The sequence below is a fragment of the Scaptodrosophila lebanonensis genome, unplaced genomic scaffold, assembly GCF_003285725.1.
Source record: "Scaptodrosophila lebanonensis strain 11010-0011.00,11010-0021.00 unplaced genomic scaffold, SlebRS2 tig00000113-arrow-arrow-pilon, whole genome shotgun sequence".
In the NCBI taxonomy this organism is placed as follows: Eukaryota; Metazoa; Arthropoda; class Insecta; order Diptera; family Drosophilidae; genus Scaptodrosophila; species Scaptodrosophila lebanonensis.
This window is the reverse complement of record NW_022060575.1, coordinates 2,409,489-2,461,619: the sequence shown is the minus strand read 5'-3', so window position 1 is coordinate 2,461,619 and position 52,131 is coordinate 2,409,489. Positions and strand designations below refer to the sequence as shown.

The window sequence follows — 52,131 nt, the reverse complement described above, 5'->3', positions numbered from 1 at the left end:
ATATATACTTTATGGGGTCGGAGATGTATAAAAACACGAATTGCGGTGGAGTGGGGGGGGGGGGGGGGGTGTATCAAAATAAAACAAGAGAGAACGCTACAGTCGAGCAAGCCCGACAGTGTAATACCCTGTACCCAAGTAAACTTCCGTCACTGAGTTATATGCGCCCAAAGCAGCAACAAAAAGAGGAAGAAGAAGAGCGAACTTGTTGCTGCAGTTTGGGGGGGTTGTACTGTAGAGAATATACTCGCTAATAACTTTTCTTAGAATTGACCGAATTGAATCAAATTTTATACAACAGTAGACAATTATATATAAATTATGCGTGCAAAGTTTGGTTTAGGTAGCATTTGAAATGTAGACGCTATTGACGAATTTCTGTAGCGGGGGGAGGCGGGGAAAATCCAAAAAAATAAAATAAACTCGTCCTTACTCGGACCTAGGAGAATCTGGATGCCAACTTTGGTTATTCTAGCTTTTATAGTTTCTGAGATCCTCGCGTTCATCCAGACGGACGGACAGACGGACGGACATGTCTAGATCGATTTCTCGTCATGCTGATCAAGAATATATATACTTTATGGGGTCGGAGATGCTTCCTTCTGTATGTTACATACTTTGCACTAACCTAATATACCCTTTTTACCCTACGGGTACAGGGTATAAAAACAAACTTGACCTGCCTAGGGCTTAAGGAAAACTAGCGATCCGGCTTGCGTAGCTGGGCCACTGAATTGTAGTGCTTTTTTAGCTTTGAGCAGAAATAAGCCAGAAAACTATGGTTGATCGTTTTGAACAATCGCCACGAAACACAGGTGCACCCATGGGACTATTTTAAATATTGCCACAAAATTTGGTCAAAAATTTGGAATATACTATAGATTACAATGCCAACAGGGCAACCTGAATTATATCTAAAGGTACGTTCAGACCTGCAAATATATTAAGGTTTTTAAATTTCTTTGCATTTTTCAAACGAAAAGCTTGTGTTGAAAATTTCGTTCGATCGATTGCAATTTTGGGGTACACCCTCATACGAGGGATAGAGCAAAGAAACCAATCGCCAACAGCCAAACCTATATCAACATAACGTATCTAGATACATACATATGTATGTTTGTGCAGCCTGATAAGACTTGACAGCTAGATTCCAGCTGACCAAACTCTTAAATACCCCTTCCTACAAAATATAAAAACAAAATTTTATAATATTATTAAAAATAAATTAAATAAAACATATTCCACACATTTCAAAAGCCAGATGGACATATCGATTCGTCATGTCCTATATATACATACATATGTACATATATGCTGCCCTTCTTTCTGTGTGCTAGGGGTAAAGCGTGAAGCGTACAGGGTACATGCATATGTATAGTATTTAATAAAAGACATTGAAATAACAGACAGTTTAATTATATCCATATGTTCATGTGCGTCAGCCGAACGTAAATATTTGCTTGCATGTACATACATATGTATATACATAAGTACTCAGTATACATACCTACATACCCACTGTATGTATGTTCGTGAGTTGAACTGTTATTTTATGTACAGTGCAAACATGTTCACAGACACGAATAGATGCGCATAGGCATTGATACACTCACATAGACGCAATTGCCTTGTATATGTCCAATTTACTCACGTAAAGGGTGAGTTCACCTTTTCTCTTTTAACGCGTGAAATACCTGTACCCAAAGGGTGAAAGCTATACTAGTTTTGTGCGCATGTATGTAACACACAGAAGGAGGCGTGGCAGAGCCCACAAAGTATATATAGTATTGATCAGGATGACAAGACCAGTCGATATAGCCATGTCCGTCTGTCTGTATGAGCGCAAGGATATCAGGAAGTACAAAAGCTAGAATAACCAAACGTGGTATCGAGGTTCCCCTAAGTTTATTTTTATACCCTGTACCCGTAGGGTAAAAAAGGGTATATTAGGTTTGTGCAAAGTATGTAACATACAGAAGGAAGCATCTCCGACCCCATAAAGTATATATATTCTTGATCAGCATGACGAGAAATCGATCTAGACATGTCCGTCCGTCTGTCCGTCCGTCTGGATGAACGCGAGGATCTCAGAAACTATAAAAGCTAGAATAACCAAAGTTGGCATCCAGATTCTCCTAGGTCCGAGTAAGGACGAGTTTATTTTATTTTTTTGGATTTTCCCCGCCTCCCCCCGCTACAGAATTTCGTCAATAGCGTCCACATTTCAAATGCTACCTAAACCAAACTTTGCACACATAATTTATATATAATTGTCTATTGTTGTTCAAAATTTTATTCAATTCGGTCAATTTTAAGAAAAGTTATTAGCAAAACAAATTCTCGCCAGTACAACCCCACCAAACTGCAGCAACAAGTTCGCTCTTCTTCTTCCTCTTTTTGCTGCTGCTATAGGCGCATATAACTCAGTGACGCAAGTTTACCTGGGTACAGGGTATTACACTGTCGGGCTTGCTCGACTGTAGCGTTCTCTCTTGTTTTATTCTGATACACCCCCACTCCCCCGCAATTCCTGTTTTTATAGCTTGTACCCAAAGGGTGAAAGGCTATATTAGTTTTGTGCGCATGTATGTAACACACAGAAGGAGGCGTGGCAGACCCCACAAAGTATATATATTCTTGATCAAGATGAGAAGACGAGTCGATATAGCCATGTCCGTCTGTCCGTCTGTCTGTATGAGCGCAAGGATCTCAGTAAGTACAAGAGCTAGGATAACCAAAATTGGTATCAAGGTTCCTATAAGCCCTAGGCAGATCGAGCTTGTTTATTTTTTCTGATACCCCCTCCACTCCCCTGCAATTTGTGTTTTTTCTTATAACTTCCGTAATTCTCGGAATTTTGAAATCAATTTTGGTAGGTACATCCGGTTAGTACTAATGTGTCCGTGTGCCAAATTTCATCATGATAGGTCAATTCTGAAGAAAGTTATAGCCATAAGTAAAATCGCTGCTCATGCGCTGCCTGCAGCTCTGTCGGCAGCGCTGCCCGCAGCTGTTGTTGTTGTTGCTGCTTTGGTTCAACTTTGTGCTGCATACATACACGCATATAAACACGCATAGGTACGTGATGTAAATGTATGCTGTTAAAACTGAACATAAACATGTATTCTAATTTAATTTAATTAATTAATTTCAATTAATTCATTCATTCATTTTTTAATAATTTAATTTTTTTTAATTTTATTTTAATTTTTCCTTTTTGTGGAGAGTACAGGCTATTTTACTGTCGGGCTTGCTCGACTGTAGCGTTCTATCTTGTTTTTTTAATAAATTCCGTAATTCTTGGAATTTTGAAATCAATTTTGGTACGTACATCCAGTTAGTACTAATGTGTCCGTATGATAGGTCTGATAGGTCAATTATGAAGAAAGTATAGTTATAGTATATAGTTATAGCATAAATAAAATCGCTGCTGTTGCTGCTTTGGTTCAACTTTGTGCTGCATACATACACGCATATAAACACGAATAGGCACGTGATGTAAATGTATGCTGTTAAAACTGAACATAAACATGTCTTCTAATTGAATTTAATTACTTAATTAATTAATTCACTTTTTTTATAGCCTGTACCCAAAGGGTGAAAGGCTATACTAGTTTTGTGCGCATGTATGTAACACACAGAAGGAGGCGTGGCAGACCCCACAAAGTATATATATTCTTGATCAAGATGAGAAGACGAGTCGATATAGCCATGTCCGTCTGTCCGTCTGTCTGTATGAGCGCAAGGATCTCAGTAAGTACAAGAGCTAGGATAACCAAAATTGGTATCAAGGTTCCTATAAGCCCTAGGCAGATCGAGCTTGTTTATTTTTTCTGATACCCCCCTCCACTCCCCTGCAATTTGTGTTTTTTCTTATAACTTCCGTAATTCTCGGAATTTTGAAATCAATTTTGGTAGGTACATCCGGTTAGTACTAATGTGTCCGTGTGCCAAATTTCATCATGATAGGTCAATTCTGAAGAAAGTTATAGCCATAAGTAAAATCGCTGCTCATGCGCTGCCTGCAGCTCTGTCGGCAGCGCTGCCCGCAGCTGTTGTTGTTGTTGCTGCTTTGGTTCAACTTTGTGCTGCATACATACACGCATATAAACACGCATAGGTACGTGATGTAAATGTATGCTGTTAAAACTGAACATAAACATGTATTCTAATTTAATTTAATTAATTAATTTCAATTAATTCATTCATTCATTTTTTTAATAATTTAATTTTTTTTAATTTTATTTTAATTTTTCCTTTTTGTGGAGAGTACAGGCTATTTTACTGTCGGGCTTGCTCGACTGTAGCGTTCTATCTTGTTTTTTTAATAAATTCCGTAATTCTTGGAATTTTGAAATCAATTTTGGTACGTACATCCAGTTAGTACTAATGTGTCCGTATGATAGGTCTGATAGGTCAATTATGAAGAAAGTATAGTTATAGTATATAGTTATAGCATAAATAAAATCGCTGCTGTTGCTGCTTTGGTTCAACTTTGTGCTGCATACATACACGCATATAAACACGAATAGGCACGTGATGTAAATGTATGCTGTTAAAACTGAACATAAACATGTCTTCTAATTGAATTTAATTACTTAATTAATTAATTCACTTTTTTTATAGCCTGTACCCAAAGGGTGAAAGGCTATACTAGTTTTGTGCGCATGTATGTAACACACAGAAGGAGGCGTGGCAGACCCCACAAAGTATATATATTCTTGATCAAGATGAGAAGACGAGTCGATATAGCCATGTCCGTCTGTCCGTCTGTCTGTATGAGCGCAAGGATCTCAGTAAGTACAAGAGCTAGGATAACCAAAATTGGTATCAAGGTTCCTATAAGCCCTAGGCAGATCGAGCTTGTTTATTTTTTCTGATACCCCCTCCACTCCCCTGCAATTTGTGTTTTTTCTTATAACTTCCGTAATTCTCGGAATTTTGAAATCAATTTTGGTAGGTACATCCGGTTAGTACTAATGTGTCCGTGTGCCAAATTTCATCATGATAGGTCAATTCTGAAGAAAGTTATAGCCATAAGTAAAATCGCTGCTCATGCGCTGCCTGCAGCTCTGTCGGCAGCGCTGCCCGCAGCTGTTGTTGTTGTTGCTGCTTTGGTTCAACTTTGTGCTGCATACATACACGCATATAAACACGCATAGGTACGTGATGTAAATGTATGCTGTTAAAACTGAACATAAACATGTATTCTAATTTAATTTAATTAATTAATTTCAATTAATTCATTCATTCATTTTTTTAATAATTTAATTTTTTTTAATTTTATTTTAATTTTTCCTTTTTGTGGAGAGTACAGGCTATTTTACTGTCGGGCTTGCTCGACTGTAGCGTTCTATCTTGTTTTTTTAATAAATTCCGTAATTCTTGGAATTTTGAAATCAATTTTGGTACGTACATCCAGTTAGTACTAATGTGTCCGTATGATAGGTCTGATAGGTCAATTATGAAGAAAGTATAGTTATAGTATATAGTTATAGCATAAATAAAATCGCTGCTGTTGCTGCTTTGGTTCAACTTTGTGCTGCATACATACACGCATATAAACACGAATAGGCACGTGATGTAAATGTATGCTGTTAAAACTGAACATAAACATGTCTTCTAATTGAATTTAATTACTTAATTAATTAATTCACTTTTTTTATAGCCTGTACCCAAAGGGTGAAAGGCTATACTAGTTTTGTGCGCATGTATGTAACACACAGAAGTAGGCGTGGCAGACCCCACAAAGTATATATATTCTTGATCAGGATGAGAAGACGAGTCGATATAGCCATGTCCGTCTGTCCGTCTGTCTGTATGAGCGCAAGGATCTCAGTAAGTACAAGAGCTAGGATAACCAAAATTGGTATCAAGGTTCCTATAAGCCCTAGGCAGAACGAGTTTGTTTATTTTTTCTGATACACCCCCCCACTCCCCCGCAATTCGTATTTTTTCTTATAACTTCCGTAATTCTCGGAATTTTGAAATCAATTTTGGTAGGTACATCCAGTTAGTACTAATGTGTCCGTGTGCCAAATTTCATCATGATAGGTCAATTCTGAAGAAAGTTATAGCCATAAGTAAAATCGCTGCTCATGCGCTGCCTCTGTCGGCAGCGCTGCCCGCAGCTGTTGTTGTTGTTGCTGCTTTGGTTTAACTTTGTGCTGCATACATACACGCATATAAACACGCATATAAACACGCATAGGTACGTGATGTAAATGTATGCTGTTTAAACTGAACATAAACATGTATTCTAATTTAATTTAATTAATTATTTTAATTAATTAATTCATTCATTTTTTTTAATAATTTAATTTTAAAAAAATTTTTTTTTTTTTTAATTTTTTCCTTTTTGTGGAGAGTACAGGCTATTTTACTGTCGGGCTTGCTCGACTGCAGCGTTCTATCTTGTTAATAATTAAATTTTTTTTTAATTTTGCTGTTTTGTGGAAAGTACAGGCTAGCGTTATCTCTTGTTTATTTTTGTCGATTATTGCATGAGTATCTTTGGGTATAGTATCACCACACATGACGTGTGTGTAGAAAAAGTGGATTCCCACTTTCTACACTATCAGAGTTAGAATGAGTTTTAAGAGCCACTAAACAGTCGAAAATACAAAATAAACAGTCGAAAATACAAAATAAACAGTCGAAAATACAAAATAAACAGTCGTTTAACGCGATTTCGCTTAACACGACGTTTTCAAGGAACGTAACCCCCGCGTTAAGCGAGGGCTACTCAGAATATTACAGGCTAGTAAACAGAATTTTATGTATATTTTATTTTATATTTCTTTTAAAGTCAAATCTTCACAGAAATGTCATGAATAAGTAATTCTTATAAATAATAATAAGGAGAGTGCCTAATTTACTTGGAGCAAGATTAGCTTCTCTCTTTGTTTTACATTTGTACCACTTTATTTTATTGCAGACGGCGGTGAAGATGTAGATGGGTTCGCGCGACATTAATATTGCACTCGGTCTCACTTTCCGTTTTATTTTTCGCTGCAGTTGCCTTGCCGACGACATGCGACCAGCGCGATCTGTACAGAACTGGTAATATTTTCGCTCCTCGGGTCTAACGTGACCTATTTGACGTGACATATTTGTTTGTATAAGCAAAGGGGGGGCCAAAAAATTAAAATTTTGATTAAATAATGCCCGATGCATTTAAAAAATAATTTATGCATATGATCGATGAAAAAACTTCAACAAATCCAACGCAGATCCATCTTAAGGCGAAATAGTGCGTCATAATAATGAACGTGTGGTCGTGTCTGTGTAAACATGTTAGCAGTCAATCGTATCAACAACAGCCGCGGGCAGCGCTGCAGCAGCAAATATATTTATGGCTATAACTTCTTGTTAAATCGGTCTATTATAGTGAAACTTGGCATACGGACACATAATAACAAATTGGGGGTTCGTCCGTATGGATCGCAGAGACTATAAGAGATAGAGACACTAGCGCAAGGATCTCTGAAGGTACAAGAGCTAGAATAACCAAACTCGGCCCTAGGCAGGTCAAGTTTATTTTTTTTTATTCTGAATTCGCGTGAATCTCATTACTCATCAGTGTTCTTATCACCAAGCACGTTCCATTACATATTTTTGGTTGATTTAGATTTCGAAGTCTGATGACTACCGAGTTTAAAAAATTCAATTGGATAGTTAGTGGGTTCATCTTCGTCTATCACACAATCAATAGATTTGAATATATGCAGAGTACCAATGATTTCATTCTGAATTATAATGTTGAAGTCTGTTGGAATACCCCTATTCCTTATACAACAAGTAAAAAAGCTAAAGTCGGGTGTCCCGACTTTGAAATACTCTGTACATATGTTTACAATAATTATAGAAAATAAAAAAAAATATATATAAAAAAAAAATTGGATCGATTTTACCTCTCTCGGTATTCGAACTCACGTAAAGGGTGTATAATTGCACATTTACATAGCAATTGCGTCTGTGTGAGTGTATGTATGCCTATGCGCATCAATTCGTGTCTGTGTAAGCATTTTCGCAGTCAACCAAACAGCAACATCGACAACAGCCGCGGGCAGCGCTTGAGCAGCGCTGCAGCAGCAAATACATTTATGGCTATAACTTCTTGGTAAATCGGTCTATCATAGTGAAACTTGGCATACGGACACATAATTACTAACTGGGGGTATTTGTAAAATTTTAGTTCGAAATTCCAAGAATTACGGGAGTTAGAGAAAATCGCATTTGCAGAGGAGAGGGGGGAGGGAGGGAAATTCCAAAATATACATTTTCTGCGTATTCACACAAGGCATCTTGGACTAAAATTTGGTGTGCCTAGGTCTTATAGTCTCCGAGATATAGGCGATTATACGAATGGAAAATCGGGAAAACCCCCATAGGGGGGAAGTGGGGGGGGAAATCAAAAAAATAAAACAAACTCGTATAGAATACACACATAACGCATCTTTGTGGAAAATTTGGTGTCTCTATCTCTTATAGTATTTGAGATCCAGGTGTTCATACGGACGGACAGACAGACAGGGCTAGATCGACTCGTCTTGTTACGCTGATCAATAATATATATACTTTGTGGGGTCTGCCACGCCTCCTTCTGCCTGTTACATTTTTCAGCTCCCGCAAACCTAATATACTCTTGTACATTTCATGTACAGAGTATAAAAATACCATTGTAGTATATATATCGGTTTGTTTGATTCCTTTAGTATTAATGAAAACATATTTTATGGCCACACTGCGGTTGGCATCTTCCCCTTCTCTTGTTCACTCTGTTCGAGTGAGGTTGTGTTGCTGGTGTTGCGGAATTAAATATAAAGTTGAATATAAAACATAAAACATATATCTTGTGTGTTATTATTTGGGTGTATAATTGAAGTATAAATTACAACAGGTTATGGGCCCAGTCCATGCCTAATAAACAATTGATTTGTGAAACAGTTTTTATTTTTCAATTTCTTATGAAAAAGTTTCATTTCAAATTCTTGTGAAATTGCATCGAGTTAGTTCCGCGTCATTTTTATTACTGTATATATAAAAGAATAAAATGGACAAGGCAAAACGAAATATCAAGCCGTTCGATGGTGAAAAGTACGCAATTTGGAAATTTAGAATTAGGGCTCTATTAACTGAACTGGATGTACTTAAGGTTATTGATGAAGATGTGCCTGAGAAAGTGAATGAACAATGGAATAAGGCAGAACGTTGTGCAAAAAGTACGCTAATAGAGTACCTTAGCGACTCGTTTCTGAACTTCGCTACAAGCGACATAACGGCGCGTCAAATTCTTAAGAATTTAGACGCAGTATATGAACGAAAAAGTCTGGCGTCGCAGTTGGCAGTTCGAAAACGGTTGCTTTCTCTTAAGCTATCGAGTGAGATGTCGTTATTGTCCCATTTTAATATTTTTGATGATTTGATAAGTGAATTGTTGCCCGCAGGTGCAAAAATAGAAGAGATGGATAAAGTGTCTCATTTGCTGATCACATTGCCTTCGTCTTACGACGGTGTCATTACAGCAATAGAGACGTTATCAGAGGAAAATTTGACATTAGCGTTTGTGAAAAATAGATTGCTAGATCAGGAAATTAAAATTAAAAATGACCATAATGACACAAGTCGGAAAGCTTTAAATACGGTTGTGCAAAATAGAAACTACAGTTTTAAAAACAATTCATTTAAAAATCGTGTAACGAAGCAAAAACATTTAAGAAAAATTCTAAGAATAGGGTTAGATGTCACCACTGTGACAAAGAGGGCCACGTAAAAAGGGATTGCTACCACTATAAAAGAATAATAAATGAAAGAAATAATAAAAATAACGATAAACAAGCTAAAACCGCAACATCACAAGGCATTGCATTCATGGTAAAAGGGGTGAAAGAAGACCCGGTGATAAATAAATGTGGATTTATCCTCGATTCCGGTGCAAGTGATCATCTAATAAATGATGAGTCGCTATACACCGATAGTGTGAAGTTGGTGCCGCCACTGAAGATCGCTGTGGCCAAGCAAGGCGAATATATTTACGCATCTAAGCGTGGCATCGTACGTTTGCGCAATGACCACGAAATAACACTGGAGGATGTGCTGTATTCCGAGCAGGCTGCTGGAAACTTGATGTCGGTGAAGCGCCTACAAGAGGCAGGAATGTCAATAAAATTTGACCAGAAAGGTGTAACCATTTCTAAAAATGGATTGACGGTGGTCGAGAATTCAGGTATGTTAAACAATATACCTATTGTAAAGTTTCAAGCATATACTATAGATGCGAAACATAAAAATAATTTTCGATTATGGCATGAGAGGCTTGGCCATATAAGCGATGGCAAATTGTTAGAAATAAAAAGAAATAATATGTTTAGTGATAACAGCCTTTTAAACAATTTAGAGTTATCCCACGAAATTTGCGAATCATGTTTAAATGGGAAACAAGCAAGGTTACCGTTTAAGCAATTTAAAGATAAGACCCACATTAAAAGACCCCTATTTGTAGTGCACTCAGATGTTTGTGGTCCCATTACTCCAGTTACTCTAAATGATAAGAATTACTTTGTGATCTTTGTTGATCAGTTTACACACTATTGTGTAACTTACTTACTAAAACACAAATCTGATGTATTCAAAATGTTTGAAGACTTTGTAGCGAAAAGTGAAGCTCATTTTAATTTGAAAATTGTTAATTTATATATCGACAATGGTAGAGAATACCTCTCAAATGAGATGCGTCAGTTTTGTGTTAAGAAAGGTATTACTTATCACTTAACAGTGCCACACACACCTCAATTAAATGGCGTTTCAGAAAGGATGATTAGAACCATCACAGAAAAAGCTCGTGCCATGGTAAGTGGTGCAAAACTTGACAAAAGTTTTTGGGGTGAAGCAGTGTTAACTGCAACTTATTTAATTAACAGAATTCCAAGCAGATCAATTGTTGATTTAAGAGTGTTTGGTGCAACTGTATATGTACACAACAAAATCAAAAAAGGAAAATTTGATGAAAAATCATTCAAAGCTATTTTTGTGGGTTACGAACCAAATGGTTTTAGATTGTGGGATGCTGTTAATGAAAAATTTCTCGTTGCAAGAGATGTGGTTGTCGATGAAACCAATATGGTTAATTCTAGAGCTGTTAAAGTTAAAACAGTATTCCTGAAAGATAGTAAGGAAAGTGATAATACGAATTTCCCGAATGATAGTAAGGAAATTAATGAAGTAAAATTCCCGAATGATAGTAAGGAAATTAATGAAGTAAAATTCCCGAATGAAAGTAAGGAATGCGACAACGCACAATTCCTGAATGATAGTAAGGAAATTGATGAACATTTTCTGAATGAGAGTAAGAAAAGAAAGCGAGATAGTTTCCTGAATGATAGTAAGGAATCAAACAACCCGAATGAGAGTAGGGAAAATGAAACAGCAGAACACTTAGATGAAATTGGAAATCCAAGTAATACTGATGACATTGAAATAATGAGTAGAAGAAGTGAGAGATTAAAAACGAAGCCCCAGATATCATATAATGAAGATGATATTAGTTTAAATAAATTCATATTAAATGCTCACACCATCTTCAACGATGTTCCAAACACATTTGATGAAATTCAGTATAGGAAGGATAAATTGTTTTGGGAGGAAGCCATAAAAACAGAACTAAGTGCTCATAAATTAAATAATACCTGGACAATCACAGAAAGGCCTAAACATAAAAACATTGTAGATAGCAAATGGGTATTTTCCGTTAAATATAACGAACTAGGAAATCCAATTAGATATAAAGCTAGATTAGTTGCACGAGGATTTACTCAAAAATACCAAGTCGATTTTGAAGAGACTTTTGCTCCTGTAGCTAGAATTTCAAGTTTTCGATTTATATTATCGTTAGCAATTCAATATAACTTGAAGGTTCATCAAATGGATGTAAAAACAGCTTTCCTAAATGGCACGTTAAAAGAGGAAATATATATGAGACTTCCTCAAGGTACACCATGCAATGGTGATAATGTAAGTAAATTGAATAAGGCAATTTACGGACTCAAACAAGCCGCAAGATGCTGGTTTGAAGTGTTTGAGCAAGCATTGAAAGACTGTGAATTTGTGAACTCTTCAGTAGATCGCTGTATTTACATTCTAGATAAAGGTGATGTCAAGGAAAATATTTATGTGCTGTTATATGTTGATGATGTGGTAATAGCTACGGGGAATATGATAACAATGAATAATTTCAAAAAGTATTTAATGGAAAAGTTTAGGATGACCGACCTAAAAGAAAGAAGACATTTTATTGGTATTAGAATAGAAATGTATGAAGATAAAATTTATTTGAGCCAAGCTGCATATGTGAAAAGAATCTTAAATAAATTTAACATGTATAATTGCAATGCAGTAAGTACTCCCTTACCAAGCAAAATAAATTATGAGTCTCTTAATTCAGATGAAAACTGCAATGCTCCATGTCGTAACCTCATAGGATGTTTAATGTACATAATGCTATGTACACGTCCAGACTTAACTACTGCAGTAAATATCTTGAGCAGATATAGTAGTAAAAATAATCCCGAGCTATGGCAGTGCTTAAAAAGGGTCCTTAGGTATTTAAAGGGCACTATTGATATAAAACTGATTTTTAAAAGAAATGCAGCATTTAAAAATACATTAATTGGCTATGTAGATTCTGATTGGGGAGGTAATGAAATTGATAGAAAAAGTACCACAGGGTATTTATTCAAAATGTTCGATTTAAATCTAATTTGTTGGAATACAAAGAGGCAGAACTCAGTAGCAGCTTCATCAACTGAAGCTGAGTACATGGCATTATTTGAAGCTGTGAGAGAAGCGTTGTGGCTAAAATCTCTTCTTAAAAGTGTTCATATCAATCTCGAAAATACAATTAAAATTTTCGAAGATAACCAAGGCTGTATTAGTATAGCAAATAACCCCTCATGTCATAAACGAGCTAAACATATTGATATAAAATATCATTTTGTCAGAGAGCAAGTTGAAAGTAATACAATTTATCTTGAGTATATTCGCACAGAGAAACAACTTGCTGACATCTTTACAAAGCCACTACCTACTGCAAAATTTTTGGAATTACGTAATGAATTGGGATTACTGCAAGATGACGGATCTGTTGATTGCTGATGCTGAAGCTTTTTTTTGTTGTCACATTTGAATTGAAATGTTTTTTTATTAGTTCTTAAAAACATGAAGTTACAAAAATTTAATTGTGTGTTAACATATATGTAAGAGTGATCTGATCGGGTTTTTCTGGGTTTTCCCCGTATCCTTGCAGCGAATGGATCACATAATTATTCCCAGAATGCACACCGCACACACTAGAATAAGTATATGAGAATTACAAAAGATTGCTATATGTTAAATTTATGATTTACTAATGTTATTTTTGAGGGGGCGTGTTGGAATACCCCTATTCCTTATACAAAAATACCATTGTAGTATATATATCGGTTTGTTTGATTCCTTTAGTATTAATGAAAACATATTTTATGGCCACACTGCGGTTGGCATCTTCCCCTTCTCTTGTTCACTCTGTTCGAGTGAGGTTGTGTTGCTGGTGTTGCGGAATTAAATATAAAGTTGAATATAAAACATAAAACATATATCTTGTGTGTTATTATTTGGGTGTATAATTGAAGTATAAATTACAACAAAGTCATTCACATCTTTATTCTTTGTTGCCAAAATTGCTCGCTCGCTTAACCATTTGGTTTTTTTTGTGGTTAGCAATAATGTCCGGGAACACTTTGCTGATGAGCTCGTCTTTCGATGATACGAAATTGCACAAATTCGTTGGAAATCAATCCGAATGATTCGTTCAACAATACAAGTCTCATATGTTCTGTCAATTGAAGTTTCTTCACATTCATAGCACCACAGATTTGAGGATTTGATACAAGCATTTAATTAATCAGCAGCAGTCGATCTTGGAATGACTGGCAGAGCTTGGCGGAAATCGCGAGATAGTAAAATCATTGAGTCACCAAAAATTCTCGAGTCATTGCGCAGATCTTTTAAGGTTCGATCAAGATCTTCCAATGCGCGATTGTGTGCCATTCTGCATTCGTCCCAGATGATGATTTTGAGGCTATCAAAACTTTTCCCATTGCAGAGTGTTTTTCAATGTTACATGTCGGTTGTTCAGTACCTTGAAGATTTAAAGGCAATTTTAACGCTGAATGAGCCGTACGGATTTAAGCGTATTTAAGCGGAAACTCCCCTTGGGCGGACAAAAATTGGACGACGTGAGTGACTGAATGGATTGACAGAAAAATCTGGTTCGGTTTATTTGTTCATTTGTCATCGGTTTACAATTCCGAGTTTTCATACAAGCTTTTGACTTTGAAATTAGAATTCCAATGGTTTTAATAGTTATTTTGGACGAATACAAATACAACAAATCAAAAACTATAAAAATCTGTGCAGCCGTTCTCGACTAAGTTTTACATTTATTTAGTTTGCTTGTGCGAGTAATATATGTATATTTTGGCGGGCGGTATTATGGAGTTCATTGATCATCTTAAGACGTGTCCGATTGTAATTTACGAAGCTCCCAATAGTATGGCAACGAGGGTCGCGAGCATCTAGAAAATAATAATAATAGTTTTAAAATTCATTTAAAGTTACTTAAATTAATTCATGCTGTGCAAGAAAGTGCAAGACAAAACTAAAAGTTATTGCAAAAAGGTCAAGGACTTATGTCCTAGTAAAACAACAAAGGAAGTGAAAACGTTAGGACTTTAGAGCTTAAACGAATAATACAAACAAATAACTTGTAAAACCAAACGAAAACAGTGTATGTTCTTTCTAAGTATACGTGTATGTAAACAACTACGCCACAGGAATAAATTAGTAAGTATTTTGCAAAGAGGGATGCCAATTTACTTTTACAAACTACATTGTTCAGTTATTGAACGGTACAAACAAGTTAAAACATATACATATTGCCATGAATTTGAATTCTCATCAATCCAATTTTCGGTTAAAATACGTACACCCTACGAACAACCAATCTTGTTGAAAATACCATCTTTGGATCCTGTACTGCCACCAACAATGTGGGTGTTGAAATGTCCATATGTATGTGAATGTGTGCGAATGCATTTCTACTTGTAGGTATGTGCGAGCACATAAAAACTCTTGACAATAGTTGCGACTAGTTCTTACTTTCATAGTATGCAATGGAATGCAAGGAATTTGTACTAAGCGGCAAATTCCATTGCAACCACACACATATGTACATACATACATATATGCACAAACTCAACATTACATTAGAAACAAGAGAGAACGCTACAGTCGAGCAAGCCCGACAGTGTAATACCCTGTACCCAGGTAAACTTCCGTCACTGAGTTATATGCCCCCATAGCAGCAGCAAAAAGAGGAAGAAGAAGAGCGAACTTGTTGCTGCAGTTTGTGGGGGTTGTACTGGCGAGAATTTGTTTCGCTAATAACTTTTCTTAGAATTGACCGAATTGAATAAAATTTTATACAACAGTAGATAATTATATAGAAATTTTGTGTGCAAAGTTTGGTTTAGGTAGCATTTGAAATGTGGACGCTATTGACGAAATTCTGTAGCGGGGGAAGGGGGGGAAAATTAAAAAAAAAAACATAAACTCGTCCTTACTCGGACCTAGGGGAATCTGGATGCCAACTTTAGTTATTCTAGCTTTTATAGTTTCTGAGATCCTCGCGTTCATCCAGACGGACGGACAGACGGACGGACATGTCTAGATCGATTTCTCTCGTCATGCTGATCAAGAATATATATACTTTATGGGGTCGGAGATGCTTCCTTCTGTATGTTACATACTTTGCACAAACCTAATATACCCTTTTTACCCTACGGGTACAGGGTATAAAAATTAACAAACTCGTTCGTTCTCGGGCTCAGGAGAATCTGGATTCCCCTTGCGTTCATACAGACAAACGGACAGACGGACAGACAAACGGACATGGCTATATCGACCCGGCTTGTCATCCTGATCAATAATATATAGTACAGGGTATAACAATAAAAATGGTTGTTATGAGGTAAGATACGAGTATCAAACAGGAGACATAGAAGAATGAATTTCAATCATATTTAAAATGTAATAAATTAACAAAAATACCAGCGGAAACAACCTTCGCTTCAATGTAGAAGTTTATAATTTTAAAATGATGGATGAAATACATCAATAGGTCCGCATCCAAATATGTGTCCCTATAAATATTCCATCAAATGAGGCAAACCCTCCATGTGAGTGCGAAGTATTTTATTAAAAAACATAGGTTTGAAAGAAAGATAGAAATGTGAGAGCATAACAATTAAGGGCAAGGTCGGATAGGTACAAGCCGCAACAGCCGATCTCGTCTATGCAGAAGGCACGAAAAAACATTGAGATTGAACACAGAAATGTAAGATCGCAAATAAATGCAAACATGTAAGAGAATTAGTTACATTAATATGCGTTGATTTTACCTCGGAGAACAACTTACAGAATGCTTTTCATTTATTTACTCTGCCGAACGGAGAGAAATTCCTGCAACGACTGTTTAAATTTTTACGGTCCTCGCCCCCAACACAAAACTCAAAACCACTCATGAACATGCGGGCCTAGTTAGTAGTGTTTGTTTATTTCGAGTGCATACAGAGAGATGTCTTCCTCCGACCCATCGGCTTCCTCGGGGGTTTGCTTACCTTGTATGCTTTAGCATAAAACAAAAATCGGAGTTACAAAAATCTCATTTGCGCGCTTCAAAGCGACTGTAAGGCTAAATCCCTCGATCGATTTACTTACCGATTCAATAAAAGTTTCCAAACACTAGGCTTTAAGACGAATAAGCCGAATATTAGAATGCCCTGTGCTGAATTTAGCAGATCTGCAACAATGAAAAATTTCCGGAGTGTGCTGTGGTTACTCGATAGATATGAACATATTTCAAAAATCCAGGTCACGCCCATGATTACGAACAATCGCAGAAAAAGACTGAACCTGTAGGTAAATATGGAAGACATTTTGGACAACACCATCAACTTTATGTATTTCCTTACGTTTGCCACTCATTCACCATTTTTCGATGTCGCGCTTGGCCGACTATATTTTGAAATTCCTTCTGGGTTTTATATATGCGTACCGCTGTCGGTATAAACATGGACACGTTGAAAATTATGAGCAGCATCATGGGACCATAGAAATATATCATCGCCGGCCAATCTTCAGCTGCAGAAAAAGACGCTCAAGGTTATATTAGAGCATATAATCCAGAAGACATTACAAGTATACTTTTAATCCAGCACGAATAATATCCAACTCCTGGTATCCAGAGAAGAGGCGTGTCCTCAGTAGCTATAAAGTCCATTGCATACACAATTGCCAACAGTACTAATGCAGTACTCCAGGCGATGATATTGTAGGAAAGGAAGAAAGGTGCTTTTGTCATATGTCGTATTGTTCCCCGAAATGTGTTCCACAGATCAAAGCTCATTATAGCTAACCAGAGGAAAGCAGCCATAATTGCAAAATAGCCAACATAACCTAAAAAATTAAAATAAGTTCAGGCAGCTGAACCATTTTTGAAAGTTTCGGAATCTCACCAGTTGTAAGACAATATTCCCAATCTCCGACCTGGTCGATTATTAGCGCAGTACATCCGACTCCTAGGCTTAACAGATAGCAGATAAAACACTTACCATGAAGTTTTTGAAGCTTGGGTAGGAGCACGTATACAAAAATTGTTAAAATAATGCATATTATGGAGCATATCATAACTGAAATTGAAATGCATATAAATATATTGTTTAATCAGCGCCCGACTGGGATCGCCCTTTATTCCAAGCTCAAGCTTCGTTTTGATTACCATATCTGCACATAATTTTGTCCCATTTCTCGGCCACAGCTATACCGCAATTGTGAACGGTAAGCTTATAATGGCCATCGAATTTTTCCGGCTGCAAGCAATAGTCCATCTTGGACATATAATTTCTATCATAGTGGCGTAGTAGTGTTCCATTCTGTAAATACAAAGTTTCATTCCCGTCTTAACAACAAAAAATGACAACCATTAAACCCGAACCTCGAACAAGCTCCAATTATCTGCGACATCCTGTTCCGGGTGGAGTGCATAATGGATGGCACAAGGTATTGGGAGCCCATGCTGCGCTACAAACTCTGCAGTTATATTTTTTTGGACCACTTTATGATGGTCTAAAGTAATATTTACATACGGACTATATGAAATTGTCTCTGGCTGCACGCTTGTACATTCCCGCTTATTGAAAACAAGCAGATGCTGAGGATGGCAGCAAAATCGGATGCAGGCTTTCATCTGACACACACATCCTCGGACGTGTTGCGGAACATTAATGCGGTGGCCATCAAATATTATTTCATAGTCATATTCGCCGGTTAGGTATGGAGGAATGAGCACCCTCTCATATAGATATGAGCCGTTGGAAAATCTCTTGCTGCCTGTTAGATCAACAGTGTCAAAATAGTCACAACCATGTATTTCAATCAAATCTGCTATAGGAATCCAAATCATAATGGCATACAACCTGAAATTTTAAATTAATTTGAAAATTTAAATTTTTTTCCATGCGAATTTGAATACCCTGTACCCAAAGGGGGAAAGGGTTTTGTGCGAATGTATGTAACATACAGAAGGAGGCGTGGAGGCCCCCAAAGTATATATATTATCGATCAGGATGACAATACGAGTCGATTTAGCCGTGTACGTCTGTCCTTCCTTATGAACGCAAGGATCTTAGAAGGTATAAGAACTAGAAAAACCGAACTTGATATCCAGATTCTCCAAAGTCCTAGAAAGTACGTGTTTGAGTTTTTTTTTTTCGATGCACCCCCCACTCCCGAGCAATGTGTGTTTTTTCCATAACTCCCGTAATTTTTGGAATTTTGACCTCCAATTTGGTTTATGGCTATAACTTTCTTCACAATTGACCTATCATGATGAAACTTGGCAACTTTTATAAACAACAAGAGAGAACGCTACAGTCGAGCAAGCCCGACAGTGTAATACCCTGTACCCAAGTAAACTTCCGTCACTGAGTTATATGCGCCCAAAGCAGCAGCAAAAAGAGGAAGAAGAAGAGCGAACTTGTTGCTGCAGTTTGTGGGGGTTGGCACATTGACAGAATTGAATCAAATTTTAAACAACAGTAGAAAATTATATATATATATATATATATATATATATATATATATATATATATATATATATATATATATATATATATATATATATATATATATATATATATATATATATCTATATATATATATATATATCTATATATCTATATATATATATATATATTATATATATATATGGCATATATATATATATATGTGTTTGGTTTAGGTAGGATTTGAAATGTTGGCGCTATTGACGGAATTCTGTAGCGAGGGAAGGGGGGGAAAATTAAAAAAAATAAAATAAACTCGTCCTTTCTCGGACCTAGGAGAATCTAGATGCCAACTTTGGTATTTCTAGCTTCTGAGATCTTAGCGTTCATCCAGACGGACGGGCAGACGGCCGGACGGACATGTCTAGATCGATTTCTCTCGTCATGCTGATTCAGAATATATATACTTTATGGGGTCGGAGATGTATAAAAGCACGAATTGCGGTGGAGTGGGGGGGGGGGGGGGTTGTATCAAAATAAAACAAGAGAGAACGCTACAGTCGAGCAAGCCCGACAGTGTAATACCCTGTACCCAAGTAAACTTCCGTCACTGAGTTATATGCGCCCAAAGCAGCAACAAAAAGATGAAGAAGAAGAGCGAACTTGTTGCTGCAGTTTGGGAGGGTTGTACTGTAGAGAATTTGTTTCGCTAATAACTTTTCTTAGAATTGACCGAATTGAATAATCGTCCTGGGGGGGGGGGGGGGGGGTGTACACCCTCATACTTCTACCCACCAGGAACTACGACGAGGGATAGAGCAAAGAAACCAACATGTCTAGATCGATTTATCTCGTCATGCTGATTCAGAATATATATACTTTATGGGGTCGGAGATGCTTCCTTATGCATGTTACATACTTTGCACAAACCTAATATATATATTTTACACAGGGTATAAAAATGGACCCGCAAAAGTCTGCGTACAAGCAGACTAAACTGTGTAGAATAAGAGAATATGCAATTACAGTTATCTTAGTTGCACTTTTTCTTTTGTTTGAAGTTTGCAAAAGACTTTTGCTATGCATTGAAGTTGTTTTTGAAAAGCGCATGGAGTTCGCAAATGAGCACGTGTCGAAGCCTGCTGAATTTTGGGACAAGGTCATTTTCTCGGATGAGAGCAAGTTCTGCATTTTTGGCATAAAAGGCAAGAAATTGGTGTGGAGAAAAACTGGTACAGCCTTAAATAAAGAAAATTTAGTGCCAACTGTCAAACACGGCGGAGGAGGAATAATGATTTGGGGGTCCATGGCAGCTAATAGCGTTGGGAAGCTGGAATTCATAGAGTCGATAATGGACCAAAAAGGCTATATCCAAGTTTTGAAGGACAATTTGCTCCCAAGTGCCCAGAAGTTGGGGCTGGAAAATGATTTTTATTTCCAACAAGATAATGATCCCAAACATACAGCTCACAGCGTAAGGCTGTGGTTGCTGTATAACGTAAAAAAACGTTTGCAACCTCCCCAATCTCCAGACCTCAATCCTATAGAGCATTTGTGGGACTTGCTCGAGCGCAAAATCCGGCAGCACAACTGTTGGAGCACCCTACTTAGCTCTAAGCCTTTTCTTTGCGCTCTCTATCGCGCCCTTTACTGCGCTCTCTGTGGCGCTCTCTTTGGGCATTCCTTTGCTTATGCCGGCCCGCTGCCTTGTAGCGGCAGCAGGCAAATCACTGGCTAAATAATTCTCGCACATTCAACATCGTTTTGCACAATTACCAAGCCATTAAAAGCCATATTAATAATCGAAAGAATACCGCGTCTCATTAATGCTAGTTAAATATTGTTTGTTGCAATCGCTAAAAAGCTAGCGATTTTTCATTGGCGCCCGAGCAGGGACTTCGGTTTTCTCAAGATTATTTTCTCGATTGTTTGCGGTCTTTGTGGCTTGGTTTTTGTGCGCGGTCGTGTGATTAGTACCTCGTTTGATTTGGATCTGGTGTCGTTTGGATACCATATATGTACATACATTGATTTGGATTTGGAGCTTGGTGCCTTTCTGGATCAGCAACTACAACTGCTCATTTGGATTGTGGAGCTGCTGTCTGCCCTACTTGTGGTACTATCATTTGGCTTGGCTAATGGGTGATCGTCGCTCGGAATCCAGGGAAGTTTCGGTGGACTCTTTTGAGAGCTTACAGGTATTCTGGGCCAACAATTGAGCATAAAGCTCTAAGAAGTTTAATTGCTGCAAATTTGTGCAAGCGAAAGGTGTTTAAAATTTTTGGCACATAAATTATTTTGTGCAACCACTTTACATGCACAAATACATAATCATACATATGTACATGCATATGTACATACATACTCGCCGATAACCACATATTATATACATACATACGTCATACCTTGCACAATTTAACACATTATACACCCTCATAAACATAATTATTAACAAAACCTCGAGGCAAAACAAACAACAATAATTAAAAAAGGGCTGTTAAGCTGATTTTTAACATAAAAAACAAATATTTTGAAGTTATTTTGGTTCTATTTTGTTGGTTTTTTTGGTAAAGATTTGTTGCATCAGCTGCATACATAGAAACATAGCTTTTGTTGTTGCTTGCGCCGCTAGCGTAGCAAAAGAATTTTGTCGCTCTCTCCTTTGTGCGCGCCCTTTTTCGGCTACACTTGTCGCTGGGCCAACGAACTTCCCCCGCTACCCGTTCGGATTAGCGTTGCCAACAAGCGTGCTTGCGGTAATCGACGCCTATTTTCTGAGTACAGCTGAGACTGCTTGCAGATTTCGTTGTTGTTTGTGCGGTCGCTTGGACTGCTACTTTGCTTGCGTGCATACTGTATTGAGTGCGTGTGTACGTAATCTGTGTGCATTTCAGTTGGTCTCTTGCTGTTTTAGCGCGTTGCTATTTGCGAGGGCTGTTAGGAAAGTTCGGCTTTCATTTTCTTTGATTTGCAACTTGTTTAGAGTTTATTTTGGTTATACTCTACCATGTCGGAATCTGAAAAGCAACAAGTAGTAGCTAAATCTAGTTCTAACTAGTACAATGCTTGCAGAAATTTGATAAGGTTAGCGCTGATATTGCTCGTATGAGAACAGCATTTCAGTTAAAGACAATTTCGTTTGAACAAACAGAACTCGAGTGTCGTCTCGAGCTGTTAGAAGATTACATAAAGAAAGCTATGGCGCTTCAAGCAGATTTGGATAGTCTCAATCCAAGTAACGATAGTAGAGGGCCACTTGAGGATTTGTGCATTTCAACTAAGGCGTTGTATGTGAAGGCAACGAAACAAAAGGTTGAAAGTCAGACTTCTCATGACTGTTCTATGATGGCCAGTCACCGTTGACTGGGACTGGGACCGTCCCAATTGCCCAAAATGCGGCTGCCTACATTCAGTGGAAAGCATGCCGAATTTAAGAATTTTATGTGCTTATTTGAAAGCCTAGTTCATGACGATCCTTCGTTGACCAACGTCGAGAAGTTTAATCATTTGGTGTCGTGCTTGTCAGGTGAGGCTCTAGGAGTTGTGAAACCGTTTCAGTTAACGGACTGCAATTACTCGAAAGCCATTGCTAGCCTCAAGTCTGTGTACGACAACAAATGTTTGATATTTTTCGACACTATCTCGCAATTGTTTGGCATCCCAAGTATGACCAAACCTAATGCGTCTACTTTGCGGTCCATCATTGACACTGTTTCTGCCATTTATGCGTCTTTAACTTCGTTGGGAAGTGAAAAGGACATCTCAAACGCAATGATCATACATATGGTTATGGCCAAAGTTGATCATGTAACCAAATCTCGTTTTGAGGAACAGCTCGACTATGACAAGTTGCCTTCTTGGGATGACTGCGCTAAGCAGTTAAATAGACGTTACCAATATTTAGCGGCTGAAGAGACAACTCGGGTTAAAAATAAACCGCGAGCCGAACCTGCAAGAAACAGTAAAGCTTCGTTTTCTTGCACAAAGGGTCCTTCAAAGCCTTCAAAACCGATCTCGAAGTGCACATACTGTAGTTCTGCGGAACACAATATTTATACTTGCCCTTCTTTCGGATCTATTCCCGTTATGCAGCGATTTGAGTTCGCCAAAACTCAAAAAATGTGCCTCAATTGCTTGAATGTGGGTCATGTAGTTTCCAGTTGCAAGGCTTCCAAGTGTCGGGTGTGTTCAAAACCACACCATTCGTTGTTGCACAGATATCCTGTAGCTGTGCCAAATTCACTCGCTCCACACGCAGTCGCACCTCCAGAAGCGTACTTAGGTCACGTTTTAAGTGCCGATCAAGTAATTCTTGCCACAGCAGTCGTAAAAATTAAAGATAGATTCGGCCATTACCATCCTGCTCGTGTGTTACTTGATGGCGGCTCACAGTTGAACCTCATGACTGAGAACCTTGCGCAGCGCCTTCGATTAAAGCGTAAAGACACAGCTGTGAGTATTGCAATGGCAGGTGGAACCACTACTGGTAGTAGGCACAATGTGTGCGCTGATATTCAATCTCGTTTGAATTCTCACAGCTTTGGCGCTGATTTTTGGGTTCTTAAATCCATATCTACTTGTCAGCCTGGTAACTTTGTACCCACATCGAATTGGAAAATACCCGCAAACCTTGAGTTGGCTGACCCAGAATTCTATAAGCCAGCCAAGGTTGATATTCTCCTAGGCGCTGAACTTTTTTTACAAGTTATTATGTGTTGGGCAAATCGAGCTCAATTCCTGTCTTCCATTGTTGCAGAAGACATTGCTGGGATGGGTTGTTGCTGGAAGATATACAGGGCAAATACCTCCTCAACAATTCAGCGTTAACGTTGTCGCTCAAGTTAATGATTGTTCTCTCGACACCTTAGTTCAACGCTTTTGGGAACTCGATCGGAGCCCAAATGAGTCGAAGGCTGTGCGCCAGACAGCTGAACAAAAGGCCTGTGAAGCTCACTTCACCAAATCAGTACAGCGCCTGTCTACAGGACGTTTTCAAGTCGAACTTCCGTTCAAATCCGATCCCACTGTACTAGGCCTTCCCTTTCGAACTGCTGAAAGGCGGTTCCTACAACTTGAGCGAAAACTCTCCATGATATGTACCACGATTTCATGAGAGAGTATAGTGATCTTGGGCATATGTCAGCCCTTGAATCTCCTCCTCCAGGGCAGCACTATTATATTCCTAATCAATGTGTCCTGAGGCCTGAAAGTCCCACAACCAAATTGGGTGTGGTGTTTGACGCTTTTAGTGAGACGTCAACGGCTCTATCATTAAACGATACGTTAATGGCTGGGCTGACTATTCAGAGGGAGCGTTATTCAACATTTGTAAATTTTCGGTTGAATAAATACGCAATTACTGCCGACATCTCCAAGATGTACAGGCAAATAAACGTGTCTGAAAAAGACAGAAATTACCAGCTCATTCTCTGGCGAGAAAGCGCCTCTCATGAGCTGCAGTCCTTTAAGTTGAACACTGTAACATACGGGACTGCATCAGCGCCATTTTTAGCTGTGCGCTCGTTGTTTGAATTGACAAATATTTATGCTCGATGTCACCATGTCGCGTTAAATGTCATTAAAAATTGTTTTTATGTTGACGACATGCTGGCTCCTCATAATGATGTATTTCGTTATCATCTGCATGAGGATAGCTTTACTTCGTTGAAGCCGACAAAGCGGAATGTATTATCTCGTTTGTCTGAGCAACTTGGACCTTTGTGCCCCATCGTCACAGCGGCCAAAACTCTGTGGCAAGAGCTGTGGCGATTTAAGATGTTAGTTGGGCTGCTAAAGCAACAGATGTGGGTGATAAATACTCGTAGGTTTTGCTCAGCAGTTTTACATAACTGCCTTCGATGCAAGCCCAAGTTAGTTGAGCAAATAATGAGAAATTTGCCAGGTGATCGCCTTCGAGAAGGTCGACCTTTCAGGGTTTGTGGACTCGAACTTTGCGGCCCATTCCATGGTAGCTATCGCATACGCGGAAGACCGCCCGTTACAAATTACAGATATTGTTTGTTGCAATCGCTAAAAAGCTAGCGATTTTTCAACAACATTACCGCCAAAAGTATGCTCAAGGAGGTAATTTTGCAGGAATGGGAGAAAATAACACCGGCGGGCACAAAAAAGCTGGTGGAATCGATGCCTCGACGTCTGGCAGAGGTCCTTCAAAGAAAAGGATACCCAACAAGTTATTAAAAACGAATTTAGCGACATAATTTGTTTGAAAAACAATTTGTACGCAGACTTTTGCTGGTCCATTTTTCAAAAAGGTTTTGTTAAAAAATAGAAATAAAATATATTCATAGTTATATTAATTTAAAAAAAAAATGTAGTTATTAAGAAAAATGTCGAATCTAACCAAATCTAAAACATTTACATCAATAAGTTGCATATATTAAAAGATATTCACATTTAAAGCTAAAATTTGTCTATTTTTTTGTGTGTACGCAGAGTTATGCGGGCAAGTGTATGTTTGTGCAGCCTGATAAGACTTGACAGCTAGATTCCAGCAGACCAAATTCTTAAATACCCCTTACTACAAAATAGAAAAACAAAATTTTATAATATTATTAAAAATAAATTAAACAAAACATATTCCACATATTTCAAAACCGATAATGGGATGTTATTGCTAAACGTCAACAAAATTCCAAGCCGGCCAGATGGACATATCGATTCGTCATGTCCTACTGATAAGAAGCACATACATATATAGATATGTACATATGTAAATATATGTCGGCGATTACGTAGAGTATCAGTTGTTTCACAATGTTTAACAGCTGCTTTGTTATATTCGTTGTTCTCGGTATTCTGGCAATTACGGCGTTATCCCGTTTCCTTTTAATTGAAGCGGCGAATTCAACAAGAGCGGGACGTCATTTGCTAAATACAATGGCAGCGAAAGTATGCGGCTGGCAAAGTAGTGTAGCGTTGTCGACTGATCAATACGGCTGCATGCGGAGACTCGCTACGCTCCCTAAAATGAGTGATTCTGGAAAAGACCCAAAGGCCCAAGACCTAACTCCGACATATACATACATATATGCTGCCCTTCTTTTTGTGTGCTAGGGGTAAAGTGTGCAGCGTACAGGGTACATGCATATGTATAGTATTTAATGAAAGACATTGAAATAACAGACAGTTTAATTATATCCATATGTTCATGTCCGTCAGCCGAACGTAAATATTTGCTACATGACGTGTGTGTAGAAAAAGTGGATTCCCACTTTCTACACTATCAGAGTTAGAATGAGTTTTAAGAGCCACTAAACAGTCGAAAATACAAAATAAACAGTCGTTTAACGCGATTTCGCTTAACACGACGTTTTCAAGGAACGTAACCCCCGCGTTAAGCGAGGGCTACTCAGAATATTACTGGCTAATAAACAGAAAGTCAAATCTTCACAGAAATGTCATGAATAAGTAATTCTTATAAATAATAATAAGGAGAGTGCCTAATTTACTTGGAGCAAGATTAGCTTCTCTCTTTGTTTTACATTTGTACCACTTTATTTTATTGCAGACGGCGGTGAAGATGTAGATGGGTTCGCGCGACATTAATATTCCACTCGGTCTCACTTTCCGTTTTATTTTTCGCTGCAGTTGCCTTGCCGACGACATGCGACCAGCGCGATCTGTACAGAACTGGTAATATTTTCGCTCCTCGGGTCTGACGTGACCTCGTATTCGTTTGTACAAGTAAGAAACAGCAACAACAACAGAGCATAAGAAATACAACCTACAACCTACATCTGGATCTCAGAGACGTGGAGGCGTGGTAGACCCCACAAAGTATATATATTCTTGATCAGCATGACAAGACGAATCGATTTAGCCCTGTCTGTCCGTCCGTATGATCACCTAGATCTCAGAGACTATAAGACCTAGTAACACCAAATTTTAGTCCAATATGCCTTATGTAAATACGCAGAAAATGTATATTTTGGAATTTTCCTCCCTCCCCTCTCTCCCCCGCAAATCGGGGGAGACGCAATTGCTATGTAAATGTGCAATTATACACCCTTTACGTGAGTTCGAATATCGAAAAAGGTAAAATCAATCAAAAAAAAATTTTTTTAATTTTTAAAATTTTTTTTTTTTTTTTATATTTATGTAAACATATTTACATAGTATTTCAAAGTCGGGACACCCGACCTTAGCTTTTTTACTTGTTTGATAATAAGTACTTGATTTTTTCCCATGAATTTTTTGACGCGATACATCGTTAAGGCTAACTGGTGGGCAGTTGGCGGGGCGGTTGGAAAAGAAATTTATTCTACATTATTCATATTCCGCGGATAAGCATTTATGTACATATATATATTTACATCTGGTAAACAACAATAAACTTATCAAACAAAAAGTTTTTTCTTGCGTTGCAATCTTCGAAGAGTTGCTTTACTCAATGTCTCATGTACACTGGTAAAAAATTTGCATAGTAGAGATGAATATTCGAAGCACACCTTGATTTTTGAGAACACTGGTAAAAAAGTTGCATAGTAGAGATGAATATTTTCATATTAAATGTTGTGTTCTACTATTTCAACTACTATCAAATAGAAACAACGTAAACTAAAATAAAAAATATTCAATTACTGATTTAAATATGAATAATTTTCAAAACAAAGTGTAATTCCTTGTCATTAAAGTGTGACATGCTAAATTTAATGTTGAACCATATTTAATTTTAATATAGAAATTTCAAGATAATTAATAATAATTGATAAGAATTAATAATCAAAAGAATTTGAAAATTACTTTCCGCTAAAAATGGTTCTATACAAAATATACATATGTATATCAATTATTGAAATGAATTAAATACAATAGAGTAGAAAAAAAGTGGGAGAAATTTTTATAATTATAAAAAATAAATCTTTGGCGAGAGTCAAACCCACATCCAAAACATCATCATTTATCATTTAATATTGTCACACTTTTAATGTAATATTTTAATATTCAACTTGAAATTGAAGTCTGCAGCCTTTAAATCAACTAAAACACACTATTGAAATCATTTTTTTTATCAGTTTATGAAATATGAGAAGTGCGTAGAGCAGCGCAGACAAATTTCACGCACAAAATACATGTGTACAGGGTGCGCCATCTTTTACGTCGGTATGCAAACATTGAATATCCTTGAAAATAAACAACCGATTTCCAAGTATGAGATATTTTTATTATACTCTGTACATAAAATGTACAAAAGTATATTAGGTTTGCGGGAGCTGAAAATGTAACAGGCAGAAGAAGGCGTGGCAGACCCCACAAAGTATATATATTCTTGATCAGCATGACGAGACGATTCGATCCAGCCCTGTCTGTCTGTCCGTATGAACACCTGGATCTCCGAGACTATAAGAGCTAGAGACACCAAATTTTGCACAAAGATGCGTTATATGTGTACACTGTGCAAGTTTGTTTTATTTTTTGAATTTCCCCCCTATGGAGGTTTTCCCGATATTCCATTCGTATAATCGCCTATATCTCGGAGACTATAAGACCTAGGGACACCAAATTTTAGTCCCAGATGCCATATGTGAATACGCAGAAAATGTGTATTTTAGAATTTCCCTCCCTCCCCCTCTCCCCATCAAATCGTACTTCTCGTAATTCTTGGTGATTATGTGACTCTGTTAGTGATTATGTGTCTGTATGCCAAGTTTCCCTAGGATAGACCGATTTAACAAGAAGTTATAGCCATAAATATATTTGCTGCTCAAGCGCTGCCCGTAACAATTTCTACAACATACATTTACATTACATTACAGAATCGTTTGTATGCGTGTTTATATGCGTATAAGTTTCTTTATATTTGACTTATCATGATTAAACTTGGCATACGGACACATTATCACTTACTGTGAATACCAAATTAGAGTTTGACATTCTAAGAGCTACGGGAGTTATGGATAATCACTATTTTCTCGGAATTAGGAGAATCTGGATACCAAGTTTGATTATTCTATGCTTTATACTTTCTGAGATCCTTGTGTTAATACAGACAGATGGACCGGATCGACTCGTCTTGTCATCCTGATCAAAAATATATATACAGAGGCGGAAAAACTTTTTAAACTACGAAATGCATGTAGGGAAATGAATCGGAACAGCACATAAACAACTGTGCCGCAGATTTTGTGGAACAAACTAAAAAACATACAAAAATGACAAACTAAGAAAGTGGGTAACAGCTGGACAAAGACGATAACTAGTCCTTAAGCTTATAAATAACATTCAAAACATCACAAGCAACACTCTACAGTTTAATCCAACTAAACCCCGACTGAGAGAGGCTCCACCCACTCCCTTGCTTTTTGAAGACTTACTATTTATCCAATTTCAATAGAAACCCAGTATCTATGTTAAACAAGATAGAACGCTACAGTCGAGCAAGTCCGACAGTAAAATAGCCTGTACTTTCCACAAAAAGGAAAAATTAAAAAAAAAAAAAAATTTAAAAAAAAATTAAATTATTAAAAAAATGAATGAATTAATTAATTAAAATAATTAATTAAATTAAATTAGAATACATGTTTATGTTCAGTTTAAACAGCATACATTTACATCACGTACCTATGCGTGTATGTATGCAGCACAAAGTTGAACCAAAGCAGCAACAACAACAACAGCTGCGGGCAGCGCTGCCGACAGAGCTGCAGGCAGCGCATGAGCAGCGATTTTACTTATGGCTATAACTTTCTTCAGAATTGACCTATCATGATGAATCATAGTACTAACTGGATGTACCTACCAAAATTGATTTTTAAATTCCGAGAATTACGGAAGTTATAAGAAAAAATACGAATTGCGGGGGAGTGGGGGGGTGTATCAGAAAAAATAAACAAACTCGTTCTGCCTAGGGCTTATAGGAACCTTGATACCAATTTTGGTTATCCTAGCTCTTGTACTTACTGAGATCCTTGCGCTCATACAGTCAGACGGACATGGCTATATCGACTCGTCTTCTCATCCTGATCAAGAATATATATACTTTGTGGGGTCTGCCACGCCTCCTTCTGTGTGTTACATACATGCGCACAAAACTAGTATAGCCTTTCACCCTTTGGGTACAGGCTATAAAAATCAAGGTAGTACCAGTCCCCGAGAAAAATATAGACCAATAAATTTTCCAGGACTGTAGGTCCATTTGTTTACTCAACGTTCCAGGATCGTTAGACGTTATCAATATTACATCATTAATGTCTTAAAATGTTCTAATACATATAATATTGCAAACATTCCTTTTGTACCCTTTGGGTACAGGGTATAAAAACATATCAAATTTAAACTACTAAGCCTCAAATGTTCAATCGAAGCAATAGGAATTCAAACATTACACCTTTCCAACAATATCAATATTTTCAGTGCTTATTCCCCACCTTCCACCAATCTCATCACCTTCAAAACTGGTATAGAAGAACTGTTTGCCATAAGCGCCTCCCTTACACATCCATCAATAATAGGAGGAGACTTTAATGCTAAATCTACCATGAAGTTCCCATCCACAGACGCCAAAGGTCATACAATAGAAAGAGCCATGATTGACAACAAATTCAAATGCTTAAATGACGGATCACCCACCTACTCACATAGCCCAGTACAGTTTTCCTTTCTTGACCTTTCTTTTTCCAACGCTACAAATCTGCACATATCCTGGCAAACCTCCAATAACAAACTAACAAATAGCAATCACTTCCCAATACTCATAGAAATTAATACAACAAATTATCAAAGGACTTTGAACATATTAAGTTCTCCAATCTCAACAAACTACATTCAACTAACAATAGATATATCCCAAAAAAATGGTGGAACCCAGAGGCCGAAAAGCTCTTCAAAATAAGAAATGCTTGTAGGAAAAAATTGTATTTAACCAAAAAATTCACCGACGCCAGACTACTTATTGAAGCAGAAAAAAACCTGGAGAAACATATAAATATCTTTAAAAAGAAAAACTTCAACAACTTCCTTCAAGAGCTCTCTGATTCTCCACAGATCATGTGGAATAAGCTAAAAAACCTCAAAAACTACAAACAAATCAAGAAAGTTGGTAACAGCTGCTCCAAAGATGAAAACGAGTCCTTCCTTAAGCTTTTGAAAAACATTCCAGTTATCACAAGCAACACTACACTGTTTGATCCATCAAATCTCCTTCTGAACGAGACTCCTCCTACTCCTCTGCTTTTTTAAGACTTTCTTTTTTTCCTCAACAATAAAAATCCAGAATCCGCAAAACGCCTGGATGGGTTGCCCTACAAACTTCTCCAATCTCTACCCTCTGAAAAAAGAAAGATATATTCAACATTATAAACAAAACATGGCTGAAAGGTGATATTCCAGAGGAATGGAGAAAAATCAAAATAGTACCAATCCCTAAGAAAAACCTGGACCAATCAATAGTCAAAAACTATAGACCCATTTGCCTACTCAGCGTTCTTCTAAAGTCACTGGAAGGGCTTATAAAGTTCCAAATAGACGATCACATCCACTCATTGAACCTATTCCCTAAAAGATCCTACGCCTTCCGAAAGAACCACTCAACATCACAGTGCATTAACGACCTTATAAACAAGCAAAAAGGCTACCAAGTGGTGGCCGCATGCGTCGATCTTCAGAAGGCTTTTGACTGCGTGGATATCTCCATTCTATCCAATAAATTACAAATAATGAACTTCAACCCTCACATTATCATAGGGTTCCTTCAAAAAAGAATTTTAATTCTTGGTGACAGCAGCACTATAATTAACAGAGGAGTCAGTCAAGGCAGATGTCTCAGTCCAACTTTTTTCAACCTCTACGCAAAATAACAGATTCAAACTGCATTTTGTTCCAATTCGCTGACGACTTCTTTCTCCTTCAATTTCAACCTTTGTACAGGAATGCAAAAAAATTAACCTCTCATTCAACCCAAATAAATCCAGCATTATACACTTCAGCTCTCGCAGACATCTTTTAAACATTTCACACGCAGGAGAACTTTTGAAAGAAGTTCACCATATAAAATACTTGGGAAGATTCGTTACAGCAAACAATGCTCCAATTTCCCACATAACTCAAGTCATCTCAAACTCCAACAAGTCATGCGCCTTTCTAAGGTTGCTGAACGGATGGGTGAACCCAAAACGCGGCCTGCTCTTTTACAGAACATACATAAGATCCAAGTTGGAATACGCATGCTCATCCTTCAGTAACCTCTCGAAAAAAGCAATAGACAAGATCGCCGTACACACGAACTTCCACTTAAGAAGAGCACTGGGGTTGATTAAATCAACTCCAATCAATATCATTTATCATCTAGCAGCAGAACTGCCTCCAAAATACAGAATGAAGTTCTTAACAGCCAACGAACTGGTCAAAGTCTTCGCGTACAATTTACCTGCTAGCAAAATTTACGTCACAATTCCTCATGCAATACAAACTACTTGTATGCAAAAATATACAACGAATTTTCACATATTTTAAACCATATACAACTCCACGACAACACATATATCCACTGCTTCAAGCTCTGCACGGACACAAACTTCTTTAAAGGATCGGCAATAAACAAACATCAAGCGAATCCGAACATAATCCATCAGCTATTCATAGAAAAACTAGAAGGCCTCCAAAAACGGAATTTTGATATTTTCTTCACAGACGGTTTAGTAACTAATACTCACTCCAGCGCTGCATTCCTCCACAATAACTCCAAATTCATCGACAGTTTCTATACCAACAAAATTACATCATCGCTCACTGCAGAACTGATTGCAATAAACAAAGCCTTAGATCATGCCATATCTCACAATTATTCAAATATAGCTATCCTTACAGACAGCCGCAGCGGCATTCAGGCCCTCCAGAAATCCATTCAATTCAGCTAAATTGCCAAAACCATCCTACTGAAAATAAAAGAGAATAATCAAATCCGCTCCGTTGAAATCCACTACATACCTGGTCATAAAGATATTCCCCAAAACTCTTTGGTAGATGCCGCCGCAAAAGGGGCCCCCTTTAATGGATCATTTATAATAATGAGATGGTCAATCAACAACGCTATTAACTCAATCCGCAAACTAATCCAAAACCAATGGGAAACTGAATACTGGAACTTCGCAGCCAACAGAAATAGAGGTTACACCGCACCGCAAAGGCGAGCTCTCAAGCGCAGAATGTAAACAAATAAACAGGCTTTTTTCAGGCCACTGTTTTGATAAAGCCACTTTAGCCAAAATGAAGGTGATAAACTGCAACACTTGTGACGCATGTGAAGTGGTGCAAAACGCGTCGCACATAATCTTCAACTGTGCAAAATATACCACTACCAGACTGCACTTCCCAACACTGCTAAAGTACAGTATTTACAACTTTTTTTGCAAACGAAAATGCCAGCTCATATACATACATCTCATCTATCACACAATTTTTAACCAGAATTAGGGCTAATATCCAATGGTAATATCACACAATCGGCGATGGCGTTTTCCTCGTAACTAACGTGAACGGACAACAATTTATTTGCGCGGTGCAAAGAAAAATAAATTAAAAAAAACAAAAAAAAATTGCATATATACAAATACACAGATGTCACTGAATTCGTGCAAAAAAGTGATGTATCATTGGCGATATACAACCATACAACCCAATAAAAATGAGAAAATTAAAAAACTTGTCTATTTTAAATCAACGCTTTTTTGACCAGAGCTGCCAACTTCGTTAAATAGTCAGGTGTAAATTTAAATAGAGTGCTGCTATCACACCAGTAAAAAGTAATCGATGATTTTCGCTACATCGGCACTTTATCGAAGAGTTGTTCATCACTGGGCCGCGGCCGACAACGAAGTAAAACTGCACATTTTTCTAATTATTTATTGCTTAAACAAAACTTATCAGCAAGATGCCGCGAATTATGATAAAGGGCGGCGTTTGGCGCAACACAGAGGTGAGTTTGTCATTTGGAGTAAAGTAATTCTCGACCACACTAATGCTCTTTCCCTTGCCGGCAGGATGAGATTCTCAAGGCGGCTGTAATGAAATATGGCAAGAATCAATGGAGTCGTATTGCCTCGCTGCTACATCGAAAGTCGGCAAAGCAGTGCAAGGCGCGTTGGTATGAGTGGCTGGATCCCAGCATCAAAAAGACGGAATGGTCGCGCGAGGAAGACGAGAAGCTGCTTCATTTGGCAAAACTGATGCCTACGCAATGGCGTACAATAGCTCCGATCATTGGACGTACAGCTGCGCAGTGCCTAGAGCGCTACGAATATTTACTGTTAGTGGGCCCATGTTAAAATTATCGCCCACATGTAATAATGCATATTTTTGCCATTGCAGAGACCAGGCGCAACGTAAAGAAGATGGCGAAGACACAATGGACGACCCACGCAAATTGAAGCCGGGAGAAATTGACCCCAATCCCGAAACAAAACCGGCACGACCGGATCCCAAAGACATGGACGAGGATGAACTAGAGATGCTTTCGGAGGCACGCGCGCGTCTGGCCAACACGCAGGGCAAAAAGGCGAAGAGGAAAGCACGCGAAAAGCAGCTTGAAGAGGCGCGCCGGCTTGCCACATTGCAAAAGCGCCGTGAACTGCGCGCTGCCGGAATTGGTAGCGGCAATCGGAAACGCATTAAGGGCATCGACTATAATGCCGAAATTCCCTTTGAAAAGCGACCTGCTTCGGGCTTCTACGACACTTCTGAGGAAGTAATACAAAAGAACGAACCTGATTTCAATAAAATGCGACAGCAAGATCTGGATGGGGAATTGCGCTCCGAGAAGGAGGAGCGCGAACGTAAGAAGGACAAGCAGAAGCTGAAGCAGCGCAAAGAAAATGAAGTGCCCACCGCCATGCTGCAAAATATGGAACCGGAGCGTAAGCGCTCCAAGCTCGTCCTGCCCACGCCCCAAATATCCGATATGGAGCTGCAGCAAGTTGTCAAATTGGGCCGTGCTAGCGAAACAGCAAAGGAGATTGCCGGCGAGAGCGGTATTGAGACGACAGATGCCCTTCTTGCAGACTACACTATAACTCCGCAGGTGGCAGCCACACCGCGCACTCCAGCACCATACACGGATCGCATAATGCAAGAGGCGCAGAACATGATGGCGCTGACGCACACAGAGACACCACTGAAGGGCGGCCTGAACACGCCACTGCATGAATCAGACTTCTCGGGTGTGCTTCCCAAGGCGGCGGCCATTGCAACACCCAACACAGTCATAGCGACGCCGTTTCGCACTCAAAGAGGTGGTGCCGAATCGTCCACACCTGGCAGTTTTCTCACCCCCTCCTCCGGCGCGTTGGTGCCTGTAGGCGGTAAGTCAATCCCTGGAGCTCCAACACCAGCACTAGTTCGCGATAAGCTGAGCATTAATCCAGAGGAGAACATGAGCGTTACAGAGACGCCCGCACTCTACAAGAATTTTCAAAGGCAGGTCAAGTCAACACTGCGCGAAGGCTTGGCCACACTACCGGCACCGCGAAATGATTACGAGATTGTGGTGCCCGATCAGGAGGACAGCGAGGCTATGGAGACTGATGCCGAGCCCGTCGTCGAGGATCAGGCGGACGTGGATGCACGACTGCTCGCTGAACAGGAAGCAAAGCGAAAATGTGAGTTGGAGAAACGCTCTCAGGTCATTCAACGCAGCCTGCCCCGACCCACCGAGGTCAACACCAAGATACTGCGGCCCCAGTCGGAGAAGCAAAATCTCACAGAGCAACAGCAGGCAGAGGAGTTGATCAAGCATGAAATGATCACAATGTTGCTGTACGATTCAGTGAAGGACCCGGTTCCCGGCCAATCACAGCACAAAATGGATCAACTACAGAGCTACTTCAAGGCGAACCCGTACGAGGAAATTTCCAAACAGGAGCTGGCCAAAGCCAAGGAAATGCTGAACGCCGAAATGGAGCTGGTAAAGGAGGGTATGTCGCATGGTGAGCTGCCACTCGATGTTTACGGCCAGGTGTGGCAAGAATGCCTTGGCCAAGTTCTGTACTTACCCTCACAGCATCGGTACACGCGTGCCAACTTGGCCAGCAAGAAGGACCGACTGGAGTCGGCCGAGAAACGTTTGGAGCAGAATCGTCGCCACATGGCCAAGGAAGCCAAGCGCTGTGGCAAAATTGAGAAGAAGCTGAAGATCCTCACAGGCGGCTATCAAGCGCGAGCACAGGCGCTGATCAAGCAGCTACAGGATACGTATGCCCAAATCGAACAGAATTCACTGTCTCTCTCCACATTCCGCTTTCTGGGAGAACAGGAAGCCATCGCAGTACCACGTCGCTTGGAGGTAAGTGTCCTCAATGGCCAAATACATTCATCCGTACAATTTGTTTCACTCTTTTTTGCAGTCGCTTCAAGAAGACGTGCGCCGCCAAATGGATCGAGAAAAAGAATTACAACAGAAGTATGCCAGCCTAGTCGAAGAGCGCGACTCGCTCTACACTCAAATCGAGCAGATAACAGGGGTCAGACCCACGGCAGAGCAGCTGCTGGGAGTAAAACCGGACGCAGAGATGCAGGCCTAAAGAGCTCTCCATATTAAAACCATTTAATGTTATCTTCTCCCAAATGCAAATATAATTTACTTTAGTATGTTCAAATATTGTCACAATTGTTGCAAGGAGGGAATGAATTCTTCGACATCGGTGGGCTCTAGTGACCGTATTTCTGGTAGACCCACTCTTTGTTATCCAGTGGACACACAAGACGCGTCTTCAGCCAACGGGCAATGCAGTGATAGTGAAAGGCGTGATTACACTCTCCCCAGGCCACTGTGCATTCGTCCTTGTTGGCGTTAGGATCCGCCTGGCACTCGATGCACAGATTCATGATGTGATTGCGACAGATGGCGCAGTTGTCGACAGCCACATCCCATGACCACAGGGCATGTGCAACCCACTTTTTCACCACAAATCGCTCCTCCTTGGCTTGGCTGCTAGATGCGTCTTCGTCGTTTGTATTGAACTCCTCGATGTCATGGAAATCTTCGCTTTCTTCTACCTCCATTTCATCCGCCATTACTTTAATTTTGTTTCACTTCCAATTTGTACTTAATATTTTTTTCCGAAAGCTGTTTTCCACTTCAACGATAAGTCTTTTATGTTTCTGAAAAGGGAAATATCTAACGATGTTCCTTTCAACGCCTACTAATGTAGTAAGTCATATAAAGATGTAGGGTCATCGGTCAAATAAATCACACACTCGAAATAAAGCTGACTTTTCCAAAAATGACTGCAGCTTTTATTTTTTAAAGAGGAGTTTAAGATCATGTGATAGATTTAGAAACTCTCCTTTGATTTTGTAATACATATTTATTTATTATTGCTTTTTTAGCATAAATACATTTATGAATTTATTTGGTGCTAAAATACTAACAGTTTTCATTTCTCTTCTCGATTGTTTTTTTTTTTTTTTTTTTTTTTGTTACGTTCTATGTACTCTTGTTTTCTGTGTATTGTTCTCAATGTTCACTTTGTGTGGTTTGTATTATATTATATTTATATGTAAGTTTGTGATAAAATGGAAATAAATAGGCCATTTGTCTTATTCATTTCGTTTTGTATACATCGATTAGGTAGATTGTTTTGTCCTTTTTTTCGCAATTTGTTTTTAAAATTTAGAATTGATTTTCTTTGAATTTCAGCAGCACTTGCGTGTAATTTCCCATTTGGAAGAGAATAGATATACAATAAGAATAATACATACATATAGATACAAATAAGTAATATAATAGTTCTACATTCTAACAATAAGATAGATGATGTACGTGTTGTAATTGTTAAAGATTGAAGACAAAGACATAGTCGGTGCTATGCATAAAGGGGCTTAGCTTTCCGCTTGAAGAGAGGAGACTGGTTTCTCTACAAAAATTAGCAATTATTTGTAAGATTGTTTCCGTGGGTTTTTAAACTGGGCTCTATTTATGCGCGCTTAGAGTAGATTTAAATTCTGAATACAATTGGGCAGCTGGAATTTTGGCATTTTTCCGCGCACCTCTTCAAAAGCCCTGCTAATCTTCATCGTCATTGATGGCCGCACTGCTGCGCGATATTTTCATATAGGCGGCGCATATGCACTCGCATACAAAACGATACTGGCTCTACAAACGGAGAAAGAAGGAAATAAAAATTTTGTATTTTCCGACTGGAACCAATATTTGTGCACTTACCACATTCTGCACCATACAAGCGCGCTGGTCGCGCATCGTTCGCACAATGTCTAGGGGATAGACAGGCTCGCGTGCCTCCATCAACGCCAACGCCGTGTCCATGAGTATCAGCACTCCAGTGCGTCCGATGCCCGCGGAACAATGCACAATGACTGGCGGATTGGCGGCACTGATGCATCTGTGAAGCGGAATTAAACATTTACCACTGAGGTTATGGGCCACATTATGAATCACTACTTACTGGTGCACACTAGTCGAGACTGGAGTTTCATCTTCTGGCGTTGCACCATTGCTTGCCGCACACTTTCGCTCACTCATCAGACCGCCATTCTCATCGGCATCGGCATCCAGAAGCCGCACCTGCTTCAAACTCTCCTCGATCTCCTGCAGCAATGTGCGATTGCGCGCTGCACGCACGCGTTCCGTAAATTCCAGGAACAGATTGGGATCGGAGGGCACGCAATGATCAGGCCACGCAAGATATTGCATATGCTGAATGTGACGCTGCTCGCCTGTGCGACGATCGCTAAGCACAAACTCGCGAAAAACGAAGCTGCCGGTCTCATCAGGCTTCTCGTTAAGACAGCGTACGGAGAAGCCCTCGGACAATTGCAGTTCGTCGCCGGTTACGGGCCAGTATTGGTGACATTTTTGCCGGCCGGCCTCCATAACCGTTGTCAGCATGACCAATAGATGACTGCTCTCCTGCTGCACCATGCGCCAAAAGTCAGTCGTTGTGCTTGCCAAAGGTCCTTGGGTGGCTATATAGCGATTTACCGCACCACCAGGTATCTCCATGTTCACGTAGTTGGCATTGATGTAGTCGCCGGTCAGGGAATTAACAAGCGAAACTCGGGTGCAGTCGTCTAAAATGTAACAAGAAATATGAAGAATGCAAAATAATTAAGACGTGGTTGCTAGTTTAGGCTTGTCTTTCGCACTTACATGGGGAGATATCGCGGTAACGATTTTTGGCAGCATTAGCCGGCTTGCGAGCCTCCGTGATGGCCAAATCCGGGTTTTTGCGGTACATTAGTTCGTACTGGGCCAGCAGGGCTCCTGAAGCTAGCCCATCGCTGAGAAGGAGCAGACTTTGCGTGAACAACGCATCACCATCCAGCAGATTTGAGTGTGATCCAATCTCATCGCTCTCCGGCACATACTGGTACAGTGGCTCCTCTTCGAGGAGCGGCGTTGTAAGATGCGGCCTGACTGTGAGCAGCAGCTCGCCGTTGGCCTGATGGCGACATTCACGTATCATAGTCACCACCTGCTCGTGTCTGAGGCCGTGAACATCGCGACCATTGATCATGACCACCTCATCACCTTCGCAAACGCGCGGCGTGCAGCGGTCGGCGGGCGTGTGCGGCACCACTTTGGAAACTTGCACTGGCAGACTCAGGTCCACTCCACCTTTGACGTTGAACCCAAAGCGTCCCTGTTCATCTGCCAGCAGCCGTATCGTGATTAGGTCGCTACCACTATCAGGCGCCTGTACCGCATCCGCAATGGTTGTCGGCAACAGCAATGGACTGTGTTGGCCGGAGCTGTAAGCTGGCGGTATGGGTGACGATTCGAAACGGCGCGTGCACTGCTCAATTAAACCGACATCACTGTGCAGATATTATAAAAGAGATTACAAAACATTAGTCTAATGTAATATTACAGAGTATATGCTAAACATGTTCAACCAGAGAGGTTTAAAGAGGTTACTGTCGCTACTCACAGCTGAATATCGTACTCGTCGCTCTGTTGCTCCCAGGCCTTGCGGGGCATCGACTCGGCCTCTTTGGACGTGACTTTGTTGTCGTGGGGACGGCTCGTTTTTGTGATGGTCAGTATAGATGCGGTGGTCTTGCCATTGTGTGATACGCTGCCATTGCCAGTGGTGTCGGAACCACTGCCTCCGTTTAGCAGCGGTGTTCCACCGGCAGAGCCACTAGCCAGCAACCGCTTGCTGGGTGAGCGCACGAAAACTTTGTGGATGCGAGTGCGCTGTTTCGACTCCTGCACTGCCTGCAGCTCCGTACGGCCCGAATAATAAAACTTTGAACCCAGACGGATGTTAAGGAAGCGCGAAAGACGATGCGGTCGTTTCAGTCGAAAAAACGAATGATGCTCCACGCAGGATTTCCACAATGCCTTCGCATGCTTATGCGAAATCATCCCAAAGCCAAGCAATGTATCATAATTCTCGCTCGGCTCACGGCGCAGCTGAATGAAGAAGTCCTTTCGCTTGAATGACACCTTCACCATTTTGGACCAGGAGAAGGTGTTCACGCGCAGCCCGTGTTGGAAGACCAGCAGACCGACAGCCGAGACACCCAACTGCAATTCTATGCCATTCGAATCGGTGGCCTTGTGGAGATCTATGCCATACAGATCAAGACGCTTGGCGTGCTCCAGATAATTGTATTCGGCATCTGCAGGCAGTTGGCCACGATGCAGCTTATGAAGCTCGCAAATCTTTCGCTCGGTCTCGGCTGTCTGCTCGACCAGTAGCTGCATTCCACTTAAATAACCGGGCTGATGGTCACTCGCATTGAAGTCTCCCAATTCAGCTAAAAGTGTGGGGAAGGGGAGAGATTAACAGACGACCGATTAGGTCTACAAACCTCACTCACATTGCACCGTGTAGCTGGCAAGCAGGCACTGGGTGTTGCTGGAGCATGGCAGTTTTCCCATAAAAATATTTCGCTTGATTTGCAGGTAGAACTGGTAGCGTGTGAACTCCTCCTGCAATCTGCTGGGATCACTTACATAGAACTGAGAACCAATTGACAGTTGATTAGGTTGTGGGACATTGTTGGGGACTACCAACCATCAATACACACCTTAACCCTAAACTCTAATAATGGAACGGCATCGTTGTCCAGTGAGACGCTGCTGCATTGCTTTTTGAACTGCTTCTGGGCATCGACCCATCTCTGAAAGAAGACGCCATCGAATTATTAAAGCGAGCAAGTTCCACTTCATCATGATTAAGCACTTACGACAACATCACCGGGTTTCTGTGGAAATAATAGCCCAAAATAATCCCTTTCGGATAGTTCGAGATATTGAAAGACCTGATCCAAGAGCTCAGATCCCTTAGCACGTTTCTGAAAATACACACCAGAGGGTCAATAACAATTCAAGAAACACCTTCGGATAAAATGAAATTAATTCCCTTTATAATGATCTTGATAGTATATCGCTATAGTTCAGAGAAACCTCATAAGTTGCAAAATGAAGACTAATGCTCCTAATAAAGCGGAAGTTAAATACGTTTAATGTGAGTTAATCGGGTTAATGGTCGGCGGCATTCTCACAGTGAAACGGTATTTGGTTAAATGTCTGTGCTAGCATACGCGATGACAACAAATGACGTTAATTCAGTCAGAAATCAGGGCAAGCTCATTTACTCAAGACTGGCAGGTGGAATACAGAAAGAAAAATTAGCTTTATACATATTGTAAAAACAATGGGGCTTTGAGAAGTGCGTGTCGCTCGTTAGTCATTTCGACCGACTATCTTTCTGTCTGTCTGCCTATCTAGTCGCTGCCTTGCGAAACGCAAGCACTCCAAAGATGAAAGTGATGTACTTTTCCTTTCCAATGGAAGACAAACCAAAAACGAAAACCGATCTGCGAACGAGCGACTTTCTACGGATTTGTTTTAGCCACGTTTCGTTTCTTGCAATTTGTGTGTGGTTAGCATAAAATTATTATGCGCATACATATGTATTCATTAATTCGATTATAGTTATGCAGACGCAACACTCAGCTGAGCTTGGTTATGAGGAGCAGACAGCGGCCAAGTACCACCTTGGAGGAGACTTGGCAAGAAGCAATGAGTTTTGGTTGCACCAAGTAATGAAAGTGTTGGCAGCGGCCAACAATCCCTTTGAATTCCCATAGATAACCAATTTAACGGATGGCTAAAATGATATCGGGTTAATCATAGGGGTCTTCTCTGCGTACAGATATGCCAACATTTTAAGGGCAGTTAGTCCGCCTTACTTTTTAAAGAACCATGGACTACCTTGCATTGGTGTAGCTTAGAATTATACAAGGTGCTTTCCAAAGTAAACAGGACTTTTTGAATCTAGCGCCCCCTGGTGGCGCTATCTATAAGTCGTTAGAGTGCGTTAGAATCTGCTATCTTTATCGATTGTCCAGTGAGAATTTCATGACATTTCATCGATTGGAAGTGGAGTTATTGCGTTAAGTGTCAGTATGTTTGTGTTATCGGTGCGAAAATGAGCTTCGAACAAAGAGCCAACATTAAATTTTGTTTTAAAATAGGTAAAACTTTTACCGAAACGTTTCAATTGATGGAACAAGTTTATGGCGATGATTGTCTATCCCGTAGCAGAGTGCACGAGTGGTTTCAACGTTTTCAAAGTGGTCGTGAGGACCTAAATGACGATCAACGTGTGGGCCAATCAAAATTCGTGATCACCGAAAATTACATCGAAACTGTGCGTGAATTCATCAAAAATCAGCCGAAATCATCATTGAAATTGATGGAAATGGAATTGAACATCTCCAAAACATCGATTTACCGCATTTCGACCGAACATTTGGGCTTACGAAACGTGTGTGCACGGTTTGTTCCGCACAAATTGACTGACGACCAAAAATTGCTCTCATCGATCGGCGCTTGTGACCGATTATTTGACCAAAAATCACATTTTAACCATTAACCACTCGCCGTATTCACCTGATATGGCACCGTGCGACTTCTACCCTTTCGGAAAAATGCATTTGCCAATGAAAGGAAAGCGTTATGCAGACGTAGAGGCCATTCAAAGCGCTTGTACCGGCATACTGGCGGCCATACCGGCCAACGAGCTAATACAATCGTTCGACATGGTTTTGGATCGTGCAAAAAGCTGTATTGAAGCAGAAGGAGACTATTTTGAATAAAATAAATTGATTTTGCCGAAAAAACCATTTGTTGTTTTTTTTTTAAAAGTCCTGTTTACTTTGGACCCACCTTGTAGAAGAAATGTTTAAATTACGTGGCAATTATTCTATAATAATATGTAATTACATTTGCTTTATTTGTTAGAAATCCTCATATGCAAGAATATCTCTTATTGGACAGAGCTCTTAGAGGCGAGTGCGTATTGTACCTCATTCCAGTGCTTACCTCGATCCGAAAGGTGTGCGTGATGTCATCTAGGAACAAGACGGTGACGCATTGCTGCCGTTGCTGTTTCTTATCGCGCGCCAGTTCTGTGGAGCCTCGGCGAAGTCGGAAGTTTCTGCTAAGGTTGCTCAAACGAAAGCGCTCAAACATGGCCGAACTCCATGGTGCCGTCCTGTTATATGTTATGTAGTTGTAGTTGTTGGTGTATGTGTGTGTGTGTGGGTTCGTATGTGGAGGCGGGTGTTCGATTGTATGTGTGTTTGTGTTTGGGGTCAGCCCTACTACTTGCTCGGTTGACTTGCTTTGTTTATTCGATAAATTGGCTTATGTGGAGGAGTGACTCGTTAGGTCTACTTGATGATGTTTCAGTTTATGGCTTAGACGTTTTCCGTTGCGTTTTGTTTCTTTTGGATGGATCTGAAGTTGGATGTGCTTGATTGACGTTGTTTAGTGCTGCAAATGAAGGGTAAGAGAGAGAGAGAGAATAAGCGGTTATTAAAAGTGCTAACGACTGGCCTGGCCTGTTCATGGCCCATTTTGGCTGCCTCTTCCGCTCACACAAACACACAAGCACATGATTGTATGTATGTATATGTATGGACGGTTGGCATGGCATTGGGAGGGGCAAGTGGGCCGGGCCCATTACAACTATACACAACTACATATACTAGTAATGCGGAATTTTCGTTTTTTTTTTCTTTAAATTTTTATTTGTTTACTTTGCATTTGTTGTTGTTCTATTTTATTTACCACTCTTTTCTGCCTTACAGACAAGTATACAAGTCGGAGAGATTGTTAAGGCCGTGCGCGCATGTTTGAACGCCGTGGGTTTGTCTTGCACTTGCAATCGACAAGTGGAGATGACTAATTTCCAGGCCCTAAGTACCTTTCCGTCTCTCGCCTCTGTTTCGTTGGCCATCGGCCAATTGTTAACTAGTAGTAAATAAAACACAATCACACATTGGAGTTCATAAACACACGCTTTGCCATCGTCTGTTGTTATGATTGATGTGCCATGTAATTGGCTTAAACGCTTTCAAGTGAACTGTAGATATACAAGTATGTATGTACATAGGTATGCGATGTGTGCTGTCTTTCCACTGCATTTTTAACCTTCTTTGCGTTTCGCTTTTAACTAGCAATTAGTCGGACATTTCTAAACTGGGTTGAATCAATAATATGTGGCTATTGTCTTATGTTTTATGTTTACCATTTCAACGGGCATAATACCTTAGGTCAGAAGGAATTACCACATCGTCCATGTTATATAATATTGCATATTCAGCATTGGCATCAAATGTAGCTTCATTCTATTTACAATATGTTTATTATTTATTTTTTAAATAACGTTCAAATCAGAATATGGCCAATACACCCGTTTCTACATACATATGTACAATTGCCCAATCGAAATGAGATTAAGTCTCACAGATAAATAACAATAATGTAATGCCAAATTGCAATATGTATTTTATAATAATAGAGCGAATAAGTTGTGAATGGATCGGTAAAATAAAACTTGCAGGTTTAAAAGAACGATTTTAGGATTTCCGATATATTTTCTTTCATAAGGACGGGCTCGGCTATATCGACCCATTTCCAAATCTATGAATAATATGAGACAGTATCAGTATGAGTTTCAGCAGTAAAAAATGTTGGAAAAGCCCATAGAAATTCTACATAAGCAACTATATTGAATTCCATCTTGTTTTAAACTGGACAAATACTACAATTTAAAACAAAGAGTAAGTATTGTTCTGCACATTGCCTTCTGGTTTAAAAGATAAGTTTTTAATCTTTAAAGTGTTTTTTTTTACATACCATCAGTAACAGTGGAAATCTATCGATTCGACACCTACACTTGGGTACATACTCGTACAGGCAAAAGTTCTTTCAGTAAGTGAAATACTCGTGGATAGTCCGATATTTGGCGACCAGCGTGGCGTGTTGACACGTCCACCAATGATGTCGTCAGCTCTGTGCAATTGTTTCACTCGAAATATAAATGGCACGTTTGCTGTTTTACTTTTGAATTGCAAGTACATAAAGTTATATTTATGCATGTGTGTATAATATGTGCAGAATAGCAACAATATTCAGGTCCCTAACGTTATGTCATTAATATCCTGTACCCGAAGGTTGAATGGCTATACAAGTATAAGAAGGCCGAATATATGTATATTCGTATAACTGGCAGGAGGCGATAATAAACAACATAAACATCGAACTTTATGGTAACCTTCTGTCCATATTTCTAGAGCCACCAAACTTTCCATGTCGACTCATCCATATGCTGATCGAGTTATATAAAATCATATATGTATATACCGCCTAATTATTTCATCTAGCTGTTACAGGTACAAGCTTTGTTAATTAGCATAGTGTAACAATATTTGGTACTTATTAGTTTATTCCAGTGTTGGGACTGATTCAATGTAATGAGAAATCTTAAAGCGATCGGTTTTGCCAATTCCATTAAGAAAGCAAATCGTACGTTCTATATGTACGGACACCTACACGAGATGTACCGAAGATATATACATGCATATATATATTTGTATTCACAATTTTCTGCTGGCAACTAGCCGAAAATGTTGGCCAAGTGCAAATGTACAAATGTGCGCAATGTCGGCGGCATTAAAATATTTATGATGTCGGCCGCAACAGTCAGAAAGCGGGCGTTAGGCTGGCTATCATCAATTTGACTGCCTGAAAATGATTGGAAAACCCGTGAATACGAAATGCGCACGGAGGATGATTATATGAATTAGTGGATGGATACCTGGGTGTTGAATGTGCTAATTAGGCTGCCTGCCCGAGGCTTTTTAAATGTCGCGCACCAAAAGTACTCGAACATTTCGCCTGTTATCAGGCCAGGTAGTCATTAGCGCACCCAACCTAATGAGAATTTGCACATACATATGTATGTACATATATATATATATATATATATCTACCTACACTATATACCTAGAAAAGTAGATGTGTATATAGATATACTATATATTATATTATGCACAAGACTGTGCCCAGAGTGCCTCACTTTAATTCGGTCGCAGCCAGGGAATTTTCAAATATCCAACAGGTTAAATACGTTGTAAACAAATGGAATTGCGTCATATGGCTTGTGTGAGAGATTCGGACGCTCAACGCCCACGCCGTGCAAACGAGGGCCAAAGAATCGGATCGGTTAGCCATATTTGTGTGGAAGCCATAGTGGTTATTGTTGTTATCGCCTTTGTGCCGGGCCGAGCTTCCCTTTATGGCAATACAACACTAAATGAAACGGTCGGTCAGCTGCACGGGGGAAACGAACGAATTCTAGTTCAGCTGTATCTACCCTGTACCCAAAGGGTATAGAAGCATTTTGTATTTCTGACAATTATTAGAACGCATTAATTATCTGACTAAAAAAACTCTAGTGTTTAAGAACGGCGCCTTTAATATTTACTTCGAATTTGCTAAATGTTCTTGAAATATACAAAAAAAATTATTAAAGAAAACTTATAAGATACTAGCTTGCTATATAAACTTAACTGCCTGAAATCAAATTATTCAGCATAGTTGTTATAAGCTATTGTTTGAAATTCTTAATCATGTACAGGGTGCGCCATCTTTTATGTCGGTATGTAAATATTGAATAACTTTGTCATTAGTGAACCGATTGACTTGAGTAGACCAGTGTTGAAAACCTCAGTTCAAGAAATTGTAAAGTACCAAATTAAATAAAAATATCTCATACTTGAAAATCGGTTGTTTATTTTCAAAGATATTCAATGTTTACATACCGACATAAAAGATTGCGCACCCTGTAGCTAGAGGAATTCGATCGTTTATACTGTTATAGCAATAACCCATATGCGATACAGCGTATCTCATAGTCGAGTTACCCACCTATAGAGTTCGATCATGTTTCTTTGTTTTTTTTATTATCAAGTTTTTTGTTACAGTCATTATTAATTGAAACCGAAATGGGGGACAACGAGAACGAGCTGTTAATAAATATGTATGTACAACACATACTTGTAAGTATATATGTACATTTATAGGAATAAAAGTGCACAGTGCTGGTTTATTTTATTGTTGTAAACAAAGTGCATATGCGGACAAACAAACTCACACACGCACTCACACATTTAAACATTAAATGTACACAATGGGCTTTAAACAAAAAGTTTCGGTTCGTTGACCGACTTTTTCGGCCCCAAATGTGCCACCGGCTAAAATTATGCTGATTTCATTGCGAATTCCGCTTTGTTTGTTTACTCTTCTCTGCCTCTCTCTCTCTCTCTTTCTATTTTTATGTGGCCGAAAAGAAGACTGGGGCACCGCTGATGGTCACTGAGACTGCCTCAAACAGCTTCCGTTGCAACTTTTTCTTTGTTCGTGACCTGGAGCCAGAAATGGGAACCTCAAATGAAATGTAAGCGGCATTAATTTGCCATGGAAAGAGCTGCAAAGTTTGTTTGCTCAGCTGGACATTGGCAATTAGATAGACACAAGAGTCGTATACAGAGTATTAATGAATGAATAAGAGCATATAACTCAAATTATACGATATGAACAATAGTTAAAAAACATAAATTAAAACTGTCCATTACTTCTAAAGTTGCCACTTCAGCAAAGGGGTATTAAATAATGTTTCGAGTTATGCGAATGTTAAATCTTTAAATGACTTTTTCAGGCCAGGGAAACTAAAATTAATTATTGTTTTCTACTTTTCTCTATTTGGGTTTCAAGTTAATTGAATGTTGTCTTAAAGTAATCCAAATTAATATGATGAATTCAATAACACTTTTTCGATTACACCCAATTCTTTTTTTACACGGTCTTTTTACCCGATTTTAATATAACACGGATTAAAATCAAAAATTGCATATATATTTCTTTAGAGATCCAATCCCCTATTTTTGCATATGATCAATGTATTTTTTTTACACGGTTGTTTAAATTGTTAAAAAAGTTAAATATGTACTTATATTTTCATTTCGTCAATTTTAAATGCCTATACATTTGCACATACATACTTATATATTTAGTATAAATGTAATGTGTAGTCTAAGTCAAAGATTAGATACCTAACCGCGAATATTGCAGTGCGATAAACAAAAGAAACACAACTCCAAGTAAACACTCCGATGACAAGGCGTGGCGTGTTGGCAACCTACAAACAGGCATCTGTACATACACACCCGTACATAAATAAACTAAATAAATACATATAGTACATATATGGATATATATAAATACCCCGAGGTAATGGAAACCACAGGCGTTGAACTTGCTAAATGGCAAATATATAAGGAAGCGAAACTTAAAACTTGAGACCACATAACAGAGTAGGGCACAAGAAGCAGTCAAGAACAAAGCAATGCGATTGTCTATGGATGGCGAAGGGCGAGCAGGGCTGGGGATTCAGGTACTGTGAGTGTCACTCAATTCCAATTACGGCATATCTGACAAGCTTGTGCTGTCCATCAAACATCAGGGTATATCCATAGGTATTTTTGGATATGACAGCAGCCCCAATCAAACCCAAATTAGTTCGAAAGAGGGTAGCTGAAAATATCGCCATCGAGCAACTCAAAGTCAACCAACATCCACAAATTAATGAGCATTTGAATTGAATTTGCCAGCCCAAGCAACTTTACGCTTTCTGCACACTCACGCAAAGGAAAACGTATGCGGGAAAATGGGTGATGGGTGGTAGGTCGGAGGTCGCGTGTGGCATGACAGACCATGCCCATGCGGCCCAGCAGGTGGTCGCCAGGCGTCGCGTTCAATGACTGGCCAGTCAGCAAACAGCAATTGGGGTATAAGCGCATTAGCCGACAAATGCAATCCGCTCTGCCCCTTCACCCCTCCGCCATACCCGTAACTGAACTGCTCTAAGTGCTCAGCAACATAGAAAATTGCTTTTAAATTGAGTAAATTTCATTAAAGTCTGGTAAAGTTTGAGGTTTCGATAGCAGTAGCCAGAACAGGTGCTAGGGCTGCTTCTCAAGCAGGCGCACGCGTCATTGGAGGCGACGACATCATTGATTTTGTTGCTGCTGTGCCGTGCCAGGGACGCATCAATTACAACATCTGCATTAATTATCGTGCGCATTTGCATTTGTTTGGGTTTAAGTGCGCCGACCGCCACCGATACAGTAATTCGAGCGCAGAGGGTTGCCATGTGGCACAACACATACACACACACACACACTCTGAGAATTCCACACGCATATGACTTAGTCAGGGCGGTCTATGGGCCGAGGATGGGGTCGCTTATCGTTGTTTGCTTTTTAATTTTTATTGCTTCTGCTGGTCGCCTGCGTCTGGGCTTATGCTCAGACATACACTTACATATGCACATGATATGTATGTATGTATGAAAGACTGAGTGTACATATGTATGTGTACGAGCGGCACCCTGAACATTCTCATGCTATTTTCGTGTTCATATTTCACATGCAACAACACCCCAGACCCGGGCGGCACACACACACACACACAGGTATATGCACGCCTTTTCTCGTTCACTGTCCGATTATTTGTCTCCCCAATTGCTCGTATTTTCATACAGCGCCACTGCCTCTACCTTTACTTACCGTTAAGTGTGCCCTGCCGCACAAATTTGCGTCGAAGTAGCAGACGGCCCCACATTACTTTTCGATTGCTAAGCAGGCTTTAGGGATTATGGTCCTACTACCTTAGCATTTAAGAGTCTCAAAGGCGGATCTGTGTTAAGTTGACAACGATTGCCAGTAGGCGGGTGACGGGGACTGACACTGGAACCCCGACAGGAAGAAGAAAGAAAGGCGACCAAAACACTTCGAACTTTGTTAAAAGTAAACCTCAAACTTTTCGCATTAATGTTTTCCAAAATAAATGAGCATATTAAAGGAGCGGTCAAATTGAATCTAATAATAATCTAATCTAATTAGTCTGAGCTGAAGCTAAATACCGTTCATTGTATCTTACAACAAGCACTTTATTTCTACATTGTCATGCGCCACAAATTTCGTGGAAATCTTACAACCCTTCGCTCAATCAATTCTACATTAGAAATAATTTTTGGCCACCAACAACATTCTCAATGTTCAATTTGGCTTCAATGTTTTTACTAAAAAACCAAACAACTATTAACATTAAACAATATCTATAATATCTGTGTCCCTCAAAAGAAAGCTGCAAAGCTTTAATGCGATAATTGTGAGAGCAATACTTATTGAAACATACAGACGGAGACATGTGAACGTATTTTGAGTACTGTATGTTTATAGTAAAGAGTTTCTCTGGTAACAGCTGTTCGAAACATTCTATTACAAATCTATATCATTTGCAGGAATACGATGATTAAGTAATTAAACGATTTGTAGGCATTGGAACTGCAGGCCGTGCTTGCACTGCCACTTCCTCCATTGCATGGCCTTTCATTGCCCGCACAACTTTACGTAGGCGGGATGTAAATTGCGGCTGTGTGTGCGTATGTATGTATGTACATGCATACATATGCATGTGTGTGGTTTGTACTTTGAATTCAAGCAAATCAGGAAGATGTACATACATACATAAAAATACACATGCATGCCTGTATGCGCTTGTGTATGTGTCAGCAGCGATGATAAGAAAGAGGGAGCAACAATAATACTGAAATCGTTCCTTACCTCCTTTGCCGTCCCTCTTGTTCTGTTTCTCATCATCGGCTGCACTTCTATTTTATCTATAGACAATTTCAGCTTCCTCTTCTCGCTGTTTACATTAAAATTTTCAAACTTGGTTTGTGTTCCGTTTGACGAAACGCTAAATATATTATGTACAATTGTATGTATGTTGTTCCATTGAATCATGTACACATACATACACACAGGCAAGAACTCACTCACTCATACACACGCAGGTAGTGGCAATGAAAAACACAAAAAAACATTTCAAAGCCGCAACCGAAATATACCTTGTAACACGTAAAATGTAGTGAAAAGCGAACGGCAATTATTACACCGGGATTAGGCGAAGAATATTACAGCTTGATATGCACTTCAGTCTTCACATTTTACAATAACAAAAGCAAGAAAATAAAACAAACCGACCCGTCGGCCACCGATTAAGAGACTGAGTATCGAGTATATTTTACGCAAGCTATGCAAATGCTTGTACTCGATGAGAGGACAGTGGTGTGAAAATACCATTATCGATAACGTCGCCACCTCAGCAGTGCCGCTTGCGGTATTTCAACTAGTATTTACTTTTTAAATAAAATTTACTATTTTGCAATTCAACTAACATCCGTTAAAAATATGCTATCATCGAAAGCGCTGGTTTAAAACTGCAGCTCTGAATAAATTTTTGATAAGTGCCATCTGTCGAACGGCGCAAATCAGAAATTTATATTTTGTATCACTCATAGCTATTAAAACCTTTTACATGCGAGTTTTAACTGTAATCTAATATTAAATAAATCAAATTAACTTAGTGAAGATTAACAAATTTAAAATGTTTGTATGTATATGTAATAAAGTTCACGTTAAAAATAAGCGTATATAATTTAAAATAGAGCTGTATTTAAATAGGAAACAACTTTATCACTAACTATTACCGTGTTTAATTTATTACAATTATGTAGTAGCCCGTCAACTCCAACGCAGAACAAATCTTAAACAAGAGAGAATGCTA

The 52,131-nt window shown here is 39.3% G+C and overlaps 4 protein-coding genes across 12 annotated transcripts; 1 reads left to right on the top strand and 3 right to left on the bottom strand.

Moving 5' to 3' along the window:
- Positions 1 to 14,445: 14,445 nt before the first annotated feature.
- LOC115628273 (G-protein coupled receptor Mth-like) lies at positions 14,446 to 33,368 on the bottom strand. 6 transcript variants are annotated; one of them, XM_030524300.1, is made up of 9 exons: positions 33,108 to 33,368; positions 32,834 to 33,055; positions 18,092 to 18,572; positions 17,876 to 18,029; positions 17,613 to 17,786; positions 17,302 to 17,553; positions 17,070 to 17,238; positions 16,816 to 17,010; positions 16,625 to 16,723 (listed from the first exon to the last, which is right to left on the bottom strand). In XM_030524300.1, the coding sequence occupies exons 2-9, from the start codon at positions 32,869 to 32,871 to the stop codon at positions 16,636 to 16,638; spliced, it is 1,551 nt and encodes a 516-aa protein (XP_030380160.1). In that variant the 5' UTR covers positions 32,872 to 33,055; positions 33,108 to 33,368; the 3' UTR covers positions 16,625 to 16,635. The 6 variants fall into 6 exon arrangements, with proteins under 6 accessions (XP_030380158.1, XP_030380160.1, XP_030380162.1 ...); XM_030524302.1 differs by having other exon boundaries at positions 32,986 to 33,055; XM_030524301.1 differs by having other exon boundaries at positions 32,834 to 33,052.
- A 596-nt stretch (positions 33,369 to 33,964) lies between these two features.
- LOC115628234 (cell division cycle 5-like protein) lies at positions 33,965 to 36,769 on the top strand. The gene is made up of 4 exons (XM_030524248.1): positions 33,965 to 34,095; positions 34,160 to 34,425; positions 34,488 to 36,456; positions 36,518 to 36,769. Exons 1-4 carry the CDS (start codon positions 34,051 to 34,053, stop codon positions 36,692 to 36,694), a joined length of 2,457 nt encoding a protein of 818 aa, XP_030380108.1. The 5' UTR covers positions 33,965 to 34,050; the 3' UTR covers positions 36,695 to 36,769.
- LOC115628235 (RING-box protein 1B) lies at positions 36,700 to 37,266 on the bottom strand. The gene has a single exon (XM_030524249.1). It carries the CDS (start codon positions 37,185 to 37,187, stop codon positions 36,822 to 36,824), a length of 366 nt encoding a protein of 121 aa, XP_030380109.1. The 5' UTR covers positions 37,188 to 37,266; the 3' UTR covers positions 36,700 to 36,821.
- A 540-nt stretch (positions 37,267 to 37,806) lies between these two features.
- LOC115628308 (tyrosine-protein phosphatase 1) lies at positions 37,807 to 51,555 on the bottom strand. Of its 4 annotated transcripts, XM_030524359.1 has the most exons (11): positions 51,413 to 51,549; positions 51,126 to 51,261; positions 43,474 to 43,926; positions 41,331 to 41,438; positions 41,172 to 41,264; positions 40,962 to 41,103; positions 40,064 to 40,898; positions 39,283 to 39,950; positions 38,579 to 39,203; positions 38,338 to 38,515; positions 37,807 to 38,268 (listed from the first exon to the last, which is right to left on the bottom strand). In XM_030524359.1, exons 3-11 carry the CDS (start codon positions 43,621 to 43,623, stop codon positions 38,179 to 38,181), a joined length of 2,889 nt encoding a protein of 962 aa, XP_030380219.1. In that variant the 5' UTR covers positions 43,624 to 43,926; positions 51,126 to 51,261; positions 51,413 to 51,549; the 3' UTR covers positions 37,807 to 38,178. The 4 variants fall into 4 exon arrangements, with proteins under 4 accessions (XP_030380219.1, XP_030380220.1, XP_030380218.1 ...); XM_030524360.1 differs by lacking the exon at positions 51,126 to 51,261 and having other exon boundaries at positions 51,413 to 51,555; XM_030524358.1 differs by having other exon boundaries at positions 51,126 to 51,549.
- Between the last annotated feature and the right edge of the window lie 576 nt (positions 51,556 to 52,131).

Excerpts from the sequence above, each read along its gene's own strand:
- LOC115628273 (XM_030524297.1), bottom strand. The coding sequence starts at position 26,789 with ATGTCGTCGGCAAGGCAACTGCAGCGAAAAATAAAACGGAAAGTGAGA. Across the intron at positions 18,573-26,673 it reads GTCTGCAATAAAATAAAGTG|GTTGTATGCCATTATGATTT; the intron begins GTACAAATGTAA and ends TTAAAATTTCAG. Across the intron at positions 17,011-17,069 it reads ATGGTGAATGAGTGGCAAAC|GTTCAGTCTTTTTCTGCGAT; the intron begins GTAAGGAAATAC and ends ATTTACCTACAG.
- LOC115628234 (XM_030524248.1), top strand. The coding sequence starts at position 34,051 with ATGCCGCGAATTATGATAAAGGGCGGCGTTTGGCGCAACACAGAG. Across the intron at positions 34,096-34,159 it reads GCGTTTGGCGCAACACAGAG|GATGAGATTCTCAAGGCGGC; the intron begins GTGAGTTTGTCA and ends CCTTGCCGGCAG. Across the intron at positions 36,457-36,517 it reads CAGTACCACGTCGCTTGGAG|TCGCTTCAAGAAGACGTGCG; the intron begins GTAAGTGTCCTC and ends TCTTTTTTGCAG.
- LOC115628235 (XM_030524249.1), bottom strand. The coding sequence starts at position 37,187 with ATGGCGGATGAAATGGAGGTAGAAGAAAGCGAAGATTTCCATGACATC.
- LOC115628308 (XM_030524360.1), bottom strand. The coding sequence starts at position 43,623 with ATGTTTGAGCGCTTTCGTTTGAGCAACCTTAGCAGAAACTTCCGACTT. Across the intron at positions 40,899-40,961 it reads TGCCAGCTACACGGTGCAAT|CTGAATTGGGAGACTTCAAT; the intron begins GTGAGTGAGGTT and ends CCACACTTTTAG. Across the intron at positions 38,269-38,337 it reads CTTGTATGGTGCAGAATGTG|AGCCAGTATCGTTTTGTATG; the intron begins GTAAGTGCACAA and ends CTCCGTTTGTAG.